Source organism: Ruditapes philippinarum, unplaced genomic scaffold, assembly GCF_026571515.1.
Source record: "Ruditapes philippinarum isolate M1 unplaced genomic scaffold, ASM2657151v2 ctg3093_1_1_1_1, whole genome shotgun sequence".
Lineage (NCBI taxonomy): Eukaryota > Metazoa > Mollusca > Bivalvia > Venerida > Veneridae > Ruditapes > Ruditapes philippinarum.
Genome location: NW_026863587.1, coordinates 28,530 through 100,618, shown reverse-complemented (window position 1 = coordinate 100,618; position 72,089 = coordinate 28,530). Strand labels below are relative to the sequence as shown.

General features: G+C 32.5%; 2 protein-coding genes across 2 annotated transcripts; both read left to right on the top strand.

Annotated features, from left to right (window-relative positions):
• The first annotated feature begins 30,336 nt into the window (after nt 1–30,336).
• On the top strand, nt 30,337–48,343 carry LOC132722598 (acetylcholine receptor subunit alpha-like 2). The gene is made up of 9 exons (XM_060707119.1): nt 30,337–31,095; nt 38,835–38,998; nt 40,021–40,065; nt 42,384–42,493; nt 43,290–43,455; nt 44,508–44,635; nt 45,226–45,476; nt 45,929–46,082; nt 47,518–48,343. Exons 1-9 carry the CDS (start codon nt 31,065–31,067, stop codon nt 47,807–47,809), a joined length of 1,341 nt encoding a protein of 446 aa, XP_060563102.1. The 5' UTR covers nt 30,337–31,064; the 3' UTR covers nt 47,810–48,343.
• A 1,399-nt stretch (nt 48,344–49,742) lies between these two features.
• On the top strand, nt 49,743–53,186 carry LOC132722597 (uncharacterized). Its single transcript, XM_060707118.1, has 4 exons — nt 49,743–49,833; nt 51,966–52,094; nt 52,478–52,612; nt 52,979–53,186. Exons 1-4 carry the CDS (start codon nt 49,770–49,772, stop codon nt 53,122–53,124), a joined length of 474 nt encoding a protein of 157 aa, XP_060563101.1. The 5' UTR covers nt 49,743–49,769; the 3' UTR covers nt 53,125–53,186.
• The last annotated feature ends 18,903 nt before the right edge of the window (nt 53,187–72,089 follow it).

Genomic DNA, 72,089 nt, shown 5'->3' with positions numbered 1-72,089 from the left:
ATATATGGTTATGTGTAGATATGTGTATGTATAATGTTTGTCAAGATTTTGGAAGTAATAATATTGTTTATATTGTTCTTTGTACATGTGTCAACTATTTTGTTTATAGTAGAAAGCTGTTTGTAAATACTTGTAATATAATGTTACTATAACTATAAAGTGGAAATAAAGAATATAATAATGTTATGTGTAATATGTATGTATATGCATATATGTAAGCATACAGCTACTTCTCTTAAATAATTTCAATGGTCATACATCAATTTCAATTGCCTCCCTTACAAAGATTATTGTTAGATAATTACTTTTTCTTGCCATTATCTTGGAACTTTTCATTGATACACATGTCCAATGGTGTTTTTTTTTGTATGCTTTATTGGTTTGTTTTTTTTTTCTTATTCCCTGTATTAAAAGTTCCTTAAACTGATTACTCTATTATCACATCCTTTGCTGGATATGGGGTCAGGGACATCTCAAGCGAGGGTGGCTAGTATTGTCCCCAGCACCCTGGGGGCGCCCTGCTTTGGCAGAGAGGAAAAATGCTTGCATTTTACGTTGCCAGGGAGGTGCTCTGGTTGATTTCAGGGCCCTATTTCCAGCCCGGTGGTTATTTAGTTTAAATTTAGTTTATGTTATTATTGTAATCAAAACATGCTGAAAAATGCATTGAGTAATTCATCACAGTGAATGCTTATGGTTTCTGGCACATTTATTATTAAGAAAAGTGAAAAAATATTGATATAAAAAAAATAACACAGTAACATATTTTTGCACGATTCATTTATATTTAACACAACTTTTACTCCTTTTTTTCTTGCTTTTTGCAGTAAGTGTAATTTATTTTTTATATGCCACCATATTACACTATGTTTTTGAGGTCTGTATGTTTGTTTAAAGTGTCCCCTGGTAATATATATTTAACTTAGTCAAGTGTAATTTTTACATCTATTTTAGATATAATGATGTTTTTTTTTGTAAAAATTAGCAATGAGTAATATTAAAATTTTCACTTCAATTGCCGTGGTTTATATGACAGCATCAAGAGGCGTGATGTTTTTAATCTATTTCATACAAAATATGCTGATATACTTTGTCTGCAAGAAACACATTTTATTAAAGATTTTTTTCTTATAACAAAAAAATTATATCAGTTTGTACGTAAATGTGACATTGATGCTAGTTATAGATCTGATCATTCAATGATATATTTGGAGTTTTGTTTTGTTCCTGTTAATCATGGAAAAGGTTTATGAAATTTAATAATGCTCTTTTACATGACATTGAATTCCTTGATATCATTATTAAGAAAATAGATGAAATAAAATTGCAATATTGTTTACCTGTATATAATATAGATTATGTTTTGGATATAAACAATAAAGAGGCTAAAGAAAGAAAAATCCAGCTAGCTTACGGAACGTCGGTGGTTCTACTCCGGTGCCCGTTCGTGCCTGAAATAATACACGGAAGGGCACCTGAGGTCTTCCTCCACCAGTAAAGCTGGAACGTCGCGATATGACCTATACTGTGTCGATGTGACGTAAAAACACAAAACAAACAAACATGTGAAAAAAAATATTTGAAGAAATTATCTTTCTAGAACAAAACTTGACAAATGATAATAAAGACGAACTTCAACATTTACAAAATGAATTGACTCAATTAAGAAACTATAAAATATAGAGTGCTATGATTAGGTCAAGGTCACAATGGATTGAATCTGGAGAAAAACCTTCTAATTACTTTTTAAATTTAGAGAAATCACATTGTTCAGCTAAGACAATACCTTTTCTGGAACTTGATGATGGAACTTTTATTTATGATCAAAATGATATAATTACAGAAACTAGTGCTTATTATGAAAAATTATACAGAAATGTAACTTTGAATGATTGTTATATTGATAGAGAATTGAGAGATTGTGATATTAACATGTTGTCTGATAGTGAATCGCTCAAGCTTGAAGGTCTCCTTTCATATGATAAAATCCCCCTTTACATTAAAAAATATGAAAAATGATAAAAGCTCTGGGTGTGATGGATTTACAGTAAATTTCTTCAAAACTTTTTTGGAATAGAATTGGACATCTTCTTGTGAAAGCTATTAATTATGCATATAAGGTTAATTCATTTTCTAGAAATCAAAAATTAGGAACAATTACATTCATTCCAAAACAAAATAAGCCTAAACATTTTTTAAAAAACTGGAGACCGATTACTTGATTAATTGTAGTATATAAATTAGCCTCAGGTAGTATAGCAAGCATACTTAAAAGTGTTTTAGATATTTTAGGGTCAAAAGATCAAACTGGTTTTATTAAAAATAGGTACATTGGTGAAAATACTAGATAATTGTATGATATAATGAAATACACTGAAGATAATATATCAGGTTTACTAATGATGATTGATTTTGAAAAAGCTTTTGATATTTTATCATTTACATTTATAGAGAAATGTCTCTCATTATTAGTCCCCTACCGGTTTACCGGAGGGGACTTTAGGTTTACCCTCCGTCCGTCTGTCTGTCTGTCCGTCTGTCTGTCAGTCCGTCAGTCCGTCCGTCCACAAAACTGGATCCCGCGATAACTTGAAAAGTACTGAAAATATTTTTATGAAACTTGATATATGGATAGATGGCAGTATGGAGATTATGCACGTCTTTTTCTTTTCTTCCCATGTTGAAAATTTTGGTTGCTATGGCAACAAATAGGCTGAAAATATGGCAAATTTTACACATAAACTGGATCCAGTGATAACGCAAAAAGCACTGGAAATATTTTTATGAAACTTGTAATATTGGTAGATGGCAGTCTGGAGATTATGCACGTTTTTTCTTTTCTTCCTATGTTGAAAATTCTGGTTGCTATGGCAACACATAGACTGAAAATATGGCAAATTTTACACATAAACTGGATCCAGTGATAACTCAAAAAGTACTGGAAATATTTTTATGAAACTTGACATATGGGTAGATGGCAGTCTGGAGATTATGCATATCTTATCTTTTCTTCCTATTTTGAAAAAATATTGGTTGCCTTGGCAACAAATAGGCTTGAAACATGGCAAATATAACTGTTACAATATTTGTGATTAGTCAAAAAGAGCTGAAATTTTTTATGAAATTGCATCTTTAATTCAAGAGTTATCTCCTCTTTAAGAATTTTGCTTTTAAAAATGTTATATTTTGGTAACAGGGATATTTCAAATATTAACTTTAGAGTGTCCTTCAGTCTGTCTGTCTGTTCATAAAAACTGTTTCCTGTGATCACTTTTAAAGAACTTTTCCAACAAATTGACTTAAAATAGAGAAAAATTGAAACATTAGTGAATGGCCAATGGCCCTTCAGAATGTTGATGGAGTTCTAACCGGTAGGGGACTTATGGATTGCTTGCAATACTATGATAATTGCTTGTTTCATTTTGGTCCAATGTTTAGGAAATGGATTTCTCTGTTTTAATATAATACTGAAACTTGTGTAATATTGAATGATTTTTTATCCATTTTTTTTAAATTAAACGAGGTTGTAGACAAGGTTATCCAGTTTCTCCTTATATCTTTATTCTGTGTGCAGAAATTTTAGCAGTTAAAATAAGACAATGTAAAGATGTTAAAGGTATAAAAATCGATGGCGAGGAACATAAAATATTTGCGGAAGATACATCACTACTTTTGGATGGTTCAGAAAAATTACTTAATACTGCTTTAAATCTGTTAAATAAATTTACTGAAATTTCGGGTTTAAAGATAAATTTTGAAAAAACCAAGGTTTTTTTTGTTGTATTAGGTTTATTTTAGCTCGGCGCCGGAAATTCCATATGTCCGAGATCTCAGAGTCCATGCCGGTCCACTCTAGAAGTCTCATCGGGGACGTCTTTTTCATGCCGATCTTGTTCGATGGAGGAAAGACAATACCGGAAAAGCATCAAGTTCCGTGACGGCTGCAAACAGGCGGTTGACATAAAACGGCTCTTGTTAGCGCCACCCTCCAGAGTTAGTCACGACAGGTCAACCAATCACCTCTGGTACTTGAGATGACTTGATCTTGACCTGCCGTGTGCCTTCTCCGCGACGTGCACACCTCTGGAGGGATTTGGAGAAGAAACCAAGGTTAATTGGATAGGTTCTCTTAAATATAGTACTAGATCAATTAAGACAAGGTGGAAACTAACATGGGGTGACATACAGTTTAAACTGTTAGGATTAAATTTTGATGAAATTTAGAAAAAACGATTGATCTAAATTTTTATGAAAAGCTGCAGAAAGTAAAAAATAGTATTAGTCATTGGAAAAAAGGGTATTAACTCCACTAGGAAAAATCACTGTTGTTAAGTCAATATTACTTCCTTTATTTACTCATTGTTTTATAGGCCTAACTACAGCTAATACTGCTTTTTTGAAAACAATGATTTATTTTATGATTTTACATGGGAAGGTAAGGCAAAAATAAAACAATCTGTAATCATTAAAACATACAAAGAAGTTGGTCTTAACATGGTAGATATTAGTAGTTATGTTCATTCTTTAAAAATAAAATGGTTTAAAAGATAGGTTAGTAATTGTTATAGTAAATGTTATAAGTTTGTGAACTCATTGTTTAATATTGATAAAGTTTTTAACTTTGGAAAAATGTATTGTATATTAATTAAAAATAAGATTAAGAATGCTCCTTGGATTGATGTTTTAAAAGCTTACATGACCTTTGTTGATAAACTTTGTAAAGATAGTTTTGAACAAATATTACATATGCCACTGTTTTATAACCATTGCTTTTCAATAGGACATAGATATATCTACATTAAATATTTTTATGACAAAGAAATCAGATTTGTGAAAGATATTCTTAATGAACAAGGTGATTTTATTGAGTTAAATCTTTTAGAACAGTGTATAGGCAAACAAGTTAATTTTTAAGAATATCATGGTTTAAAACAGGCTATAAAATCATACATGCTAAAGCTAAATACTACCATTAAAACTGATGTGCTAAATGTTCAATATCCTATTGTTAGCTGTTATTATTACAAATAGCAATAGGAAACACCTGTATGAAACTTTTGTTAGAAATACAGACGTACCAACAAGTAAGGAAAAATGGAAAACATACGTCATAGATAATAACATAAACTGGTCATTGATATATAGTTATGTATTTAAATGTACCAAAGATTAATAAATTCAGTGGTTTCAGACTAGAATATTTCACAGAACTTTAGCAACAAATGCACTGCTGTTTAAAATGAAAATTGTTCATAATAAAATGTGTACTTTCTGTAACACGTATACATTTATTTTGGGAATGTCAAAAAGTTCAGTCTTTATTTCAATATTTGCAAAATAATATACACAATTTTGACAATATTTTCAACTGTAAATCTTTCATTTTTAGGTTCTGAAGATAAGGATTTCGAATATGATATATTGTTTTTAGAATTAAGAAAAAACATATATTTGTCTAAGAGAAACAAAAATGTTACCCACATGTAATGGCTTTAAAAATAGCCTTAAATTAGCCTGGACAATTTACAAAAATACCAATTTGACTGACACTGAAATTAAAAGATGGCAAATTGTAAGATTGTTTATCGAATAAATTACACTGACTTTCTATATTTATGTTAGGTTCTCTTTTGATTTTGTTTTTTAAATAACTTATGTACATGTGTAAAATGGACTATTTGTATTCTTTAATTATATGATAAAATTTAAGGTAAATTATGATATTTTGTTTGTAAATATAACAATGTGATATACATGTATAAATAATGTAAGGTATGAGGGGGATGACCCCGACCCTCTCATACCTATTACGGGGTGAATAAACGGGGTTACCCAGTTTGGGCCTAAAAAAACAATTTCATACTTTATTCACTGGAAATGTTGTGTTGGTGTCCCGTGTCGTAAACTAATCAAACAAACACAATCGACTGAGGTCTTGTGTTATTCAGTTGATATATAGTTGATGTTGGCATGCAGTGATGAATGGAACGGACGCATAATAATACTTCCTTAATATATTTATGTTATACTGCTTAAATCGGTGTATAGGGGCGTTGACAGTAACTTGCACTTTCCAACAAGCTCAATCAAACCGAGCCTGCACCATTTTAAATTTTGTCGTTTTGTGCGTTCGTTAGAGATACATTAATTCTCTTTATTTAAAAAAAGTCTCGTGCATCGACCTTATTACCGATCGATTCTTACCTATACACAACTATAATTCCCTAGCAGCGCCTTAAGCATATTTTTTTATAAGACATTATTCATTGTTACAAAATACATTATGATTTGTGCTCTTTGGAAAATGTTAGTGTAGCTTATACTTGACAATGATAGAAAATGAAAAGATCAACAAAAGTATGGCTAACATACATCCATATATTAAAGATAATGTAAATTAGTTAGTTACTTCAAATGGACGTATTTTAACGCCTATTCCGCCCCTTTGAAGGTCTCAAATATTTAGAAATGCTGTCTTTAGACCCCAAACACTTGTTTTTGTTTGAGAAAATGTGTAAAAGGTGTAAACAATAATAGTGTTCGGCGTGGTATGGCCAGTTATGTGTCTATGTGCCGTTAAAACCCAAACAAACAAACAAGAAACAATCGTATATTACAGTGAATCAATCAATAAATGTAATGTTGTTGTTTATGAGAGCATCTGCCGAAAAATCATCTATTGTGATATCATTGACAAAATAACACATACAATTTCATACTTTTTAAAAGAATATACCAGAAAAATTAATTGTTGGAATCTAATTTGAAAAGGAAGCGTACGTTTTCGCTTGTTTCTTGTCATCAATTTATTCTTTCAAATTCCACATTATCATACATAAAGATACGTTACTCACTAGAACTGTGTTAGTGTGCCGTAAAACCATTCCACCAAATAAACAAACAAGAAACAATCGTATATTACAATGAATCAATCAATAAATGTAATGTTGTTTATGAGAGAATCTGCCGGAAAATCATTCATTGGGATATCATTGACAAAATAACACATACAATTTCATACTTTTTAAAAGAATATACCAGAAATAAATAATTGTTGGAATCTTATTCGAAATGGAAGCGTACTGTACGGTTTCGCTTGTTTAACGTCATCATTTTATTCTGTCAAATTTCACATGAACATACATTAAGCTTCATTTTGAAAACGTTATTAACTAGAAATGTGTTAGTGTGTCGGTCGTGAAACCATTCCACCTGGCTATATATTTTATTATATGTGAAGTATTTCATTACATCATGACAGGCCAAAATCAACTCCTTTTGATGGAAAATAAGTGATAAAGTAAAACACGTTGTTCATCTTATTTTGGATCCAAAACTAATATGAATGGATACGAATCGATTTTCCTAAAACTGTATGAATCTGTTCGTTTGTTTCGCCACAAATCTAATTCAAACTTACTTTGTTCTTTCTATTGAAAATCAGTGATTGTTCTTTCTATTGAAAATCAGTTAAGATGCTTTTATTTAGTGCTGATTCTTTTTGTCTGACATTTACTTCAAAATATGAAGAAGACAGAAGAAAATTTTATTTAACTTATACATTTACATGTATCTCGTTATACATCAATTAGTAATACAAATAAAACATTTTGTCACGGTTGGTATTCAATTGAAAGAGAATACTTAATGTTTCAGTTTATACAATATGGAGAATAAGCTCTAATAAATATGAATCAGATATTGCATAACAGCAATTTTCACTAATAAAGTGTCCTACAGTGAATATTATGAACATTGTTATAGTCTTAAAGTCTAGGATATTAATTCAATAAATCATTTCTTTTCATATTGGCTAAATAAATAAATTTGCTAAAATTGTTTAGAACTAATTTATTGTTTAACCTTAGCATTTCTATGAATTTGTACATACTTGGTCTATGATAAAAATTACGTTTAATTAATCGAATTCTTAAATCATGGTAAACACTGCATGATACTCGTCTTCAATCTCAGAGCATTGCCACAATTGGCATAATCTTTCCTGTCTATCTATTTTATTCCTACCATATCTACCTGTTTGAATTCTAAGATTATGCGAAGAAATTCTTAAACGCGTAATACTACACCTTAAATATTTAGATTTGATAGTATTTAAATAATTTTCAAAATTAAAATCTGTTTTAGATGAATATAAAGAGTGTTTAAAACATTGTTATTGTTTAAATCTGCTTGCCATTTTTGTTTAAAGCAATCCAAAACTCTTTGTTTAAAATGTACCAAAAATTCATTTATATTAATGTCATTTGGTTTCAAAAATACATCTGCCAAACAATAATTTTCTAATAATATTTTAACATTGTTTGTCCAATTTTTGACACCATTTAAACATTGTTTTAATGAGTTATTATATATCGTATTTAAAATAATATTATTTGTATTTGAAATCTTTAACCAATATTTTATCATTTGAACATATCTGTTTTTATATCAAGGGTATCTTCCTAATTCTCCGTATACAGCACTGTTGCTGGAACTTTTCTTAACACCTAAAATATATTTGCAAAATTTGAGATGTACACTTTCAATATCTTTTGACTTAGAAAATCCCCATACAGGACATGCATAATTCAGAATAGAGCCAACAAAAGAATCAAATAATTGTAAAGAAATATATGGTGATAATTCTACCTTATTGATAAGAACGTAGAACGTTACATGCTTTTAAGGCTTTTCCAATAATATATTGATTATTCAAAACAAATGAACCCGTATAATTTAAAACGACTCCTAAATAGTTGAAATCATTAACTATCTCTAATTGTTCATTATTATAAAAAAGTTTTTCGTTCTGTCTCAAGGGGCTCCTTTTTCTAAATATAACGACTTTTGGTTCTGAAGTATTAACTTGTAAACCCCAGTATGTACAATATTCATATAATAAGTTTAGACTTGATTGTAAATCTTCTATAGATTGTCCTACTAACACCATATCATCAGCAAAGAGTAAAATAATGATACAAAGTTCAAAATTTGACAAACCACATTTTATTCTGTTTTGTAAATATAGTTCTAAGTCCTCTAAAAAAGTGCAAACATAACCGGTGATTTATTTAGACCTTGACGAAGACCAATTGAAATTTCAAAAAAGTCTGAGAATGTGTAGCAATACTTAATACATGATTTAACAACAGTATACATAGCCTGGAACATCTTTAGAAATTTTCCATTAAAACCCATGTTAAACAATTCGAACCATAAAGCGTTTCTATAAACAGAGTCAAATGCTTTCGTGAGATCTATAAAAGCGCATGGCAGTCGCATTTTTTGAGTTAAAACATGCTCTTTCAAGTTATGTAAAACAAATACCGCGTCGACTGTACTACTACCCCTACGAAAGCCATACTGTGCATCTGATAAACAATTGTTATCATCAAACCACTTTTCAACTCTTCTAGTAAGAACAGAAGTAAAAAAATTTCCAAAATTACTAATGAGAGTTATTCCACGATAATTATTCGGGATATTTTTTGGACCTTTTTTATGTAATGGCACTATAAAACCTTGAGACCAAATTTCGGGAAAGTGACCAGAATCAACTAGACCTATCACTGAAGGTGATTAATACCCCCACCAGCAGCTTTTTGAAAAAAAAGTAGTCTGAAGAAAACTTTCAACACAAACTATCAACTGTGTACAAAGAAATATTTCAATTAATAATCCCAACTGGGGTCTCCAAATAAGCTTGCTTTTCACAAAGTTTGATTACAATATCTCATTCCTAACTCTAGTTATTGTCCGGAAACCATTTTTCTATTTTTAGGAATGGTGAGCTTGACCTTGACCCCAGGGGGTCCAAATGCAATACCAACCCAGGTCTTCATATAAGCTTGCTATACACCAAGTTTGATAACAATATCTCATTCCTAACTCTAGTTATTGTCCGGAAACCATTTTTCTATTTTTAGTAACGGTGACCTTGACCCCAGGGGGTCCAAAAACAATACCAACCCAGGTCTTCATATAAGCTTGCTATACACAAAGTTTGATTACAATATCTCATTCCTAACTCAAGTTATTGTCCGGAAACCATTTTTCTATTTTTAGTAACGGTGACCTTGACCTTGACCCCAGGGGGTCCAAATGCAATACCAACCCAGGTCTTCATATAAGCTTGCTATACACCAAGTTTGATAACAATATCTCATTCCTAACTCTAGTTATTGTCCGGAAACCATTTTTCTATTTTTAGTAACAGTGACCTTGACCTTGACCCTAGGGAGTCCAAAAACAATACCAACCCAGGTCTTCATATAAGCTTGCTATACACCAAGTTTGATTACAATATCTCATTTCTTACTCAAGTTATTGTCCAGAAACCATTTTTCTATTTTTAGTAACCATGACCTTGATCTTGACCCCAGGGGGCCTAAATGCAATACCAACCCAGGTCTTCATATAAGCTTGCTATATGCAAAGTTTGATAACAATATCTCATTCCTAACTCTAGTTATTGTCCGGAAACCATTTTTCTATTTTTAGTAACGGTGACCTTGACCTTGACCCCAGGGGGTCCAAATGTTATACCCACCGGAGTTTCCACATAAGGTTGCTATATACCAAGTTTGATTACAATACCTCATTCCAAACTCTAGTTATCGTCCGGAAACCATGATGTGGACCGACCGACGGACGGACGGACCGACCGACCGACCGACCGACAAGCTGACTCCTATATACCCCCCCTAAACTTCGTTTGTGGGGGTATAAAAATCTTATTGAATAAATCTGTTATATGCCCAACGAGTATATTTGCCGTAGAGATAAAATATTCGTTTTTAACAAATTATCGCTTCGGCAAGATGATTTGTTACTTTTAAGACGTTTAATTGTTGACAGTACCTCATTAAAAGTAATAGGAGTATTTAATTCCTCGAAAGTTGCATTATTGATATTGAAATCACTGTTGCTATTGAAATTTTCAACTTGTTCGATAAATGTGCTTTGAATATCAGAAAATATTCCTTTAAAATAATCGCGGAAATCATCAATAGGAATTTGTGAGTCAGTAGTCTCTCGCTTGTTTTTAAAATGCTTCCAAAAATCTTTTGGTTTACTGTTTTTTAGACGGGTAAATCATCTGCCACTCTAATTTTAAATGCGCGTTTCTTTTTACGCATCAATTTTTTATAAGATTTCTTTTTATTGCAAAGTGAAAACCTAGATTCAGTCGATTTATTATTATCATTAAATATAGCTAATGCATCTTTATATATACGTTTTACCTGAGCGCACTCAGAATCAAACCATTTGCTCTCTGGATATGACCGGTTGTTACTATTACTAAAATATGCTTAAATAATGGATCTGCTACATCGGAAACTAAATGCGAAACACCAAGAACCATTTGTTTTATTTCAATAGAATTGGCAACATTGCTATTTAAAATATCGTTAAACCGCGGTAAAATTCCTATAATACCACGTCTAAACTGATCCTTACAGTCGACATCCCATTTAAAATAAACACCTTGTTGGTTTATTATTGTTTCATCGATACCAGGTAAAGCGCCTTTAATCTTAAATAAAAGTAATACATTGTCGCTGTAAATATTGAATTCACTTATTCTAAAATCGTGTATTATACTTAAGTGTTTTTCTTGTAACAAGAGATAAGTAATAGTTACCGTACGAGGAATAGGTCTGCATAGTATTTACAGACCCGGGTGGCGATTTGAAGACCGAGAGAGCGTAGCGATCGAGGTTTTTAAAAGGCCACCGGGTCTGTAAATACTATGCAGACCTATTCCGAGTGCGGTAACTATCTTACCTACATACTCTTTTGTTTTTCTATCCATTCATCAGTTTTTAACTTAGTATTTATTAATTTTACTCACAAGTAACATATTATTTATGTACTTTATCATGTTTAAGAAAGCATTCCAAAGCCAAGCAAAGATACCATCCGCTACGCTCTTGTAATTCATTCGTTCACAAATCAGGTGTTTTTTGAATATTCTCGTGATTTTCGTGAGGTTTCATTATGTAATAAGGTCAGGTAATGTACTTGTTGTGTTGAGTCACAGAAAAAGAAGAGTAGGGAAAGGTAAGATCATTATTTTGATATATGATACATAACATATTAATAATATAAATAATATTGAGGAAGATAAAAATGTTTTCTAATCATAAAAACGGAACACTTTATCTTTATATATAATAAATTTCATGGTTAATAGATGATTAAGCTATTTCTTATATAATTAAAATATACGATTTTTTCAAAGGAAAGTAAAAGACGGGGTTCTATGATAAATATTAGTAATACATGTAGTTAAACCGTCATGTAAGTTGGGTTTTGTTGTTGTTGTTTTTATTATTATGGCTGATTTTAAATGTTCTTAGAATTTGATCCATGTTTGGAAGAATTTTCTTTCGGTGTATTCTTAATTAGCATTATCCGTTATTCATATGTTTGAAAGCACGCGGTCTAGAATGGAAGCGCAAGTCGTATTCTTGCGAAGAACAGGCGAGCACTGGTATACAAAATTAAAAGTGTAGTGTAAAATATCTGGGAAAAAATAAGAAAAACGGTCTTATACTTAAGATGAACTATACTATCACTGAAAGTAATATTTTGGTAAAGAAAGATGCAGAAGTTGACTTTGATTCGATATGCACCAATAATATAATTGTCGTATATATCTCGTAATGCAAAATTGTTAAATAATGCAGGATTGTGCAAATTCAGACATAGTTGTGGGAATAGATGCCGAAAACTAGTATCTTATGAAGCTATATTTTTCGCCAAATGTGTTAGGTATACCGAAAAGCAAACTATAAAGAAAGGCTAAATGTGCGTTGTTGTACTTTTTAATATCGGCAAAACACAAACTTCAACGCCAGAACAGTAGCCAGTTCGTTTTTCTCACAAATAATCTTGAATATGTTATGATGGTCCTTACAGCCATATGCGCTAATTTATTTCTATTAATATTTAAAATATATATCGACCCTTTTCCTATTCAAAGAGGTCATTACCCCCCCCCCACACACACACACACACACACACACACACACACACACACACACACACACACACACACACACACACACAATTCAGCGTTATTTTACGGTGAATTTTGTTGTGTACTGTTATGCACGAGTTTCTCGACTTCACATATTTTCTATTGTATAGAGAACAATAGTACAATAACCGGTCGGTATCTATTTGCAGACCTGTTAACCGGTCGGTAAGTGATTTACTAGACCGCTTTTAACAAAAGAGCCGGTAGGTAATCTAGTGTACTGCACGTCTGACGACAATAATATGTATACGAGCCAGTGGTAAAATCATCACCTAATCTACCGTTAGCTAATCGCATACACGTTGACTTACACACATCGAGCAATTTAATACCCCGTGTATTACATACAGTATCGGATGAGGCCCGTACTATTGGTTTATCGGGGTCATAATTTTCACAATCAATTTCTTGAATATCCCGATCACATAAAATATAATCATTTTTATTTCCAACTCTACAGTTCCAAACACATGCAAGCAACACTGTACCTAATTTTTCGAAATAAAAACTTTTCTCCATAAACACCATAAATGTATACATTAAATCCGCGACCGTACTACAATCATTCCCAATACTTTATGATCGATTTCAATCACACGTTCTTTTTATGGATTGCAAGATATAAGTAGGTTACAGATCACTTTACTTCACTTTAAGAATTGAATATTACCGAATAGATAAATTATAACTGCACTTGTAAAAATGTAATTCTTTAACTTTTAAAACATCTAATAATTAATTGCTTGAGAATAAATTCATATTTAAAGTTACATTTAATAAATTTCATAAAAAACTGAATAGCAACATTTCATTAATAAATTGGGTTTTATATCGACTCCAAGTCTTGTTTTAGTGTCCAAACAACCAAAATGAGTTTTATTAGCATAAAAATAGGTAACCTCATTGTGGCGAAATGGGAAGTACAATTTCTGTTTGCATGAGAAACTCCGCCTTCGCATCATCCTTACATCAGTATTAAATCAACAAACATGACTATAAGTGGCAGTCCTAATTTAACGGTATATTTCCGCATTGTAATGGATGTTTTCATACAAATTCAATCTTTTTACGAGATGATTACTTTTACTGAACCCTAGGTTTAGTGCACCGTGAAGCTTAAACGGTTAAAGTGTGTTTGCACAAGAAAATATCACATTTGCTGTGTTCCGGATAGCAACTATAAAACTGTGACGTAGCGCATACACGAGCTCATTATAGTCTTCATTTGCATGTAAACATTCGTATACGAACTTTAGTGTGGGATTTCCCGTTTAAAATCCTAATTTATGAACAATATTTGATGAGATTTACAACAAAACTATTAAACAGGTTAATGAAACTGTAGAATGTTTCATTTTTAGGCCGACGGCAAAATATTTTTACATATTTATTTAATGTAACTTTAAACAAGTATACGACGCAAATTTCCCGGTATGTTGAAAGTACTTGAAATAGGGATAAAAATCATATTGTTCAACAACATGGACTTACCTGGTTTGCGGACATTTTTGTTACTATTATTCAGGAGTGGGAAATTGATGAACAAGTCAGGCTGCATCCTTTTGAACACACTTTAAGTTATGATTGAATTGCATTTATCTCATTTTGAATTGCACCATTGATCTACCGGTATCATTTTTAAATATTTACATACTGTAATAGTTTCTGAATGTTGTTATCAAAGGCTTGTAGTTGACTGAATTTATACAGTTCTCATCTTTCTAATAAAATTTATCAAAGTTTATATTTTAAGACTACTTTTATTTTTTTGATGGAAAACTCATTTTTACCATTTTTTCTTTCCAGATTTTTTTTCTTTCTTTCACTTTGAGCCAACAATTCATTGCATGTTCGCTCTATCCTTAATCAAGGTGGCATATTAAGTGCAATTTTTTTTATATGTGAAATAGTTTTTTTTGTCTTAGTCTTTATTGCCATATTGTATCAATACTACATATTCATATTTCACATATTTTTTTTTTCATTATTAATGTTCCCATCTCTTCAAAATAATCGATTTGTGTATAATTCGACATATTTGATAAATAAATTAAAAGAGAATAATTTTTAAAAGAGTTTGTCTTCGGTTTTAATCATTTCGTTTGGAAAATATGATTTGACTTGTATTATAGTTGTACTATGTAGATTTTCGGGAAATAACAAAAAAAAAATGGAAAAGATAAAAAAAACAAGAAAATTATAAATGTTGACAGTTTCCATGGAATTCCATCTTCACTAAAAATTGACAAATCTTTAGAAACATTTTACTACCTTTTTTACGTCTTTCATATTTTAAACTTATCTTAAAAGAATTCGCATTCTCGTATGACTAACCTTATTATTGATCACAGTCAAACGTAGTTCCGAGTGTATTATCTTTCAATTATTGTTTATTGGATTTCAAGATCCAAACGGCTTAAACGTTTTAACCACTTTAAGTAAACAAATATTTCCAGTCATGAATGTATTAGAAATGCTTTTCTACATGACAAGTATGACTGAACATTACAATAAGGTAGCACTTAGAATCCGGATTTGCATTTCCTTTTTTTTTTTTTTTTTTTTTTTTATACGAGTAATTACAACGTAAAGGTGAAAATCGAACATTTACTTCAGATAATAGTTTCTGAATGTAAATAGGTAATTTCCGAGTACCCTTTTCTATTTTAATTGTTTACATTTCTAATATGATATTGTTTGAAACATTACTGGCTAAACATTTACGCTGACAGTAAAAACAGATTTGTAAAATAGATAAATATAGAATCCCTAAAGAAAGCCAAACACGGCAAAATTGAAAATGTTGCAGGCTCGGTTTGATTGAGCCTGTTCATGGACGGTACTGGAAAGTGCAAATTACCGTCCACGACCCCTAGCACCGGCTTAAGCAGAAATCAACATTTAAACGTGAAATAGTAAAATTTTGAATTTAGAAACATCCGAAGATGTGTTCATACGGCGGTAATCATGGAACCTTCAATGTGACACTTCCGTGCCATTCCATGAAAAGCGAACAGACTCAATCAAACCGAGCCTGCAACATTTTCAATTTTGCCGTGTTGGGCTTTCTTTAGGGATTCTGTATTTATCTATTTTATGATCACATCCGTGTTATTTGTGCCGTGTGGCGGCTGTAAAAAGTCTCCCCGTACATTTAATCAATGATGTTATATTTTCGATCCTTGGAGATCGTTCAGCACGACATTATTTGTTGTGCTTGTGGTATTTTTAGTTTCAACTTTTTGGCATTTTCTAGTTGGGTGGTTCCAGTATTCCTACTTGAATGATGTTGAATCACCCTTAGGATATGTTAGCCTGCTTTTTTTAAAATTGTCTTTTGACGTATTATCTGTGATACGCAGGCTTCATAACTCTTGATCCCCTTTCAAAAATTCCATTTTATTTTGTTCCGCCCATTGTTTTCTCGTTTAGGGCACACCTTTTTATTACTTGGGACCATACGCCGCTTTTCATGGAATGGCACGGAAGTGTCACATTGAAAGGTTCCCATGATAACCGCCGTATGAACACATCTGCGGATGTTTCTAAAATTCAAAATTTTACTGTTTCATGTTAAAATGTTGAATTCTGCTTAAGCCGGTGCTAGGGGGCGTGGACGGTAACTTGCACTTTCCAGTACCGTCCATGAAACAGACTCAATCAAACCGAGCCTGCAACATTTTCAATTTTGCCGTGTTGGGCTTTCTTTAGGGATTCTGTATTTATCTATTGTATGGTCCCCAAGTAATAAAAGGCGTGTGCCCTAAACGAGAAAACAATGGGCGGAACTAAATAAAATGGAATTTTGAAAGGGGATCAGAGGTTATGAAGCCTGCGTATCACAGATAAGACGTCAAAAGACAAATTTAAAAAGCAGGCAACATATCCTAAGGGTGATTCAACATTATTCAAGTAGGAATAAACCACCCATATAGAAAATGCCGAAAAGTTGAAACTAAAAATACCACAAGCACAACAATAATGTCGTGCTGAACGATCTTCAAGGATCGAAAATATAACATCATTGATTAAATGTACGGGGAGACTTTTTACAGCCGCCACACGGCACAAATAACACGGATGTGATCATAAAATAGATAAATATAGAATCCCTAAAGAAAGCCAACACGGCAAAATTAGAAATGTTGAAGGCTCGATTCGATTGAGCCTGTTTATGGTACTAGAAAGTGCAAATTACCGTCCACCACCCTAGCACCGACTTAAGCAGAATTCAACATTTAAACGTGAAATAGTAAAATTTTGAATTTAGAAACATCCGAAGATGTGTTCATACGGCGGTAATCATGGAACCTTCAATGTGACACTTCCGTGCCATTCCATGAAAAGCGGCGTATGGTCCCCAAGTAATAAAAGGCGTGTGCCCTAAACGAAAAAACAATGGGCGGAACTAAATAAAATGGAATTTTAATAGGGGATCAGAGGTTATGAAGCCTGCGTATCACAGATAAGACGTCAGAAGACAAATTTAAAAAGCAGGCAACATATCCTAAGGGTGATTCAACATTATTCAAGTAGGAATATTGGAACCACCCATATAGAAAATGCCGAAAAGTTGAAACTAAAAATACCACAAGCACAACAATAATGTCTTGCTGAACGATCTTCAAGGATCGAAGATATAACATCATTGATTAAATGTACGGGGAGACTTTTTACAGCCGCCACACGGCACTAATAACACGGATGTGATCATAAAATAGATAAATATAGAATCCCTAAAGAAAGCCCAACACGGCAAAATTGAAAATGTTGCAGGCTCGGTTTGATTGAGCCTGTTCATGGACGGTACTGGAAAGTGCAAATTACCGTCCACGCCCCCTAGCACCGGCTTAAGCAGAATTCAACATTTAAACGTGAAATAGTAAAATAAGACTGTATTGACAAAGACTGCGCCGTTCTTCCCCTATATCTGTAAATCATTAGGTGATGAATGACAAAATAAAAACACATTTTAGAGTATTACTGTCTTAATAACGATCTTTAGAACCCTTCAAATACGTGTTATTTAATATACATTTTCTTTACATTGAATATGTTACAAAAGTGCACCATCTCGCAGATGTGGATGTCTATTTTATATAATCTTATAATATTGCATGTATGTTAGAATTTTTTGTTTTATTCTTCAAAAACGTTATAATGCAAAATTAAAAATTCGTTATCAAGATGTTTTATATCCTTCAATATCCTTGAAGATCGTTCAGCACGACATAATTGTTGTGCTTGTAGTATTTTTAGTTTCAACTTTTCGGCATTTTCTAGTTGGGTGGTTCCAATATTCCTACTTGAATAATGTTGAATCACCCTTAGGATATGTTGCCTGCTTTTTAAATTTGTCTTTTGACGTCTTATCTGTGATACGCAGGCTTCATAACCTCTGATCCCCTTTCAAAATTCCATTTTATTTCGTTCCGCCCATTGTTTTCTCGTTTAGGGCACACGCTTTATATTACTTGGGGACCATACGCCGCTTTTCATGGAATGGCACGGAAGTGTCACATTGAAGGTTCCATGATAACCGCCGTATGAACACATCTGCGGATGTTTCTAAATTCAAAATTTTACTATTTCATGTTTAAATGTTGAATTCTGCTTAAGCCGGTGCAAGGGGGCGTGGACGGTAACTTGCACTTTCCAGTACCGTCCATGAACAGGCTCAATCAAACCGAGCCTGCAACATTTTCAATTTTGCCGTGTTGGGCTTTCTTTAGGGATTCTGTATTTATCTATTTTATGATCACATCCGTGTTATTTGTGCTGTGTGGCGGCTGTAAAAAGTCTCCCCGTACATTTAATCAATGATGTTATATCTTCGATCCTTGAAGATCGTTCAGCAAGACATTATTGTTGTGCTTGTGGTATTTTTAGTTTCAACTTTTCGGCATTTTCTATATGGGTGGTTCCAATATTCCTACTTGAATAATGTTGAATCACCCTTAGGATATGTTGCCTGCTTTTTAAATTTGTCTTTTGACGTCTTATCTGTGATACGCAGGCTTCATAACCTCTGATCCCCTTTCAAAATTCCATTTTATTTCGTTCCGCCCATTGTTTTCTCGTTTAGGGCACACGCTTTTTATTACTTGGGGACCATACGCCGCTTTTCATGGAATGGCACGGAAGTGTCACATTGAAGGTTCCATGATTACCGCCGTATGAACACATCTGCGGATGTTTCTAAATTCAAAATTTTACTATTTCATGTTTAAATGTTGAATTCTGCTTAAGCCGGTGCTAGGGGGCGTGGACGGTAACTTGCACTTTCCAGTACCGTCCATGAACAGGCTCAATCAAACCGAGCCTGCAACATTTTCAATTTTGCCGTGTTGGGCTTTCTTTAGGGATTCTGTATTTATCTATTACATGTAATATGGCCGTGTATAAACGGTTATCTCCACATAACAAGCAGTTTAAAATACTGAACCATACAATACTGCCAGTCTCAGAGACATTTTTATATTTTATAAGGTAATTAAAATTGTAACCTTACAGGTCATCTACATGTAACACTTATTGAAACTGAAAATGTATCAGGTTTTAGTGTGTACATGAACGACAATGTGATGAAACACAATTTAGATAGGAATACCAAAACAAACGCATGGAAATACTAGTAAGAAAGATCTACAAAACGCATAGCCTTATCTAAGAATTCGTTTGTCCTGCACTTACCATTTATAAATAAATAAAATCTTTTTTTTTCACATGTTAATATAGAAGAATAATTTATTCAACGCCAGTGACGCCCGTTTTACGTTCTACAACGGAAACGTTCAAGATGCAGAACGAATTTTAATATGTTAATTACGCGGTTCATAACCGCCGTATGAACACATCTGCGGATGTTTCTAAATTCAAATTTTTACTATTTCATGTTTAAATGTTGAATTCTGCTTAAGCCGGTGCTAGGGGGCGTGGACGGTAACTTGCACTTTCCAGTACCGTCCATGAACAGGCTCAATCAAACCGAGCCTGTAACATTTTCAATTTTGCCGTGTTGGGCTTTCTTTAGGGATTCTGTATTTATCTATTTTATGATCACATCCGTGTTATTTGTGCCGTGTGGCGGCTGTAAAAAGTCTCCCCGTACATTTAATCAATGATGTTATATTTTCGATCCTTGAAGATCGTTCAGCACGACATTATTGTTGTGCTTGTGGTATTTTTAGTTTCAACTTTTCGGCATTTTCTATATGGGTGGTTCCAATATTCCTACTTGAATAATGTTGAATCACCCTTAGAATATGTTGCCTGCTTTTTAAATTTGTCTTTTGACGTCTTATCTGTGATACGCAGGCTTCATAATCTCTGATCCCCTTTCAAAATTCCATTTTATTAAGTTCCGCCCATTTTTTTCTCGTTTAGGGCACACGCTTTTTATTACTTGGGGACCACACGCCGCTTTTCATGGAATGGCACGGAAGTGTCACATTGAAGGTTCCATGATAACCGCCGTATGAACACATCTGCGGATGTTTCTAAATTCAAAATTTTACTATTTCATGTTTAAATGTTGAATTCTGCTTAAGCCGGTGCTAGGGGGCGTGGACGGTAGCTTGCACTTTCCAGTACCGTCCATGAACAGGCTCAATCAAACCGAGCCTGCAACATTTTCAATTTTGCCGTGTTGGGCTTTCTTTAGGGATTCTGTATTTATCTATTTTTTTAGTTTACAAACCGCTTTAGTTAAGCTATCCATTGCCTTTAATATTTTTTTCTAAAGGATTTCACATATTGCTGTCATATTGACGTAAAACACAAAAAAAGTACCATTTTCGTTTGTCTCAGTGCACATTTGTTGCTACTAATTTGTTCACAACTTGAGTTAATTCATAATACCGATGTGTCTATCTTTGATTATATATAAACATGTCTATATTATGTTGAATTATGACGAAATAATATAATGGTATAATTTTGTTGAAAATATTTCTTCGACATGCCAGATGGCTATAACAAAGAAAATGATCACAATGACTTCCGTCAAATATTCATTCTTAATACATCATAATCAAAATCAATTTAGATACTTAATGTGATCTCTGTTTATTCCTTTTATTGGATTGCAAAGAGATAAATGTGTTATAGATCACTTGAATTAATCACATGTACAACAATGGAAATGAAATATACTAAAATAGATACGTTTAATATATACCCAACTTTTATTTCTCTCCAGTTACTAAAGATAATTTCATGTATTGATATTTTGGAATGATATGAAGATGTATCTAGAGAGAAATTATTATGAAACTGCAAATAAAAATACGGTTATGGAAATGAATATTCAAAATGCTAACCATAAAATCTATAGTTAATAGTTTTCTCTGCTCGGCAGGAAGCATCGTAACGCTTAATGGTAACAGGATTAATCATAAAAACACACCGCTAACAAGTTATTGAACAGTTTATCATTTGAGCCGCGTCATGACAAAACCAACATAATGGGTTTGCGACCAGCATGGATCCAGACCAGCCTGCGCATCCGCGCAGTCTGATTAGGATCCATGCTGTTCGCTTACAAACACTATTACAAGTAGAGAAATTGATAGCGAACAACATGGATCCTGATCAGACTGCGTGGCTGGTCTGGATCCATGCTGGTCGCAAACCCACTATGTTGGTTTTGTCGTGACGCGGCTCATTTGTACATTAAACTATTGAACATAATTGACTGAACTGACACAAAAATAAATATGATTTAAAAGAAAAGAACGGATATAAGGTTCCTAAACAAAAACACTTATTGAGCGTATCGAATAGTAGCAAAAAAGTAAAATTTATTTTAATGCAAATAACGAAACTGAATAAAAACAATTTTTATTTTGGATTCGAACATTTATTTACACGTCTCGTCTGGGGAAAATACCCATAAGTGTTCAAACTTGTTTTGGAACATAGTATACGTGTTGCTGTGGATATTATGAAGTGGAATATGTTTTAAAACATTTAAAGTATATTGCATTAGAATATTTATTATCCAACAAGAATGAAATCATCACGGATGTATATTAATTTTTGTGAGTATAAGGTTTTGTTACTTTTCTTGTTTGGGATTTTTACATGCAAATATATCAACTTTATGATTATATGATTCATGAAATATATAACATTAATTTGATTTTTAAATTAAATGTTAACTGTACAATAAATTAAATATGCATTTTTGGTATATCCATATCTCAAATCAGTTGAGATATAAATTAAAGAAAGGAACAGCATTCGTCTTAGCTGATATATCCGAAGTCCATTTTTCTCATAAGATTGAAAAGAATGACTTTGTAAATGTGTTGGGGATGCAGGATCATACTATTCAATGTAATTTATTTAATATTTCATTTACAGAAAATATACATTACAAAGAGCGGGAAATTTAAACATAGAAACATAATGAAAACATCCTTTGTTAAGAAAAAGCGACTTAATTTAAGATTTGTCATGGTCATGTTCTATGGTATTCTTATACAATTCAATTTAAGTATTACAGCGAGACATATTAATATATATTATAATTAAATGATGCGACAACTACAGGCGTAATTAATATCGTGCACAGTCTCTTTCGAGCGATACTTATTAACAATCTTAAGTCTCATAAATGCCATTTATTTTATTTGATATCTTAAAGGAATTTGGCAAACAAGGGAGAACGATTTCTGTATTATTTTATTGCTTTGGTTAGATCTATGTTTTCGATATGCTTGGCTCTTATGAACGTTACTCAGGTACCTTGTGATACCTTTTATTCATGTTTTCGTTGACATTTGTATTTTGTTTATATCGCTCATCATTTTGCTATAAACTGTGTAATTCGCCAAAAGACCTTAATAAAAATTGTGATTTATTATGTAAATATGTTGATGATAGATGCAGTCTTGATGTAAATATTGATAAGACAAAGGTTATGGTTTTTAGAAAATTAGATGAGATATTGCCTTCCGATGATAATATAAAGGTCATAAATTAGATGTTGATATTGTAAATAATTACTTAGGAACTGTTTTTAATTATACAGGAAAGTTTACGCTCATCAAAAAACAATTACATTGTAGTAGGTAAAACTTCGATAGCTCTTTTAATGATAAAATGTAATACATATAAGTTGAAACCCAAATTACTTTGTCAATTGTCATCTTTATGATTATTTTGTCAACATAATTTTATTCATTTAAAGGTTCAATCTAAAGTCATGCGGCGTCTGAAATTTGGGGCTATAGTAAATCTAAAGAAATAGAAAGAGTGCATCTAAAATTATATATGAACAGATTGAACAAAACATATATTTACTTGGAATTAACTGTATGTAACTCGTCTTCATATACTACAACGTACATATGCATACTACATGGATGTATATGAAAAACGGCAATACATATTAATATATAAATTGATGAGGGTGTAATAAAGCAATATAATATATACACACTTATTAATCTGATCTAAATTTGAAAGCTTTGTTACAATATACATAATTCGTTGGCACTGACTTTCTTTTTGAATTTAGCTATTCTAAGTATTCAAAAATGCTAGATTTTCTTACAAAATAGTTGCAAACGCGTTTTCTAAAAGGACAAATAAATACAAAGTGATATTCAACTTCAAAAACATTATTGATACAAATAAAACTTTTGCGTTCACTTCTATAAATATTTTACCAAAAGATTTAGAAAACATATACTTTGTATAGGAATGTTAGCACAACGACGGCACTTATAATATCAAGTTGAATTGTTTCCAAAGATAATAATTAACTTTCAATTTTCAATAAATGAACTTTAAATAAAACAAGTGTGGTGAAAGATATTTTAATAAGGCATACAATACAAATGGGTTCTGTATTCGTATTTATACCTGAAGAAGTGTTTAATGTAGTGTGCCTTTTGAGGTTGTGAATTTTTCTTAAAAGTTCTTTGTGTAGGAATAAATGTTTTATAGCATTATACTAAAAAAAAAACATTTGCTAGCAAGTACTTACAACATATTTTATTTAGAACTGAAGTTAAATGCAGTTAATAAAGTAGCATGCATTGCACTGTTGAGCTCGACAATATTATTTATTTCATATTTTTCAATAAACACTATTGATGCTAAAGCTGCATGCCTCCAGATGAGCCGAAATATGTTTACAAAATCATCCATTAGAACAATGTACTTTAAGAAAAATAAATATATTCACAATTTAAGAAATATTATTATTATATGAAAATAATGATTGCTTTTGCATTATTAATCGATAAATTTCTACTGCGTTACTAACGCAGTATGGACTATTTTTTTATATATATTCTAAATTGTAATTTTCGTAGATTTTAGGTGCTGTTTGCAATATATAAATAACTTTCGTTGTTAATTTGACAATATTTTATTTATTAATCACATTTTAACATATTCCATGAAAATAAGATGGATCTGGAGGCATGATGCTTTAATTTTTACGTGTTAATTGTCAAATATTCATTCTGACTACATCATAATCGAAATCTATTTAAAAATTTAATATGAGTTATGTTATTCCTTTTATTGGATTGCACGAGAGTAATGCGTTATATTGATTTTTGTTATCAAAGATAATTCATTTATGCGTTAAACGATATTGTCTTCAAGCAGGTCAGCATGCACAAGTTTGAAAACACTTAAGAGTTATGATTGAATTTCACATAACGCATGTTAAATTGCTTAGTTAATTAAGATTTTAAATATTTACATAGCATAATATTTTCTGAATCCAAATACAATATGTCAGCTATAAAGTGCAAGCCATTGAGTGGAATAATATCGCTCTGTACTGGCGATATTGACGATAATTATTGACTCAAAATTGAAAATATAGTAGAATGAATTATGTAATGAACCAAGTCTCGGTCTGTCATTCATATTTTAGAACTACCTTTTGGCAACATTATAAAGCAGCGGTATACGCTAAAAAAAAGAACTACCAATGAGTAAAACGCTATATGGCTGTGTCAGAAATAATTTAAAACTTGTAAATAAGGGTAGGATTCTATGAACATAGAACGATATCAGACACACGTACATTTAACTTTGTTTGTTGCCTTAAATGAAGCTGCCATGTGTAAATTATACAAGCATCTTATAAATAAATAAATTGCTTCATTATCTGAGATGCCAAATACCATGTTTTAATAGTCTGTTAAATGTCTGTGCAACACATTTTCTTTTTTTCTTTTATGTTTTATGTGATGTTTTTTTTCTTTTTTGTTTTATTTGTTTGTTTTGTTTTTTGTTGTTTTTTGTTATCATAATACATCTTTGTTTCGGCATGTGTCTCGTGACATTTTCATATGCAATTGCATTTAATATGTTTTCATTCATACCAAAGTAATGTTATTATGAATACATCACTTGCATTATCAAATATTCATATTACTAGTGATTAGTTTTCGATATATTTATCAAAAGAAATTGATTCGCAACAAGTAAAAACATACGTACTGGAAAACGTCTGACAGTAGATATAAATAGATGAATATCACATTTCAAAACTTAACTTCTTAAAATAACGAATTCTATGTAAAACAATGTCACGAAATGAATCGAAATATTTGAAGATTTTGTTTTGATGTATTGATAAGTGTATATTTATACGACAATTTCCTTTTATTCACCATAGACAATTTAATATATATTGCGCATTGATTATTGTGACATTGGCAGTTGTAGTTAAAGGAATGTGCAGCGATTACTTTCATTATCTGCATTGTATCCCTAATGTATGATTTATTTTGGAAACAAGAAATTCATGTATCATTTTAAAAATATTTTATTTAGGTAAACGGGTTATATTATCTGGCTTATGGTATATGTGGTTAAGCTAAGGAATGATGAAAGAAAAAATAGAGTCATATATCCTAATGAAATGATTTTAACAATATATTGCATGTTTATGCATCTGTATTCTTTAATTTCCTTAATACAAATGCAGAAGTCTTAATTGAATTATATGTCATAAACAAATAAATTCAGAATGAGTGAACTCATTTATAACGGTATTAGATACTATATGTAGAAGTTCAATAGTTGAAAGTTTAACTGAGAACAATAGTTTTTTATATATTGAACATTTATATGATTTATGTCTATCATTTACATAATTATGTATTCTTTACAGACCAAATTAAAAGGAGGTAATTTGAGTCGTTTTTAAAGCAGCACAATCATGATAACAATCGAGTTACTATTTGAATAAAAGACTAAACTTAGTATACAAAGTCCATATTTACATAACGTTGTTGATGTCAAGGAAAATTTAAAACATACATTTAAGAGTCTTGAACGGTCATTTTCTTTTCATTTGCATCTTGTGTTTTAACACATGAAACAAAGTATATTGGTCAAAAGAAATAAAGGTAAATCATGAAAGTTGTGATATTGATATTTTACTTCTTTTTTTTTATTTATTTATTTATTTATAATTTTTTTTTGCAGAATTTATTTTAGTTCGATTGTTTAGGAAGTTTTAAGCTAATAGACACGTTTTCGAATCCGTTCCTGGAACCAAACGGTACTGAGCAATGAGTGTAAAGTACTCAAGTGCTCAAGGAAACACCGACTGGCCCCTGACGGGGTTTGAACCCATGCGGCTAGCGATCATTAGAATACTAGTCCGTCGCGTTAACCACTCGGCCATGCCGCAACTTTTTTGACAACTGTTTAGTCAAAAGCAAATGTTGAAACATTAAAACTCTACCTTGTATACATTGGCTAATTTACAACACATTTGTTTATATTATTGATGCAGTTGTTGTGAGTATTTTACGACGTCACTTTTACACTTAAATAATAAATTGAACCTTAGATATATATAGGTGCTAAGGTAAGACATTATATGTTAAATATATACGCTGTATTGTTTTTATAAAACAGTCAATCGGTGCGATATTTAACAATATTCGATGCAACAAATAAGGAGTTTAACTTATTACTCATTTTCACTATAAATGTATGTAATCGTTCTATTTTAATAGTGATTACGGTTGAGATGTTTTCTTTCATGACATGAATAAATTCTTTAAATATTAATTTATAGTTCACAACAGTTGATAGTTAATTGATCTATGGCCAGGTATGACAATCAGTTCCTTTTTAGAATGATCAAATGATCGATATAGACCTAGTTAATGGTATTTAAAGTGAGAAATACCTTTTCACATTTTTCTTAATGGGATTCAATCGTGCATGAGAGATAAATGATTACAGTGTTTTTCAAAACAGAGATTGACTGATTCATACAAGAGCGCCAGAGCATGTGAGAGACTTTACACTTCTGTCCCTTAAGAGTACACGGATAAATGAATTTCCACCGCTTTCGAGTAATTTTCAATTGTAGAGTATGCTTCTTAACAATGTCTATATCACTAGGTAACAAGAGTAACTACCTAGCCTTATATCTATCAATACTTAACAATTTACAGAACAATGACCTTGATGAAAAAGATATATCAAATTTTTAATGAATTGTTTGCATGAGTTGTAAGAACATCAAAACTTCTGCACAAGATAGTAAAAAATGATAAACAAGATCAACGAGGAAAAGCGGTATTCAATGCCACACACGACCCTGCAACAGTCAAACTAAATATTAGGCCCTTCATTCATTGTGTAAATCGCATTTCCCACTTTTTGTGATCTTCACCTGAATACATATCCAACTACTTATTGAACTTTACTAAATTAACATTGATTTTATTGTCGTAATTGACAGTGCTGTTGAATAGTTAGTAGTTTTGTAATCAGATAATTATATTTGTACAATAGGTTTTGCAAAATAAAGCGATAGTTTTGTTATACAGTTCAGTATGTTACAATGTGTAATCACCTAAGCTGTCATATTTTCAAATGGTATAAGAGACATGCTATAACAAAAAAATTACGTTATTAAATTATGTCCGTATTATTTAGATACATGTGCTTAAGTGCTTCTCGTTAGAAAAAGCGTTAACCACCATAGATAAATTAACTAGATATGAAAATTATATACAATCTTGCAAAACAAGTAATACGTAGGTAAAATAAAAATGTTACAATCAACTTAATCTAGTACTTTGCTTGCCATATTATTGAAATTAGACAATTGGTGAGAAATATGAGTATATTAGAATATTGGTATCATTAATCATTGTGATAACATCTATATGTGGCAGAACTTTGGAAATTGTATTGACATAGCGAAACATCATACTTTATTTTCCAAATCTCAGTCACAAAAATATAATAATAAAAGTATTTTTTACATATCAAGCATTTTATGTCCGATTTTCCAACTACATCCATCATCATTTAAGACTTTGTTCGTAACTGTTATCCTAAACAATCTTGCCCTGCTATGTTTGCATCAATTTTAAGTTAAACAAGCAAATTAGGCAATTTCAACGATCAATCATACGTTAGTTTGAAGTGACGACTCTGTCATTTTAATTTAATTTTTATATAGTTTCTATCATTTTAAATGCTGTGTACGATCTTCACATACATAATTGTACGCGTACGTGTAAATATAAAGAGTTTAACTTAGGTTACCCGACATAGTTGTTAAGATATAATAACGCTTCGAGGTGATTCGTTTCTTACTCATGCAGTCGTACTTCTGGCAACTTTATTCTTTAGTTATTTATATCAATATTCAATATTGTTTTGTTATGGCTGGTAAAAACACATTATTAATCTCTAAAATTAACGCGTAACTGTTTCTTATCTTATATTGCATTCGAAGTCATCATTGATATACACGTTGTTTTAGACTTTTAAGCTGAATTAAATCAAGGTACATGTAATGACAAATATAGATATTATATTCTATTAGTAAGTTAGAGTTAATATAGAAAATCCATCAGTATGAGTCCATAACCAGCCGCTTGATCATAGAGAATTGATCAACTCAAATCATCAAATAGTAATATGACAATAGACCTATCAATGAAAATTGAAATACGTTCAAAATTTATATTGTTACATTTTGGACGTATTTCATAATAGAATAATAGAATGTTTCACGCCGAACCAAGACATTAGTGGTCATATGGGACTTTTTGACAGCGTGATTGCTTGAGGGAGAGCTCAGGTGCCCCTCTGTGCACTTGAGTAGAACAAATTAGGATATTATTTCTTTTGACTGGTATAACAAAGTAGCTCGCGGGTCTAATTAAAATAAACATGTAAAATATATAATAAAAGAAAAAAAAGAAATTTTCATTCACATTATTGATTACAATCAGTCGAAGCGTGGTTTCTTTTCCAATTATTTTTAATTGGCTTGCAAGATGAAAATAACTTTAACGTTTTAAATCATTTAAACTGAACAAATATTTTCAATCATCAATGATTTAGAAAAATTGTTAATTGATATTCTGTATGAACGTGTAAGACTGTTAAATTGTGGAAGCACTTGGGGTCATGATTGAATCTCGCCTGTTTCTGTTTAATTACAATGGAACATTCATTTCAGATACTAGTTATTGAACTTTATGTAACGTATGTGGTGTGATTTGTCTTTATGCGTCTGTCAGTACGTTAATTACGAAATGTCCTGTTTTCTTTTAACTGTTAACATTTCTAAACCTATATACTATATCATTATGAAACCAATTAGTTAGAATGTATACGATAACAAATATGATATATAAGTGTCTGCATTGACAGTTTGATTATAGATTACTTAACGAACAAATGGTCTGAAAATTCGATAAGGTCTGAAACAAGATGAAAAGTCTTAACTCTCATTTTCATATATTTTGAATGTCTTTAACATGATCTTTGGATCCTTTTAAATATACGTCTAGTAAATAATTCACAATAAAATTTCCGTAAATATGATGAATTCATAAATGTACAGTCTCTCTGGTTTTTGTTGTTTATTATTTCACCTATATAATACAAACAAGTTGCAACTGACACAAGACTGCCATGCTGAAACAATACATAAATAAGTGAAATTATCGCCAGAAATAAACTCTTTCGTTATAAAAATGTGCTTTATTGCGAGAAGCAAATCTACATTTTTTGCATTTTATGTTTTTGAAAAAATAATTCTGTATTTTTTTTTTCATATTTTCAACTTCATAATTTAAACTATATTTCACTCGTGAACATCAGTTCCTATATTTCCCACATGGCTTAGAGCTATAAATATCATTACTTTTGGTATTCACTCTATGACATATAAATTGTGATGGTATCACGGTTATAAGGCACATTGGATTTACCAGAGCACAGTTCAGACACCGCATCATTCCTGGCCATGCTGCCGGGCAGCTTACCGATACAAGTTGTCTTCACTTTCGCCAGGAACTGATTACTTCTGTACATGCCAGAGCAGAGGTACAGTGCGAATGACCGTAGAAAGGATTTCATGATCAATCATAACGATAGTGACCTGCACCGTCCGGCAATCGAACCCGAGTCGACCGATTCACAGTCAAGTGCTTTAACTATTATGCTCCCGAACGATACCTTTTAATGTGAAATATACTAAAATACCACGGGGTATTTTATATGACAGCCAAAGTCTTCGATGTTTCTATAGAGAACTTGTTAGTTATCTAATTGCTGTCATAATAATGGGAATGAATAGTCGATACTTTTCTTTCCTCCGTTCTGAAGGGAATAGCCGACCGCGTCCAAAATAACGCTTATTTTTTTTACTCTATATATTTTCAAAAGCAACGTGACTGACAGTGTATTGAACATTTAATCATTGAACATAATTGGTTGAACTTTGAACAGAAATAGTGAAATCTAATATAACCATATAGATATCAGGTTTCTTAAATGAAATGATCTATATTGCGGCATATCTCACAGTGGCAAAAGATTCAATTCTCTTTTAAAAGAAAAATCACGAAAAAATAATTACGTTTTAAATTTTCGATTCGATGATTTGTTGCATATCTGTAAAAAAGTTTTAGAAAACATTACAGTTTATGCGCTTTTATCATATATATTGAAACAAAATTTGTGATTCTCGTGTGAAATATAAATAAGAATGAAATCAATTTGGATGATAATTAATTTCGGTGAGTAAAATTTTTTTTCTATTATCTTGTATGAGTTTAAATATACTTGTTGAAAGGAGCATATCTCCGGTGTATTTCATATTCATTTATGAAAATTTAAAAAAAACTATCCAATTACATGAAAATAGTGACAAAATAAAGTGGTTTAAACTAAAATAAGGCAAACGCATTTGTACAATGTTAACTGCTACATGGGTTTATTTTTCTATACTTCTTTCGCTCTTCATATTAAAATCTGCTCTTCTGCGAGCAAGCATCTGTAAGATTAACTAAATGCCATTATTTTCCTATTTAATAGTGAATTATATAAAACAAGTATTGCGATTTATATGTATTAAAAATGAAATATATAAATTATGTATTGACCAACTTAAAGTGACATTATGCCCATCTTAGGGTATATAGTGAGTGAACGGGTGAAGATCAAAATAAGTTTTCATTTTGCCATAATTCCTTTTAATTTAATAATTAAGTTCGCATAAACAATAAATAACACATCGATCTAAACGAAATGTCTGTAAATATCCATTAGAATTAACCTGAAACGCTTAGTTTATAAAAAGAGTGGGGCAGTCTTTTTAAATTTTAGGCAGATTTATAATTTGATACGAAACATTTTCCAATATCAACTGTTGGTCAAACACCATTTTGACAGTCAATCTTTTGAAATATAAAGTCAATTCAGCTTAACATGACTATGAAAATATGAGCATAATGTCAAAGATCCAAATATATTATGTAAAAGTTTAAAAGGCCACTGCTTTATGCAAAATATATAGAGGATATTTGTTAAGTTCAGTGTAAGATCGGAATATATTTCACCGGGTGAGCACCAAAAGGTGCGCCACTCGTGAAATATGAACTTTTGGTGTTCACAAGGTGAAATATATTTCGATCTTACACTACACTAAACAAATTTTCTTTTTATTACATGCATACAAACGTTTTAAAAAGACATTAAACCTAATACTGAATGAAAAGCGCGCCAAATAATAATACAACGTGACGTCATTTACGACGTAACGTCATTAAGTTGGTACCAAGTACTGTGCACGCTGGTATTTCACTGAAAGAACGTAAGGGGCTTAAATTCAAAACAGTGAAATTATCAAAGTGGTAATTTCACTGTATTAAACAGTGAAATTACCAGTTTTATATCATTGATATATTTCTATAAACCACCGAAAAGCATGTAATAAAAGTACTTATATTCATATTTTTGGGAAAAAACTATAGTAATAATGACATAAACTTCTTCTGTAATTCTAATGTTCAAAAGAAATTGTAATTATGAAATTGTATTTGAATAAAACGTTATGAATCAGAATAGTGACAAGCTTACACGCTTTGGACCCATAAATTGTAAATTATTTAACCTTGTGGTGGGTGAAATAGTCTATAGACCTAAAATTACTTCTACAAATTAGAGTCTAAAAATAACATTTGACAACCGTTTCTCTGACGTCTTAAACTATTCAATATTTTTTCATAAAATTTAAAAAGATGGTTTTTAAAAACCCTTTTTTGTAAAATATTTGCGAACATAAACATTTATTATTATAACTGAAAGTGTCTCAGCAATATAATTGCTATAGTTTTGTTAACGATGATTTCTAATTTATCTAACATGTTATCGAGAGCGCTAATTGAAGATAAATCAAAATGCATTTCTAAATATCTATTTTTAAGGCGAGACGAATTTAAAACAAGAGCTGTCCATCGATATCAGCATGCTTCGTTTTTTTTCTTTTGATAAATGCAAAATATGAAAATGGTATAACTGTGCAAAATTGCTTAACATAATTACCTACCCTTAATAGTTAAACATATAATACATTATTGAATTGAATGTCCCTGATGGTTCTCCAGAAATAAAGGCAAATATGGAGATATGAAATGGGCGATAACTGAGAAATGATTATGACATTTCAGGGTAATATTTACTTTAGAAATGCGTTTCAATTTTGTGAATGAACAAGTATTCCAAGTTTAAAGTTAACATCTGTGACGTGAATGGCCAAAAATATTAAAAACTTACCAAAATGTGCGAGGAACAAAAAAACCGTTTGATTTAAAAAAATGAAGTTCCCTATTTTTCATTACGGGAACCGATATCTGAAAATTAAAATATTTTGATAGATAGAACCATCACGATGCACACAGCCCAAATTTGTTGTACTGAATTTAATGATCTTAATGAAAAAAATTTAAACCCACAAACAAGGACATCGACAATTACTTTAACTAATTTTAGGGAATAAAATGCTTTTTAAATTTATTGTGAAAAAAAAGATATAAATTTTTAAAAAAATTTATTAAACACTGTTTATTTGGTCATACAAACTTTACTGTTTTTAATTTTCGAACATGGGCCCCAATTTTAAAAAGTGTCTAAAGGCCCCCTAGTGGAAAAATGTTTGGGAAAATTACCATAAAAACGTTTGTTTTTAGTTTTAAAAATTCAAAAAAATATGAGATCGATTATCAGATTATTCCTGTCTAATTATTCAATATTTTTTCCTGCATTTAGAGCATCTCAAACTTTACTCATTATGACAAATGTAAGTAAATATATATGTACACTGTACATGTATTTACAAAGTGTTGAACTTTCCACTTCATTACGAGTAACAATTAAACGATTTGACGAACTTCTTACCGGGCGGTACATTTGTAATCAGATATAGATATTTGCATATCAAGTGTCCCGAATACCATTTTAATATCACAAAAACAATGAATTATTATCAAAGAGTACTTTAAGAGACAGTCTTCTTGTCTAAACTGTCAACTTTTATTAATGGTTTTAGTGGCATTTTGAAATGATAATTATGTTTTGGATATTAACTCTTGTTTATCCCTAGTCACTAAAATAGGATCGATACATGATAATATAAAGTAAATGGTATAGATAAACGACTATATCAAGTGAGATCGTTTACCGTGCTTATTGTATGGTTTTCCTAAAACATTTAAATAAATGTCAGATATTCCAGTAAGGATATTGCTTGCTAATAACAAAAGAAACATATTGCAGTTATATCGATCAAAAAGAAACTTTTTAAATACATTTGTACGTCATCCTTCTAATCTCTTCATTTTTAAATCATTAAAGAAATTCAAAAGCTGACAAGATTGAAAGTTAAAGGACGCTATAAAACCTACCATTTTACTAATATTTTCCAAATTACTACGATGCGGCATTACATTTAGTTTAACCAGACGTAAAATAATATATTATTTCATCTACCAATACATTTTTATGCCCCCACAAAGTGGGGGGCATATAGCGTTGCACTTGTCCGCCCGTCCGTCCGTACGTATGTCTGTCCGTCCGTCCGTCTATCCGTACGTCCCAAAATCTTGTGAACGCAACACCTCTTAAACCGGATGGCAGATTTTGCTTAAACTTCCAGGGATGAACAACCTTAATGTGTAGATGGCAGTAAAGGAAGGAATTTTCGCTGGGACCAAATTTAACAGAATTATGGTCCTTTGCTGATTTTTTCACTATATACTATGTAGAAATTTTTTGAACGCAACTCCTCTTAAACCAGATTAAACTTCCAGGGTTGAACAACCTTAATGTGTAGATGGTAGTAAAGGAAGGAATTTTTTCCACGACCAAATTTAACAGAATTATGACCCTTTGTTGATTTTTTCACTGAATACCATATAGAAATTTTGTGAATGCAACTCCTCTTAAACCGGATGGCAGATTTTGCTTAAACTTCCAGTGATGAACAACCTTAATGTGTAGATGGTAGATAAGGAAGAATTTTCGCTGCGACCAAATTTAATAGAATTATGGCCCTTTGTTAATTTTTTCACTATATACCATATATATGTTGTCAGTGGGGGCATCCGTGTCCTTTGGACACAGTTCTAGTTATGACTAATGATACAATAGCTTGAAAAGATCGGGAGAAATGAATGACTTTATTATGTTCTCACAAAACTGTAAGCATTGATGATTCATAATTCTTCATGCTTCATCCACCATGTACTTATTTTCCCTAGAGTAGATAACCTCGCTTGATTACCTCTAACTCCATCAGTTATTATCACGGAGAGTATTGGGAGAGTCATAAAAATAAATTGAGTCAAAATATTTCGCTGTTATTACTGCGAAATGTAATACGGCTTACAAAAGTATTTAAAGTGATGTGACAGTGTATATGAAAATATATAATGAAAGACAGGGACATTACGCTATCAAAAGTTCATCATATTATTATAGTAAAGCAAATGATTAAATTGGAAAAAATAGAAACAAGACAAAATGTTTTTTATAAAATGCGTATGCATTCAGGCAACATATGCCAAACTAAATCCAAAATTTTATGACAGTTAACACGTGTATATAGTAAAAGACATTTTATTGTGAAATTATTATTTGACAAAAAGACTATAATAGCCTTTGTATACGCCGCATTAAGAACGTCAATTTGTAAAGATACAGTATTGTTGTTATCTTTTAACAATAAAAAAATATTTGTATACACAATTAATTATTATGCTATTTTTTTCTCCTTTCGGCACAATAGTTTATTGCAAATAGTGTATGCTTTTAGGGTTGGAGAACATTGTATTTTGCAATGGTGTTTAATTTTTTGAAGAAAAAAAACCCCACAGTATCTTGTATTATAAATTTGCATTTTAATACTTTTCATAAGATATGATATAGACAGTTTTCTGGGTTTTTTTTTCATGAGTTCAGACCTAATTTCGAATAGCAATACTGAAGAATTGGAATGAAGATAAATGTCTTTTTATTGTCTAAATCCATTGATCTCAATAACCAGGAGTAGTGATTATGGCGAGGTTTATTTTGCTGGTCCTCAATGGAAACATGGTCATGTTATTTGATTCACGTTCCTAGAATATTGATCAACACTCCATTATCATTTAGTACATTTGTTTGCTTTAATACATCAAAATAAACTTAATGAACACATTCAGATTTTGGCTTTCCGGTTGACGAGACTCGGTAATCCATTATGGTACCGTTCTATCAATTAGAACAAATGGATTTGCCTTCACGTTATTCAATATTGAATCAAATTACTCCGGAATATTAATAAATGTTTGGTTATCATTTTATGATTTGATGGCCTTAACGAATGCCTGACAAATAGCAAAAGCAAACTCATTAGTTACGTCGATTTCTATTTCTTCGATGTTTATAACAATTCCACAAAGTTCATTTTTTAGCATACTGCATAAATAATTGATTACAGTTTCAGACAGATATAACTAAATATAAATATTTTAAGTGTTTAAAAATCATAAACTTCATAGCATGAAAGATGAAGTTTGAGACAAAGTTAATTCAATAGCAATCAAGTGTGTTACAACTCCATGAGGAATCATTTACAATAAACGTAATACTTAAAAACAAGCACAGTGTGACACTCGCCTAAACCATTGGCCTGAGAAAACAACCATTAATACCTATGTTACTATATATAGTAACAAAATCTAGGGTATTTCAATGCCATTATGGCAAGATCTAGGTCATTATGCAATTTCGGCCGCCTTGCTACTCGGCATTATTTTTCCATAATGGGCGAGTGAATGAGCGTAAATTACGTAAACAAGTCTCGGTGACTTTCAAGATGGCTGCTGACGTTAAATGAACTACACAGTCACTTGCACATAGAAGTTAAATAAGATGACACAATCAATCGCAATCAACAACGCTTACATTGAAGATTGATACACAAATTACTTCTACTGTACTATACCCAAGACAAACATGACCCATAGAAATTCCGAAAAATGATTTCAGACTGACGGTTGAAAAAAAGATCGGGGGCATTTAGAGCCTGAAATCAGAAATTGTTCTTGAAAGAACAAAAGTTCATAAAAAAATGGAGATTAGAAACGTTATTCTCTCAAAAAATATAAGGAGTATTCATCGATATAAGCAATATTTTCTCACATTTATTTTGTGTTAACATGTTTTCTTAGTTAATCGAATAGTTATACTGACTGACAGATATTTATTTACATTGAGAACTGTCGTTTCTAAGAAAGAGCGACGACCAAGGATAGCGGCGATGTCTAAACTCCTCACAACGGTTACGTCACGCTTTTCTACTTTAACTAACTTTGTTTCTGTATTGATCAGGGGAAGTAACCGCTGCGGGGAGTTTGCTAAACGCCGTGTTTCGGGCATAGGTATTAAAGACGTTAATACTTGGTCGCTGTTCGCCATTATGCGATAATGACATTTGAGTCCATAATGTATTTCGGACCTGCGGCCCTCAAGCCATTATGCACATCTTTGGACCATTATCGCATAATGACGAGCAGCAACCAAGTATTAACCTCTAAATAATGTCATTCACTACTGTAATAAATTGACATATTTTATTCTTAAAAATATTCATTTCTGATGCTCTTGAAATAAATACAATCTTTTGAAACTTGCTAATTGTTACTTATTGATATTTATCTTCATCATTTTAAAAGTAATTCACGTTTTATTTTTAATGTCAAATACATCGGTAACGCATTTTGACGCCGGCGTTCAGTTACATATATTTATGGTAACTATCGTACTATATTATTTCTATAATGAAATGTTTCATGTTCATCAAGCACTTTATTTTATGATTCGACAGCGTGTTTGTTCTGCAAATATTTGAACAGTTTCAATGATTGGACAAAACCCAATGCAATCATGCATAGATAGGAAATGGTAACAGGAAATGTTTTCATGATCTTGGTGACAATTAAATCATAATTATATAAAAAGCTTATTTCGATGTTATATATTAAAAGGATATTCAGGCAAAATAATGACAAAAATATAAAAATTAACTTATGTACTCAAATCACGCTAAAATGACATTTCTTGAAGTTTCAGCATGAATTTTTGTTTAAATTCTAAATATTTTGGGTTTGAAGCGTAAATATATCTTTATATGTTGAACAAAATCTAGACCCGAATAAAATCGCCAAATAGTTTTAAAACAAGTCACATGACTTGAACAAACCCTTAAAGTAACAATAACAGGTATTATGGATATTGTATGATTGATACAAGTTTAAGTCATTCATTTGACATGTTCTTTAACGTTTCCAGAGTTCACTTTGACAACTTAAGTGAAATCCTAGCGCTCTAACCTGACCCACGCGGGTCAAGTTAGGAAACCACCATTTTATTCTTTGTATGGAGGAAAGTTTTGTTCCTTTGACTGTCTAATATATTCATTTTGAGGGCATTTACAGAATAATGACTGAAAAACTCAAAACTAAGAAATGAAAATTTTGCCTGTGTCAAAATATTCAATTAAACTTACAGTAATGAAATCATTTCGCTAATGTTGTGAGACCCCTCTGCTTTTTGTGATTTCGAAATCAATTTGTTTCTCTGTATATTTACATGTATATGTTAGCAATAAAATATGATTAGACAAAGAAGAAAATTCTTTTGTGACATATTCTAATTTATATCAAATAAATAAGTGCAATGCTACAATGAGTGTTTTTGCAGTGATTCATATATGACGTACATAAAATCCTCTTTACCCCTTTAATATCACATTTTCATCCTGAAAATGTTGGCATTTGAGACACTCAAATAAAATGTCTGATGACGGTTCCAAAACATATGAAAATAATTGTAATTATAGTAACTAAACTTTCTATGTTTGTTCTGTATTGAAGTATCTATGTACGACGTTAGCAAACATGTTTCGTTTTTACTTTTATATGGTACATAATTTCAGGTTTATTATATTTGATGACGTCATTAAGCATATGTGACGCCTACACCGCATATGATGCGATGGTTCTACAGAGTACGCTGGCCACCAACTATTCCACTAAAGTCCGGCCATCAACGACAACAGTTGTCGATATCACATTCGGTCTGATGCACATTACTGAGCTCGTAAATATATTTAGTTATATTTGACATAAATGTTCAATATTCTTTACATTATACTTACTTTTAATTTCTTTGACAAATTATCTCCCTTGTTAAATAAATAAATATAATTATGTAAATAGTATAAATTCTTTAACCGTTGATTGAACTGCATTATATCCTTAACTCTTTAACTTTTATTATTATTATTATTATTATTATTATTATTATTATTATTATTATTATTATTATTATCATTATTATTATCATAATTATTATTATTATTATAATCATTATTATTATAATTATTATTATTACTATTATTCTTATTATTATTATTGTTATCATTATCATTATCATTTTTTATTATTATTCAATTCAATTCAATTCAAATATCTTTATTCACCCATTATTATTATCAGTATTATTATTATTATTATTATCATTATTATTATTATTATTATACTTTTCGTTGACTAAGTACAGTTACTGTAAGTATTCAGATGAGTATAAAGACGACCAAACAAAGGCGTATATTTTTACAATTAAGTCACTATGATTATCTTTTTATTTGAAGTCAACTGATAAATTAACAAATAAACGACATAAAAAATGAAATAATAATAGCATATGACATGAATTAAAGTGAATTGGTCAACAATGGACACAAGTTTACTAACACATTTCAAATGTCAATAAAAACGATAGAAATGTATCATTTGGATATTCTTGTAAAATATTTTAATGAGTATTGTCATTTATGTGATAGTTAATAATATTTTTTCTAGAACAATTTATTATTTGCTGTATAAAGATAATGTTATGTTGTATCGGAACATGAAGCTCAAACTTATCAACAGGACATCCATATATATTTTTGTTTTGTGTTACCACGTATACTACTAAATACTATCAACAATATTATTAAATTTTATTGTATAACTGGCCTTCCATGATGGACTAATTCACTTTTATGACTAGCATTTATTATGTTTTGCTCTTGTGTAAACTGTCGGCCTTTTAGAACATGTTGTTTTGTGTTTCAGAACATTGTTAATCAGCAGATACATATTGTTGGATTCCTGCTCGCTGTAAGTACATTATCTCTCATATATCATATAACATTATAACATTATACATTAATTAACACTCATGGGATTTGTACATCGATACTGAAATAATATAACAGCTTTATACCACATAATATAATATATTTTACTGTAATAATGACTGGGTATAATAGATATACAATCAATCCAGTCTGTTGACGACATGTGGAGAATTAAAAAAATGTTTACTTGATAAAAAATATTTCTGCACTGTTATAGAGTAGGGAAGTAAAAATCTGGCATAAAGTGACCAGTGCTCAACACTTTTAAAATGACCTTTATAAAAGGTTCAACTGTATATTGATGAAGGTACAAAAAGATAGCTAGATTCCCCTATAACATAAATAATAACTGTTTAAACCTACGAAAGCTCCATGTGATAAAAGTCATACAATAAGTATACATAAATACATTTTATAATGTAGAGTTAATTTGTTTCGAAACATAAATTTGATTCATTGAATGATTGGAAATCAAACTTGAATATCCGTTTTTAAAATTGACAATTTGATAATTGTACACACAGATGATTTTTCAGCAAAGGTATTTTATGATTGCACACCGTATTACCGGCGGCAGTGATGGCAGATCACTGCAGTGATGGCAGATAGCTGAAATTTACCAATCGGTACAGGTAGGTTATAAATTTGGTTGGTATTATTATATTACACAAATACGGCCAATTTCATTGCTATGAAACTATTGTCCATTGACTGGAGATACTGTTAGTTAATTTTGGACTCGTTTTTCCTGTTTTTAGACTATTTTGAGCAGGATAAAAGTGACAGCTTCGGAAAAATCCTTGAAAATGTCTGTTTTTTGTTCAAAATATCTCAAGTTTTAACTAAATGGCAGGATTTCGTGTTATTAATATAGACATTCATCCATTGGGGTCACGCGAGCCAAATATCTACCCCGTGAGTCTTTTCTTGAAAGTTTTATAGACGTTAAATCTGGTCTGGTTGAAGAAAAAATGCTGCCGTTGTAGGCAGATACTTATTTTAAATGCTGCCGTCGATTGCAGAAATACCATGAAAGTGGCTAACATTCTGACAGAAAATCAAGGTCAATCTTTTATCAATTCCTCTATTCTTTGCGCCCTTTTAGTCGGAATTGAGACGTTAAACTATTATTTCTAATATTTTCTCAAGAAAAAAAAAGTAATTAATGCGGTATGTGCATCGAAAAAGCTTTTTAGCAACACGCAGATACAATACAAAAAGTGATGATTTAATACGACCAAATTGCACTATAAATAGAGCAATTAAGATGGAGAAATTCATTTACCTATATTCATGCATGTGTGCTTGATATGTTGTGTCTGTCAGTTACATGCATACAATACCATATGTATCTTAAGTTTAGCAGCGCATAATTCATTGCCTTTTCAAGACATAACGCCATTTGCATATTACAGCTGTAACTTCAGTAAGTGGATATTCTTTTGCTTGCATATGACATTATTTTCTCGAGGTAATAATGTTCATCGCTTTATGACATATCAAATCTGAAACTTACTTAGTCGGCGCTAGTGCTGCAGAATATAAGTTACTAAATCGAGGTAATATAGGGGAGACTATTAAGCTTGCAACTGACAAGATCTGTGGACATCAGTGTATCATACAACAATATATGTTAATGTAAAATGGAGATTAAGACAATATTATGGACAGTTCAAATATTTTCCTATATTATCATGTTCTTGAAAAACACGACAACGTGGATTCATTTCTTTAAATTTTCATGTTTGAAATCGCGTTGTATGTCCACCTTACTGTTAGTACTGTTGTTAATATTTTAGCATAGTAAATGTAATTCAAAGGCAAACTACAACGCGATTTCAAACATGAAAATTTAAAGAAATGAATCCACGTTGTCGTGTTTTCCAAGAACTTGATTTTTCCGAAGCTGTCACTTCACTTTTAACCTGCTCAAAATAGTCTAAAAACAGGAAAAACGAGTCCAAAATTAACTAATAGTATCTCCAGTCAATGGACAATAGTTTCATAGCAATGAAATGGGCAGTATTTGTGTAATATAATAATACCAACCAAATTTATAACCTACATGTACCGAGCGGTAAATTCCAGCTATCTGCCATCACTGCAGTGATCTGCCATCACTGCCGCCGGTAATACGGTGTGGATTGGAAAATAAATTTGTGAATATTAGTGACAAATTGTTTATGCATGTGACCTTTATTCTTACCTATCTCTTACACAATTTAAAATTAGAAAACGTTTGTTTGTCTTTTCAGTCTTTAACGTTTATGTAATTGCAATTTGTTTTTTCTTCTATAGGCATGGACAGATGATCGGTTGGTATGGACTGCCACTGATCATGGGAACATGGATTCAGTTTATATACGTCTATCTGATATTTGGTCACCAGCATTAGTTCTCAACAATGCGTAAGTTGTGAAATATAAACCAATTAATGAATTTAATAAGGTCTCAATCTCAATTGGTAAAACGCACATTGATAAAATGTGTGTTTTCCTCATTAAAACGCAAATCGGGGGCTCAGCGCAAGACTTTTCTAACTCTGTTTTTTAAATACCTCTGACCATGGGAACATGGATTCATTTGACCCAAGACCACAGTTATTTCTACAATATGTTTTTTGTATGTATTTTGAATGAAAATGCATTTTTCTAAACGTTCTAAATAAAATCCATTTACCTCGACTTTGTAGAACTATCCGTTTGTTGTAGAGAGGGGTTGACCCCCTACTTTTTTAATATTTCACTTTTATGAAGTGCGTATTAAGATGTGCTGTCCTGACGGCCGTAAACAAGCAAAACACCCATGTCGTAAATGATCAAAATGTGCATATTTATAAACGTCTGTATGATATTTTGTCGAACAATGCGTCGTAAGTTGGAACCCAAAGTGCGTTTGAGTCTTAAAGTGTTACAAAGCATATTCAACTTGAAACTGAATGTTACTGTTTGCTGATGTTAATTGTTGTTAATGTAACCTTATACATTAATTTGTATTATGTTCTTATTTTTATCATTATTGTTTAGATACAGTAAGTGAAAATTTACTAAAGTGAACTCTGTATCATACATATCATATTAGATCTACTGTCTCTCTCAGAATATTAAACATGATTTCATAATATGTTGTGACGTATACAAATTCGAGTTGTGCCTGTACGTGTCATTTAACTTGCAAATAAGCATATTGTTTTATATATTTCAGTGCGGATGAAATACAAATGATCAATGATGACTCAGACCTATCAAGTGTGGATGTTCATTTATCTAACGACGGAACCGCCATCTGGCTTGCACCTGCTAATTTTGTAGCTCAGTGTACAATCAATATTCAATATTATCCCTTCGATTCACAAATATGTTTCTTTGTGGTAAGTATATTGTCTTTGGGTAGATAAACACGTAAATAACAAATGAGCCGCGCCATGACAAAACCAACATACATTTGTAATACGTTTGCGACCAGCATGGATCCAGACCAGCCTGCGCATCCGCGCAGTCTGATCAGGACACATGTTGTTCGCTTACTAACCCTATATTATGTAGAAATCCTGATAGCGAACGCGGATGCGCAGACTGGTCTTGATCCACGCTGGTTGCAAACGCATTATTATGGTTTTGTAATGGCGCGGGTCAAATATAGATATAACAGACGACTTTTATCGTCTGCTCTTAATCATCGTTTTAACCTTAACCCTATTTAATATCTTCAATAGACTTGTCCATGTTTCTATCTGAACAAACACATTCATCATTGCAAAAAATATTTAGAATGAGTACTGTCCAGAAAGTGAACTGTTTGACTGCACTGGTATATTGATTAGAATATGTTGTCGACAGCAAAGCCGAAACTAAAGACAATTACATTTGTATTTTCTATTAAAGTATCAGGCAAGTGAAAATTATATTTTATTGTTAACCATACATAATCCAGTAATCACAGGAAATTACGATCTGATTAATAAGTGCATCTTCGTTCTATGTCCCAATGAATAAGAAGTATTGGTTAAATTCAATATGTTTATAAATCAATTATAATCAATAAGACAGGATATTAAAGTTAATTTGAAATAATTCACATAAGCAGTGTATTCCATCAACGTACTGACAACGTACTACAGCTATTTTTTAAATGGTCGATTTCCGAAAGAGTTATGATAAAGAGCGTCTCTGTTATTTAACACACATGAATATTGTACATAAACGGAATAAAATGCTCCGGAGCAATAATTTTGTAAATGCGCCTTTGCATTTGTTTTTAATGCAATTTAATACCATATTTCTTTCTTACAAGCATTTAAGAAGTATTTTCAATTCAAATTTTGTTTTTTGCAGCAGAAATATAGCTTGAGCACTAGTTAAAGCGTATGTATGGAAACTAAAAGAACATATTAACTTAATCTGATATTAACTTGTTATTCAGGTTTCATCTTGGCTTTATTTAGCAAACGATTTACAAATTGGAGGGTCAGGCCTGACTATCAATATGGATCTGTATGAGCAAAACGGTGAATGGGATATCATCAGTTCTTCTGTAGAAAATATTACAAGGTAAAAAAAAGATAGACACAACTTGGTAAAATACGACCTCAAATGTTACAGTAAAATACCACCTCAAATGTTACAGTAAAATACCACCTCAAATGTTACAGTAAAATACCACCTCAAATGTTACAGTAACTATCACCTCAAATGTTACAGTAGAATACCACCTCAAATGTTATAATGCAAACAAAACATGGTACACATAGAAAATATTACAACAAGGTTATCTTATTATAGAATATCATAGACCTTCATAGCTTTATGTAAAATCATTTTTCGTGTGTTTAATAAGATTTCTATTAGATTAAAGAGAAAATTAGCATGCATATACGACACTGTAAATCATTTAACCTGGTTATGAACTTGAAAAACTACAGTAATAGCATCCATATGGAGTTAACTTCTACATTCCTATTTATACTGTTTTCTATCAAAAGTAATTATAACTCAGACAAAGAAGTAACTATTTTATGTAATGTTTATTTTTGTCTATAATTTATTGATTTTGTTTTTCAACGAACAGCTTTTTTTTTTATTTAGTCACATTTTTATGCCAACAAACAACACATTATTAACATTTCTGCGTTATCTTCCAGGATTTTAATGACACATCCTCTACCTGGCGTAAAATTTACTCTCTCCTTGAAGAGGAAATATTCGTACTACCTCATGAACATGATACTTCCGGTTATTGTTTTGGCTTTAATGGCGCCATTTGTGTTTATACTTCCGGTTGAAAGCGGGGAGAAGATGGGCTATTGTTTGACCATCCTTTTGTCGTTGTCTGTAGTTATGACACTAGTATCAGAAAGTATTCCCCCAACATCTACTCATATTTGTGTTCTCAGTAAGTAGGAATATTTCTACAATCAACAAACTATTATGCGGTTACTTTGTCAGATTGTCTGGTTTCTATAGTATTCCTATGATATTATAAATTAAACAGAACTTAATTAAATGTTACAGTTTTTATTTAACTTGACCGTTATTAATTTTAGAGAAACTAAACTACATTAGAACAATTTCTAAATGGTCAAATTGCAGTAATCAAAAATACATACAGTCATTGTTAACAACACCTTAAGTGCCAAGCTTACGAGGAAGTTTTGGCTACCATTTGGTTCTGGAGTTCTATTTTGGTAAAATGCACTAATTGCGTTTAATTAAGTAGTTTATACTAACGAAGTTCGTATAATCCGTAATTTAGATCAGTTACAAGAAAATTGTCCAATTCGAAGAGGTTTTTTTTCAACATGATTAATTTGAATATGGAAATATCTTCTTTTTATTTAACACTAGGTGTTTATCTCCTGCTTACATTTATAATATGTTCTCTGGAGACGTTACTGACGGTGTTGACCTGTAGAATTCACGATTTTCATCAAAAGGGATACAAGATGGGCCCAAAGTTACAGAGCTTGACGATTGTCCTTGCCAAAATAACCAGAAGCCAGTGAGTGATTGTTAACTTGTTCTCGCTGTTATAGTAGAAATTAAAACAGAAAATACAATGTAAGTCTGGAGGTACATATAACAAGATGCGTCAGATCATTCAAATTCTTGCAAGTACATATATAAAGTGGCACCAGATCATTCAAAACCAGGCAAGTATATATAACAAGATGCGCCAGGTCGTTCAAAACCAGTCAAATACATATAATTAGATGTCCCAGGTCATTCAAAACCAGGCAAGTATATATAACAAGATGTGCCAGGTCGTTCAAAACAAGATATGCCAATTCATTCAAAACCAGGCAAGTTTATATAACAAGATGTGCCAGGTCGTTCAAAACCAGATATGCCAATTCATTCAAAACCAGGCAAGTTTATATAACAAGATGTGCCAGGTCGTTCAAAACAAGATACGCCAATTCATTCAAAACCAGGCAAGTACATATAACAAGATGTGCCAGGTCGTCAAAACAAGATACGCCAATTCATTCAAAACCAGGCAAGTACATATAGCAAGATGCCCCAGATTATTCAAAACCAGGCAAGTACATATAACAAGATGCGCCAGATCATTCAAAAACCAAGCACGTAAATATAAAAAGAGGCGCCAGATCATTCGAAACCAGGAAAGTATATATAACAAGATGCGCCAGATCATTCAAAAACCTAGCACGTAAATATAAAAAGAGGCGCCAGATTATTCAAAACACGGGAAGTATATAACAAGATGCACCAGATCATTCAAGAACCTAGCACGTAAATATAAAAAGAGGCGCCAGATAATTTTAAAACCAGGCAAGTATATATATATAATTAGATGCGCCAGATTATTCAAAAACCTAGCACGTAAATATAAAAAGAGGCGCCAGATCATTTAAAACCAGTCAAGTATATATAACAAGATGCGCCATGTCGTTAAACAAGATGCGCCATATTGGTCAAAATTTGGCAAGTATACGAGATAAAAAAAGGTGACAGATTATTCAAATCCTGGCAAGTACATATAACAAGAGGCGTCAGATTATTCAAAATATGGAAGGCTTACTCAAACCGAGTCGACAGTGTGGGCAAGCTTGGCTTTGTAACACCTAGTATTTGGTCATTTTTTGGTTCTACTTTATGTGGCTGTTGTATTAGATTAAATTTCCTACGATAATTTTAGAATTATTTCATTAGATGGGTGTTTTTTACATATCAATAAGATATATAGGTATGTTAAAATATGTAAGAAGGTACTTTATTTTCAACTGAACTACGACTCAAAATTTGTTACGTTCTTCAGAAAGGGTTTTAAGAAAGTTTTGTAAGTTTCAGAAAATTCGATAAAAGCCACCATAAGCTCTTCTTTACTTTTATTTTAAGTAATATGCTAAATACATGTATATAAACTGTTGGTCTATAATTCTTTAATCACATCGTTCCCACTTCGTTTCTAGCAAAATTTATGAAAACAACAGCACAGGGGCAACATCTAAAATTAACTTGACCGTAGAAAAGAGTGACCTAAAGCTACATGAGTCAGTTAATTCAACTACAGAAAAAATGAAAGGCAAGGCATGGGCAGAAGAAACGAACGACAATAGGAGCGAATTCGAAGCAGACGAGACTGGCTTCCAGGAGTTTGCTCTAGTGTTTGACAAGTTTAACTTCTTTTTGTTTTCTCTTATTACAACAATAGTGACCATAGTTTCCATGGTAATACTCCGAGTGGGCGGTGCCCAAACCTAGTGCTTGTTTTCTCGGACTTTAAATGGCTGCTGTGTTAAAGAAATAATTGAACATGTACTGAATGAACACCAACGATAACAAAAGTTTTTGGTACTTTTTGGTACATTGTTTCGATCAATATGACAACGTGATCTAATTTATTTTAATTAACCTATTTGTTATAAAATGATGACATTTGTAGTATCCATTACATAAACATAATTGATAGATGGTATATTGTGTTGTTCATGTCTATCTTTATTCGTTTTTAAATTATTTTTAATGTGTCTACCAAATTGCGAGGTAACAGTTTATAACCATGTTCTAAATATTAATAACATGAAAGATATTATGAAGTTCAGTAACTTGTGTTAATGTCTAATAATGAAGATGATAGCAACATATAGTGTTAAACAGGAGTCTGAAGTGCTGCATAACCCTGGTTAACATAATCAAAGTGGTAAAACCTCTACCTATAGGCAAGTGTTTACAGATAGGAGTCATGACACGAAAGATCTTAAAAAATTCGCTTCTTTTTTATGGATGAAACATTAACTTTGTAACGGAACCTCTATAAGACTGAGTGTTTTGACTTGAAATTATACATGGGAAAAAACCCGCATCAAGTTGGATAAAAGAATTAAATACAATTGTCTCCCTTTTTATGCATCCATACACATATACCTTAAAAGATGGGCAACGAAATGGATAGACGTACCGTCTTCATCTTTTTTGGGGGGAGCAAATTTCTGACAAAAGAAAAGAATCAGCTGCTGTTTGTTCCATATACCCTCAATGTACGAGTGATAATTAGCTAGAAACTATTACACAATTCTTATCGATAGTAAAACTATTTGGTAGCGGTTTGAGATCTTGTTAAATTTTAAATTGTATCCATTTTTCACATTATAACAGTTATTTTAAGAAAACAATGTATTGATATTTATGTACTATCATTGGCCTATAATTAGAACAAATATGATTTTATGGGACTTTAGTATAGGTCTGTTTATGGTACTTACTTCAGTGCCATAATTTTTAAATGATAATTGTAATTTGGCTGGATTTGTTAGTTATATACGAGTATAAATGACATAATATTCATATATACGAAGAAGAAAAAAAGTGCGTAAAGTGGGAAGTGGAACGTAATCTTTCATTTTTTATTATAATAAATATATTATTAATTACAAATAATGCTTTTTTTCACTATCTGAAATTCTGTAATGAACCTGTTGTTGGTAGTAATACTGATGTTGACAATGAGTTATCATATATTATATATGTCAGGAAATATTAAACGTATACCATTCAATATGATTCAGAGTTTAGTAAATTACACATATTGTATGTAAACATAAAAATGATAAAAGTAAGAACATTATACAAATGTATAATACCATGTCGAATACCATCTGTATTGTAACATTAAATACATAATGAACGTCTGTATCAACTGAATAACAACTGAACCAACTCCTTTGATCTTTAAAACATGTATTCGCCTGAATTGGCAATATTTGCAGTTACTACATGGATATGCAGTTCGATTGGTTATACAAGTAAAATGTAGCATATTGTTTTATTTATTTTAAAACAATCGTTGTTTCATTTAACAACAGCTGATAAGAGCCTGGTAAATTTTTCATCTTTTATTCACTAGAAAGACAATGAAAAATGCATTTTAAAAAGATGCGGTAAAAATCCTGTATCCATATGATACGGTTGCCGGATTTATACGACAGTTTGATAGATGTTTTACCTTTAGCCCTTTTTGTAGACTTAAGGCATTTTATGTTAAACCATATGTGCCGTTATACCATGTGTTGATGACATTAAAATTAATAAGTTTGTCGAGTCCGTGGTATGATCACTACAAATACTGGTCATATACTATGTGTGTATGAGCTTTGGGCAATATGTGTTTGTCTACATATACCGGTCTACTATCATATTCACCAGTTACTGTGGGCAACTCAAAATGACCAGCATTGTATTTCTCGCACTTGCGTTCATGTTTACCTGTGATCTTTCTTCAGCAAACAGTACGTATTAAAATAAGTGTTTTATTTTAAAAAAAAATATTTTCGTCAATGATTTTATTCTTAAATTAACTAGTTTTGAACTATAACTTGGACTTACAACCAGAAAGGAGCTTTATGTAGATCTTTATCATGATTTTGACAATATAATGGAAGCTTCGATTTTATTTTTGAAGACATAACTTCGGTCAGTATTTCTTTAACTCCACCAGTTTTAACCATTTATATATATATATATTATATATATATATATATATATATATATATATATATATATATATATATATAATTTTTTTATATGGGTCGAGTTAGCAAGACTCACGTGCAATAATGCACGGATTGGCATCTGAAGTCCCGCTTTACCAGTAAATCTGAAAAGTCGTCATATTACAATTATAGTGTTATATTAGTGCAAATCGATTTGTTATATTGAAATATTTGAGATGGAGTTCAAGATGGCGGTCAATACTTTGTTTGATGCTTAAGTGATAAAAGTTTCATTAATTCTACCATTTGAAAAATCTTTAAAAAATGTGTCCATATAACAAAGAACTCTAGTACATAAATTGTGAATGTATTCCTAAAATAAAAAGATGCTGTGAAAAATAACCTGTTCCGTCATTTACTGTTGGTGACATATTGAGCCCCATTTCAAAAATAATTTTAAAAATGATGGGAATTAAATAAAATGTAGTTAACATTTTTTCCAAAGAACTATAAATACACTCTGTTACAATGTTCCGGTCAAATATCCAGTTTCTTGATCAGATTATAGATAGTGATTTTTACAAATACATATTAAGCTTATAACCAAACTTTAGGCCAACATTTTCAATTTTGCCGTGTTGGGCTTTCTTTAGGGATTCTGTTTTTATCTATTTCAAGGTTTTTTTTAAGCTCCGCAACAACCGTTCGACAGAGGCTTTTTAATGGGAAATCTTACTTAGTTCTTTAGAAAGGGCAAATGTTTAAATAATGGTATCAGAGAAATGTAAGATGCTTGGTACCTGAATAAAGAAGCGATAAATGTGAAATAATCTGTCATAAAAGTAGCAAAATGTAAACATTGAAGTATTTGACATCCATATTTAATACTAATCACAATAACTGTACTCATTGCCAAAAAAAGGAACAGATGAAAAGATCAGGTTCAGGTAATTGGTTAATGAGTAACTCTTTAGATACTATAGAAATACATCAAAATTAAAAAGCTTTTAATAAATACAAATAAAAGCATAATGGGATTTTACAACGTTATTTTTATAACCTCTGGGGATCGAAACCCCACTATCCTCTCTAGATCCCCCAGTGAGAACTTTACAGGAAGTTTCGCTCCAAATGTGTGACTGCTTAAATAGTTTATGATATTTTTGAGTACTGCCTGTACGGACTACTACTTAAGACCGTATCTACATCTAGTCAAGTTTCTTAAATATCACATTTAGACAAGCTAAATAAATGGCCCTTTCAACATACTATCAGGCACATTTTGTACTGAAATGTCTTATTTAGATTGCTCAGAATTTATACCTTTATATATGCTAAGACTAATATATTTCTATAAAATGTGTGAATAAAAAAAGCGGGAAAATGATGCAATTAGCTAAAATAAATAGAGTTAATGAACGGTGTGCATTCTTTTAAGATAAATTGAAGTGTGAGAAAAATATATTTTGAGCTTATTAATTGATACAAATTCTTTATTTAATGAAAGCTCTTCACTTACTGAAAAAGATCATTATTGATTTTACTATGTTTTGCGTCTATTGAATACCTTGATTTCGGTTTAGCATTGGCTTTGACAACAATATATTATTTAATAACTCATGTTTCTCATTTTATTGATTGAATTTTTATGACATAAAGTGCGACCGTGTGTCTGATGTACAAAAATGCATATGCACCTGTTTAACGCACTTTAGGGTCAAAATCGGACCCGAAGTACGTGACGCACTCTGGGGTCGGACCCCAAAGAACGTTGGATCCCAAAGTGCGGTGTTTCAGTGCAGCTTAACAATGACTTTATCATTGTCTACCTACTCGACGCTTATTATATCTTGATTACAAAAAGGGAATCCTCATGTTTATAATAGCTGACTGTTACATGTACTATACAAATTAATATTTATATTCAGAGAAAAACGCGTGTCCACAAATATTATGTCCACTCGATCATAAAATACCAAAAGACTGTAGGAAAGCAGAATATGTGATTGGAGAAGACTTCAAGACCAGGTGTCGCGTATGTGACAGCAATCTATGTGGTGAAATATTTCATTTATTCCATTCTGTCAGTAAAAGTAAATTCAGCAAACAAATGGGATTTGGATATAAGTAACGATTTTGACTTATCATTGTTATAATGCAGGGATTTTAATGTTGTCAGATTGTTTATTGCAGTTATTCTATAATCGGATATTTTTATATCTATAACACTCAAATAAAAAATAATTACTCAATAAAAAGTAATTATGACATGATAGAATCTGAAACAGTATGTATGATCAGCCAAATTATTGATTTATTTAATTTTGATAAACATCACGTATTGAGAAATTTTGAATATGAAATTTGGAATTTTAAGTTAAAGTTAGCAATAATTTTATGAATTGTTACTCTAATTCCGCACAATTCCGTGTTTATTTAGGTGATATGTCAACTGTTTGCCCGGTGATATATTGCCCAAATGATCGTAAAATAAAGAAGGATTGCCGCCGACCAAACTTTGAGATAGGCACTGACGGAATAACAAAGTGCCGACTGTGTGATTCAAGTGTTTGTGGTAAATTTACATGTTTTTTATTTGGCATAACGAAAGCAAAAATGACAATTTTTGTACATTTAATATTGGCTTTTTGTGTAAAATAAACTTATATAACTTTGTTACTTGTTCTATAATAGTTGAACCTTAAAGTTCTCGTTTTACCTGTTTTGTTTATTTATAAGAGTCTAGAAGTTTGAAGTAACCAAATTTGGGTGAAAAACTGAATTCAAATAGAACATTAGACAGACCCCTCTTAAACCAAGTATATTTATACATTTGCTTTTAATTAAAATTTTATTCACAAGCTTTAAGATCACAGCATGCAACTGTAAATCATTATTTCCTTGGTTTATGTATAACGTTTTGAATTCTCTACACTTTCAGGAAAGAAGAGAGAAGTGTGCCCACAAATCCAATGCCCTAACGATTTGTCCATTCCAAAATATTGCCGAGCTAAGACATTTGAGATTGGCACAGATGGGATCACCAGGTGTAGAGTTTGCGATAGAGATCGCTGTTTGAAAAACTAAATGATGGAATGCTAATGTATATAATGCAGTAACATCAATGAATAAAATTGACACGAAAACTTGCTGACGCTTCATTATCACTTTTATTTCATTTGTATCTACAGCATGCGTCATATGTTAGAAAACCTTATTTACGTTCGTACTCATGCTAACTGTAAGAGTAAAATTTAAGTTGACATATAACCAACCAAATATAGCATTATATTAGATGGCCAATCAGGCTAATGTTTTGAGATATTAGATGCCTAAATTATGCAGAACTTTCTTTCTGAACAGTTTTCATTTCCAGTGAGTTTTTATGTTTTGCGGACGTTTTGTTTCTTTGAATATTGCAGTTTTTTATTTAACCGATCATTTATATACACGATATATTGCGTTCATTCATTTTATATCCTATCTAGATTTATTACCCCTCAATTTTTTGTAATGTTAATTTCCAATAGGCCACTTGGAGTTATTCATACTGTTAACATGACTAAGATAGTTATACTGTTACATAGCTAACAGTACTCTGTTGAAATGTATTTATTGCGGAACCATGGATCGGTGCACTTCAAAAAAAGTAAGTCATTTGTGTATGAATAGTATAGTAGTACTAATTGATTGAGACGCTGTATAGTTATAGCGCGTTGGTCGTTCAAAAGGTTTATTTTTTAATGATACATTTTTTCAATGCGCGGTATTTCGTGCTTTTTGGTCATGCATATAAATGAAAAACTTTATGTTTGTTACGATTCAATTGAAATGCTGTGCTTCACATGACATAATGGCTGGCAACAAAAATCATCTATTATATTGTCAGCACGCAAAAGCGGTTATTAGAAGTCTTATTATTCGTTACATGTATAGATACTTTCTGTAAAACTGTCCCTTTTTTACATTTTACTATTATATGATGTTCACGAAAGTAATTTTAAGTTATTTATGTTCCGAGATCTATCGATGACATTTGAAGAGAAGGCGATAAAGATGGCCTCTTACTACACCGGAGAAGCAGTTTCTACCCTGTGTAGGCATCGTGCCAACAAAGGATAGAAGAAAACAACGCCTGGCAGGAAAATGCTATGGATAACTTTGACTTTTGAACAGAAAACAAAATTATTACCTACCAGCACCGGTTTCCAGTGACGAAGATAAAACTAGTTGAGCTTCAATATAAGATGGGATATGACACTGGAGAGGCTCATTTGCGAGGAGTTTCGAAGAAGTTTCATTCAGTTGGAAGCGTTGTGAAAACAATATGATGCTGCTCATGGAAAGACAAGACGTTGTTCTCTCCAGAATTTGTTACGCCGCATAAAGAAATTCCCGAGGTGATGGTAGACCAATAGTGTATGTGGACGAGACCTTCATTAATGCGTCGCACTCTACGAAGAAATGCTGGCAGCTGAACGAAATTATGGTGAATGTGCCGTTTGGCAAAGGAGAGCTGTTGATTGTTGTTCACGCTGGGTCTGTCTCTGGGTTCTTCTCCGTTGCCAAGCTAATTTTCAAAGCAAATACCTCAACAGGTAATTACCACGGTGAAATGAATGGAGATATTTTCACCAAGTTGCTTAATGATAAGCTAACTCCGTTATCCAGCACACAGTGTCGTGATGATAGACTACACACCTTATCTTACCATTTGCGATAACAAACAACCGGCGAAATCAATAACAAAACAAAAAGTGTGATGACATCATGGTTACAGCGCTACAACATACAATTCAGCCAAAACATGTTCAGGACTGAATTGCTTGATTTATGTCAGAAACACAAGCCAGTAGAACCGATTTATTGAATGAAATCGATCCTTAGGCAACACGGATCTGAGTGTGTTAGGCTTCCACCTTACCATGCAAACCTCAACTTATTCGAATTGATAAGAGCCAATATGAAAGGAGAGGTTACCACGAGATCTTATCTTTAAAATATGATAAACAAGATCGACAAGGAAAGGCGGCATTCAATGAACGCAGCCCCCACCTGACCCAGCAAAGTTTAAAGATGTGTAGGCTCTTGTGGATAATGCCATCCGGGATATCATCGCTCATGACTGGAAATCATGTGTCAAACATGTGGAGACCATAGATAGCAGGTACTATGAATCCGACTTTGCCATGTTTAAATGTTGAATTCTGCTTAAGCCGGTGCTAGGGGGCGTGTACGGTAACTTGCACTTTCCAGTACCGTCCATGAACAGGCTCAATCAAACCGAGCCTGCAACATTTTCAATTTTGCCGTGTTGGGCTTTCAAGAGGATAACAATTTGAACTTTTTGTTTAACTATCATAATAATAAGTAAACAAGGTATTGTTCACTTTTATATCTATGGATTAACTTATTTAAGGTGAACATTTACAAAACTGTCAACAACTCCAAGTATTAAATTACTATTTGCTTACATGTTTAGTTTCTTAGCGTAGGTTAGGCCGAAATACCCATCTGTTCTGTGTATTCATACTTTTGTGTTTGAGATCTTTATCCGAAGACTGAAGGGAAGGGCCGAAAAGTTGCGATTGTATATAGGAGAAATGAAAAAAAAGTTAACTAGTCAACTTTAACAATAACATTTTTAACGCTTAACACAACTTTCAACTGAATTTAGGTGTGTTTGACACTTTCGGATGCTTATTGAATATTCTTTGATGTGGAAAATTCACGGTACAGTTGTTGAAATAGTAACTGTTTTTGTAGAAGATGATGACTGTATGTTCATTGAGATATTTACTGGGACTGATATACATAATTATTTTACTCGAGCAAAACTATTAAAGAAAAGAAATAATAGAATAAAAGGAATAACCGTTAAAAATATCCTAAAAAGAAAACTAGTACGTACTGCTAGAAAAATTTATTTTAATAGATGTATTGAAGTACATAGTTTACAACAATAAACGGTACATTCGGCCGAGTTTTAATCCATGTCAATGAAAACGAAAGTTGAAAATGCGGTATGTATTTACGAATGGCCGATATTTTGGAGTTCGTTATAAAAGTGTAATTTTCTGTACTTTTAACTAAATTGGGACTAAGAAATGAGTTCCTTATTAGCTATAATTCCTTATAACCGTGTTCGCTATAACCGTATATTTTTATATTAAATAAAGAAGGGCAAAATTCGGGCCAAAATAAATTGTTCCTTATAACCGAAAGTTCGCTATAACCGTGTTCTCTATAAGTGAAGTTTACTGTATTGAATATTGATAATGGCTGAAATAGAAGATGAGACGAGGAGTTCTCAACAGGATATACTGGCAAAAATATGATAAACAAGATCAACTAGGAAGGGCGGCGTTCAATGAACGCAACCTCCATACCACCCGGCAACAAGAATAAGTGACAAGGAGCCAGGCGGACCCCAAACAAAAACAGGACAGGGCGCAAGGAAGAGCACGGACAGGTTTATCACTTAAATGATAAATAATTTTTAACTGATAAAAATTAAAGAGATAAAAACTAGGGGCAAAGGGGAAGATACTTACCGTAGACGAGAAAACAACAAGGGTCACAAGCAAAAGTGTCATCAAAACAGTAGGAAACAACATAGACATACATCTGAGAATCACAGAGGGGCGTCGCCTTGGAACGGTAAGCAGCACAAGTAATGCTGGGGAGTTTAAACCGGTTAATGGTGCACCAAACCTCACTCTTAGCCCCACCATATTCCTATAAACGAGACAGTGTAAATAAAATGAATCCCCGCCAAGTAAATTCAGACAGTTGTTATGGTTACAAAAGGTTAAATAAGTAAAACACCAAAGTTATCAAGCAGAAGCATATAAAAGTAAACCCAATGACCATAACAAAAGTACTCAATGTCCTAAAGGAAGACAGAGCAACAAAAAATCACCAAGGGCCCGACGAACAAGGTAGAACAATTCAGTCCCAAATGGCTTTAAGAACTGTCCATCATAGTCTTCCACTTGGTCCGTTAGATGTAATCAAAAGAGGAAAGCGTAGTTTTCAACTGTAAAAGGGTTGAACGCTAAGCATGCAGTATGTCTTTAAATAGTGGGGTCATAACCTTTTTTAATAAAACGTTTTATGATTTTAGTAAATAAAAAAGCAGAAACATGACCATGACCCAAAATCTTACGAAGTTTGTAAATCACATCGCCAGAAAAACCAGGCTAACTAATCCCTTGTCGCAGAAGAGTTTTTAAATCACTATTGAATTTTGAAATTAAATCAAAATTACGATTGTAAAGTACTTATTCATGTTGTTGATGTTAATGTTGCACTTATTCATTATCTCTCATGTACAGACTCAATCAAACCGAGTCTGCAATTCTTATGTTATTTTGTTGCTTTCGAGGGATCACTTTGTTTCCAGAATTTTGTAAAAATATTTCCGTAATTTATGCTAGCGGTAGCCCTGTTTTAGAAGCTTGCTGGTAATAAAAATATTCCGCTCGTTGTATTCCTTTACGCTGCTACAAGCTCTAGCGAATCTAATTAACTGAGGTAACATACACCCCGTAATATGTTGCATGGGGTACGTCTCCATCTAAATGTGGATAATTAACTATACAAAAGTCAAAGTCATCTCTTTTATCAAAGATTTTCGTGTGAATAGAATTGTTGTTGATAGTAATATGAAGATCCAACTAGAACTCCGCAAGTCGGATGTGCGCCTTGTGAACAAAATAAATTAAGAGAAATGGCCTGGACAAAAATGAAAATTAACAAAGGGCAATAACTCAAAAAAAGAAATGCAGAGCAGCAGTTTATATGCACTGAACTTCTTATCAATAAGATCTATCATCCTATAAAGTTCCAAGTCTATAGCTTTTAAAGTTTACGAGAAATGGCCTGGACAAAAATAAAGTATGAAAATTAATAAAGGGCAATAACTCAAAAATAAGAAGTTCAGAGTACCAGTTCTTGTACACTGCAATTTTTATTAATGAGATCTATCATCCTATGCAATAGATGAATACAGAATTCAACATTTAAGCACAAAAGTGGTCTCTGTAATAGAACATTAACATTTGGTACTTTGCTGGTTTGGGGTAGAGAGCCCTTATTTATGGCAAATGCCACAGTCTTACAAAAATAATTACAGTATTCACTTATAATTTGAATTAAAACGCCACTGTCTTATATCAGGGGATAGCATGCCTAATTGTGTTAGTTTCTGTTATTCTTATTTCTTTTTCTTTTTTTAGGTACGTACAAGTATCGTGGGAGAGTTATAAAGTTTGTCCGATGGGCAACTGTGCCGCGATAGTAGCAGACGTCCCTCTCCACTTAAGAGGTAAAGGACACTGTTTCACAAGGACGGCCTCTGTTCGCCGGGCAAAAGAGGCCATCAAAGTGACAGATATGTCGTGGCTTATCCCACCGCCTTCCGAATCGGAAGATGGCAGCCGGTCAGACGATACTGAGGCACCTCCGTCAGTTGCATCGGACAGGGATATGAACGCCCGAAGGTTTACGCCCTTGGTGCCCCAGAAAGCTGACAAGGCCCGTGCACCAGTGGTTGTCACGAGAAGAAGACACTTATTAGATAATTGGGTCTCTCATCTGAAAAGTTCGATAAGTGGAGACGTCACAGGAGGAAGAGCAAGGGAGTATATGGGAATAATAAAACGGTATCTTAGATAGATTGACTGCTTGGACACTCCTTGTCTTATATTAGAAAAATCAACCCCAAAGGTGCTATTAAACTACTGTAAGTCACGTCAGACAGAAAAGTCGCCATATTGGGCAAAAAATGTAATGGTAAACCTCAGTAAGTTTCTTTCGTATTTAGAATTTCGAGGGTTTTTACAACCAGGATCGGCACATGGGCACCGAGAAAGATGCAAGGGCCTTGCCCCGAGCCTCTCAAAGGCGATCACAAAACGACGAGTAAATACGCAAACGCAACTAAGGAAGAGGATTCTAAAAATAGACATTAATGAGTTTAGTGACCATATAAAATTCAGAAGTGCAATACGTTACATGGGTACCGAGGTTACAAAACTGACGCAACCGTTCCAGAAATTTTTGATTTGCAAAGTCCTGATTAATTCCGGGGCGCGTACCGGTGTAGTTTCTGGCATGACAACCGAGGAGGTGGAGACAGCTGAATTACGCGTCTCCAAAACTGGTTGCCAGTACTACATAATTCAAGTATCTTCCCACAAGACTGCCTATCAGGGCCCAGTGTCGTGTCGGTGCCCCTCTCAGTGGATGAGTACAATGCTCTATTGAATCTGTCAAATTATGTCACACAGACCTTTCAAGCCGGTCATCCATTCGTGACCAAATCAGGGAAGCCTTTCAAATCTTCAAGGACCGCCCAGGAGTGGCGGATATGTTGACTCATGTGCGGCATGCAGAAGAAGTACGGAAATTTCAGCCCTACAGACAACCGAAAACACATGGTATAAACTTTACTGGGCAAGTATCCAGACCTTGGCCCAGAGCTTAGCAAACAGCTAAAGCACAGCATGAGGATCGAAAAGGTAATGTACGATCTTTCAACAAGCGCAGGAGTTTCCGTTTCTCTGTTGGAGAAACGGAAGTCCTTATCCACTGACACCGAAACTCCAGCTGAAACCCAGGTTATTGCAACGCCAGCTGTAAATCAGCCTCAGGAAGAACCTGAGCCACATCAAGACCCTGCTAATGAGAATTTTGGAATTGAAATTCAAGATGAAACCCAGGTTATGCAAACTTCAGATGTAAATCAGCCCCCGGAAGATATTGAGCCATAACAAGACCCTGCTAATGAGAATTTGGTTCAGGAGCCAGGTCCATCAAATGCCATAGAAAGGGCTGAATGTGATACCTCTACTAATACTACGAATATCCAGGACAAGAGAACAGCAGACTGGATCAAAGACATCAACATAGCCGACTGTCTCCCAATCGATGATTTAGAAACGTCGTCCAATGCAAATGACTCTATCTTCAGTTCCATTGAAGAACGTAGTTACACTAAAAGTAAAACTGTGAGAAAGCGGCGCAGTTGGACGGCACATGCCGAGAATGATTTTTCAATGGATTTCAAGTATGAAATCGATTTGTCCTCCGAGTTGAATAAAAAACCAAACAAGACAGGCATCACTGTCAAACTGGACCAAATGCCTAGTCTGAAAGAAAAGTGGGAGTCTTTGTCCGTTGACAATATTAAAGACAAAATATGGATCCTGGCTAAAAGAAAACAAAAATTGAATCGCTAAGGAAAAAACTGTATTCAAATTTGTTATGATTTGGACTGGACCCCTAGGGTTAGCTGATAAAGGGTCCAGTCTGGACTATATGTCCCTAAATTAAAAAAAAAAACAATCATAAATAGTAAAAAAAGAAAATAAAACAATCAAGAAACAGAAAAAAAAATAGATGATTTTTGTTGGAATTTTGTGTATATTGTTGATTTATTTATTTTTGTTTTATTTTTGTTATGATTTGGACCGGACCCCTAGGGTAAGCTGATAAAGGGTCCGGTCTGGACTACGTGTCCCTAAAGTAAAAAAAAACAATCATAAAAAGTAAAAAAAGAACATAAAACAATCAAGAAATAGAAAAAATATTAGATGATTTTTGATGCAATTTTGTGTATATTGTTGATTTATGTATTTTTGTTATATTTTTGTTATGATTTGGACCGGACCCCTAGGGTTAGCTGATAAAGTGTCCGGTCTGGACTACGTGTCCCTAAATTAAAAAAACAACAATCATAAATAGTAAAAAAAAGAACATAAAACAATCAAGAAATAGAAAAAATATTAGATCATTTTTGATGCAATTATGTGTATATTGTTGATTTATGTATTTTTGTTATATTTTTGTTATGATTTGGACCGGTGATAAAGGGTCCAGTCTGGACTACGTGTCCCTAAAGTAAACAAGAGCCCGGTTTGAGCCGGGTGATGCTCCCCGAATAGGTTTTGGACACAGGAAAGTACACCTCTTGTAGTTTCAGAGTTATGTCCGTGGAAAAAGTTCAAAGTGCAATAATTCTAAAATTAGGCAAGGCAGAGTTACAGTTCTTTGCACTGCACTTTAATCAATGTGATCTATCAACCTACAAAGTTTCTTGATGATATCTCTTATGATTTCCGAGTTATGTCCTGGACAATTCAAAAAGTAAAAATAAACAAAGGGCAATAACTCCAGAATTAGGCAAGGTAGAGTTATGATTCTTGTGCACTGCACATCTACCCATTGAGATTTATCTACCTACAAAGTTTCATGTTGATATCTCTTATAGTTTTACAACTATGTCCTGGATAAGATTTTTCTAAAAGGGGAGATTATTCAAAAATAAGGCTTAACAGAGTTATGGTTCTTTTGCACTGCACCTCTACTCAATGAGATCTATCTACCTACAATGTTTCATGTTGATATCTCTTATAGTTTTAGAGTTATGCCCCGGACAAGATTTTTTCTATAAGGGGAGATAATTCAAAAACCAGGCAAAATAGAGTTATGGTTCTTTGACACTGCACTCCCCCTTGATGCCCTCTACCACTGTATGAAGTTTCAACAAATTATCTCCAAGGGTTTTCAAGTTATGTTCCGGACAAAGTTCAAGTTCAAAGTATTAAAATAAACAAAGGGCAATAACTCCAAAATTAGGACAAAAAGAGTTATTGTTCTTATGCACTGCACATCTACGCATTGAGATCTATTCACCTACAAAGTTTCATGTTGATATCTCTTATAGTTTTAGAGTTATGCCCCGGACAAGATTTTTCTATAAGGGGAGATAATTCAAAAACCAGGCAAAATAGAGTTATGGTTCTTTGACACTGCACCCCCCCCCCCTCAATGCCCTCTACCACTGTATGAAGTTTCAACAAATTATCTCCAAGGGTTTTCAAGTTATGTTCCGGACAAAGTTCAAAGTATTAAAATAAACAAAGGGCAATAACTCCAAAATTAGGACAAAAAGAGTTATTGTTCTTATGCACTGCACATCTACGCATTGAGATCTATTCACCTACAAAGTTTCATGTTGATATCTCTTATAGTTTTAGAGTTATGCCCCGGACAAGATTTTTCTATAAGGGGAGATAATTCAAAAACCGGGCAAAATAGAGTTATGGTTCTTTGACACTGCACTCCCCCTCGATGCCCTCTACCACTGTATGAAGTTTCAACAAATTATCTCCAAGGGTTTTCAAGTTATGCTCCGGACAAGACAACGGACGGACAGACGGACGGACAGACGGACAAGGCGCCGACTATATGCTCCCCCGAAATTTTTCGGGGAGCATAAAAAAAAACAATCATAAATAGTAAAAAAAGAACATAAAACAATCAAGAAATAGAAACAATATTAGATGATTTTTGTTGCAATTTTGTGTATATTGTTGATTTATTTATTTTTGTTATATTTTTGTTATGATTTGGACGGGTTACCTGATAAAGGGTTCAGTCAAGACTTCATGTCTATAAAGCAATGAACTTTTTCCCTTGTATGTCTGTAGGCCTCATCGTGGCGCAAGGGTGAACACATAATCCCATTTCGTAACTCGTATTTGCAATTATGTGACCAACTACAGACGTATTATATATAAAATGAAGAGCCACTGTCTTACACACTGGGGTAACATAGTTTGAAATATATTGTTAAAATGAAGAGCCACTGTCTTATTACATCCTGGGGTAACATAGTTTGAAAACATTTTTGTCATCGTCGGGGTCGAGGTAATGCATACTACCATGACTATGAGTCCGTCTGTGTGCAATGAAGTTTAAAGACCATAGCTTTTAAACTTTAGGATAAATGGCCTGGACAAAAATAAAGTATGAAAATTAACGAAGGGCAATAACTCAAAAAATAAGGAGTGCAGAGTACCAGTTCTTGAAAACTGCACTTTTTCTTAATGAGATATATCATCCTATAAAGTTTCAGGTCTATAGCTTATATACTTAAGGAGAAATGGCCTGGACAAATATTAAGTATGAAAATAAACAAAGGGCAAAAACTCAAAAAATAAGAAATGCAGAGTACCGGTTCTTGTGAACTGCACTTCTTCTTAATGAGATCTATCATCCTATAAAGTTTCAGGTCTATAGCTTTTATATATTAGGAGAAATGGCCCGGACAAAAATAAAGTATGAAAATAAGCAAAGGGCAAAAAACTCAAAGATTAGGAAGTGCAGAGTACCGGTTTTTGAAGTTTGAAGTCAATCCGACATATAATGACTGACTTATGCTCCGGACAAGCTTAAGGGGACGCCGACAACGACACCGCCGACAGGAGTAACCCCTATATGTTGCCTTTTTGAAGGCGACACAAAAATGGTGTGCTAAACTTTCAAGAGTTCGTTTTATTAAAATAGATAAATACAGAATCCCTAAAGATAGACCAACACGGCAAAATTGAAAATGTTGCAGGCTCGGTTTGATTGAGCCTGTTCATGGACGGTACTGGAATGTGCAAGTTACCGTCCACGCCCCCTAGCACCGGCTTAAGCAGAATTCAACATTTAAACATGAAATGGTAAAATTTTGAATTAAGTTGTAGGTCATGGGGATACATTTCAGACACCATTTGATTAAAATAAGAATTATCTAAATTAAAAATATAATCACGGTATCTTGAAGTATTACTAAATGCGACTATAACATCTTGTTGTTTATCTTCAGAGAGACTCATCATAAGGTCTCTTTCATAGCAGTACAAACTCAAATCGGCGACCAGGGGTGCACAATTAGTACCCATAGGAATTCATTCCTTTGATCTGTTTAAATAGGGTATTACCAAACCAGCTTGATAGTTTTTAATTTTGAATTTATCCAAGATTTCACCAGTATTTTTAATAGACCAAAAGAGATGTCTGCCCGTGTTTTCATAGACTTTATCACAATATCTAATAGCATGTGTTTTAATGACAGTCAAACAAGACGTCAATAAGATAGAAAAATTACTTGTAGTGCAAGATGTAGAATTAGCAATGAATTTGGCTTTGTAAGGTTTTTATGTAATTTAAGAATCCAATACATAATAGGAAGTTGGAGTTCTTTTTCATTAATTTGAACTTTAAAGATTGGAAATATTAGTGATATTATTGTTTACAATGTATTTTTCGGAGAAGGATGTTTAAGAATACGCATTTAATTTAGTACTATTTAGTTCCTTATGCAAAACATTAATGTTATGGATTGATGTCATACAATTATAATATTATAAGCCGCCATGTCCGCTGGCACCAAAACAAATTTTGAATGAAAAGCAAGAATATCTTTTTTCAGATGTCTGTTTAGGTTGTAGAAGATGTTCATTTCCACGATAAAAATTAATACGTGAATCAGTAATTTTAAAGATGTTGCGTTTCTATGTAACTAGAGCATTACTATCCGCATTTTTTTACGGCGACACCATTTGACAGAAAAATCCTCTACAGATTCAGCAATCTGACCACAACAAGCATTAAAATCAATCTCAGAAGTAATTCTGTATTTAGGTCCTTTCAAAAATAAGTTACAAATTATTTTGTCTGCAATTATATCAAAATTACCAGTGCTTATATGGCCAAAATCTGAATTACAGAATTTATAAGTATCGCAGTCTCAAGTTGTTGGAGTATTAGACTGAATATCAAAGTCAGAGACCACTTTGTTGTAATTAAATATGATATTTCTTGGTGCGTTTCGACTCTTTCTACGGTTCTAATGGCTTTCAATGATGTTATATTTTCGATCCTTGAAGATCGTTCAGCACGACATATTTGTTGTGCTTGTGGTATTTTAAGTTTCAACTTTTCGGCATTTTCTAGTTGGGTGGTTCCAATATTCCTACTTGAATAATGTTGAATCACCCTTAGGATATGATGTCTGCTTTTTAAATTTGTCTTTTGACGTCTTATCTGTGATATGCAGGCTTGTTTCATACTGTTTTGGTGACACTTTTGCTTGTGTCCCTTGTTGTTTTCTCGTCTACGGTAAGTATCTACCCCATTACCTCTAGTTTTTATTTCTTTGATTAACCCCCCCCCCTTCCCCCGGACTCCTGTCCCCTTCCCCTTTGTGGGCCTATTATTCTTTTCTTTTAATTTCTAATCAGTTACAATTTATTGATCATTTAATGATTAACCTGGCCGTGCTCTGTCTTTGCCCTGCCCTGATTTTGTTAGGGGTTCGCCTGGGCTCCTTGCCACTGGTTCTTGTTGCCGGATCATATGGGGGTTGCGTTCATTGAACGCCACCTTTCCTTGTTGATCTTGTTTATCATATTTCATAACCTCTGATCCCCTTTCAAAATTACATTTTAATTGGTCCCGCTATTGTCTTCTCGTTTAGGGCACACGCTTTTTATTACTTGGGGACCATACGCCGCTCTTCATGGAATGGCACGGAAGTGTCACATTGAATGTTCCATGATAACCGCCGTATGAACACATCTGTGGATGTTTCTAAATTCAAAATTTTACTATTTTGTGTTTAAATGTTGAATTCTGCTTAAGCCGGTGCTAGGGGGCGTGGACGGTAACTTGCACTTTCCAGTACCGTCCATGAACAGGCTCAATCAAACCGAGCCTGCAACATTTTCAATTTTGTCGTGTTTGGCTTTCTTTAGGGATTCTGTATTTTTATCTATTCCATTATAGTTATTTCACGCGATATCGACAGTTGTAGTATATCAACGCCAAGTTCTAAAATATGAAAAACAAGATCAACAAGGAAAAGCTGAACCCGAGTTGCTGCCAATAGAATCGAATATTGACTAATCAAGCTCTGAGAATGAAAGCAAAACTACCTGTGAGATAAAATCAAAGTTGTTTGTTTGTTTGGATTTTACGGCACGTCAACACATAACTGGCCATATCGTGCCGAATGCTATAATAGGCTTAAAATATTATGTTAAACATTGTAAATGACAATAAATATGAGCCAATTAGATCCTAGAATACAAGTTTATCTCTTTTAAATAATCAATTATGTTTTTTGATGGAATTGTATTAAAAAGTTCTTTGAGTGAATTTACAGAATAAAATCTATTACGGGCCTGTGAAAAATCATGACATTCAAGAAGGAAATGCTTGACAGTAAAATTTTCATTACAACCTACACAGAAAGGGGCATTGTCATTTGTGAGGAGATAAGAGTGGGTAATTTTAGTGTGTCCAATTCGGCATCGAAGAAGAACTGTTTGATCACGGCGGTTTGACAGAGATAGAGATGCTGACATATCAAGAGATGGGTTTATAGGAAGTAAGACATCTAGACCCCTTGACTTCTCGACCCCTTACGCAATTAAGATGACTTCTAGACCCCTTGACACTTAGACCCCTTTTAACATGACTTTTCGACCCCTAGTGGGTAAGACATTTCGACCCCTATCTCAATTTTTGTACTTTAGAATCACAGATACTTCGAGAAATAATTTAAAGTTAACAGCAAATATTAAAATTATTTACATAAAAGTATCCGATTTAATACTGAAAAATTAAGGTAAAACAATAATTTAACGTTGTTTTTTATTTGTTTAATGTTATAATGTTACATAGAATTGTAGGATGGCTACATAGCAGTTTTAATATATAATTTATGTTAATATAAAATGATTGGGCGTGATATATCAATTTAGACCCCTGACTAAAAGTGAAGGAATTATGATAATGATTATAATGAAAATGCGCAATTTATGCATCGCGTATTTATTCATATCTACAACTTTGTAAAAATTTAGCTATTTTTATGTGACAGACACTTACATGTTATATTGGCGATGAATTATTTTACATGTCTACTTGATTTAGTGTATATATTTAATTGACTTGTCAAAGTAGCAATGATCTCATTTTATGGTATTTACATTATGAATTAATTAAAAAACAACATACCAGTCAAGCAATAAATGGTTGTTATTTGAAAGCGATTTTCATGTTTTCGATTAATTTTAATTTAAGCGTATTTCGAAAATTACATGACTGTACTATATTTTACAACTATAATGTAAATTATAATATTAAGAAATTGCAGTTTTATTGACAAAAAATGATAAAGTCTCATCTAGTTCTTAAATAATTTGTAACATTAAAATATAAGTTAATCTCCAAAATGTTTTATTACATCTCAAATTTCATATACGCATTTTATTCTCATAAATTGAGTGAAATATTGCCATGATAAGCTCCCAAAGCAATGTTTCGACAACAACAAGTTAAGATATTATTTGATATCTTTAAGTCGATACATGTTCCTCTTAAAATCATATTATCTAAATGGTGTGAAAACGCGTGCCCAATAAACACCAGCCACGTGTCACTGGTAATTTAATTATCGGTACTTAACACCCGTGATAAACATTCTGCCAATCACCAAATTGTTGTTGTTGTGCCAAATAAACAGTAGCTGCATTCGATTTTAACGGGGTTTTCTGATTGGGAAAGGAATTGTTATACGTAACATTCAATTTAATTATTTTATCAAAATATATAAACATATTATATATTTTACAGGCGGACAGACACGATAAGAGTATGACCATTGATACATCGATATCATGTATGTAATACCATAAAATTAAAAAGTATCTGTTATATGAAAAATTAATGAAGACGGAAAAATATAGAGCAAAAACACAACACTTTGATACACCCGTGAAAAATAAAGATGGTCCCTTTTATTGTTGGTACATTAATACTGTACTGATATTAGTGATATTATGACTTTGCTTGTGACTTCAGTGCCATTTTAAATTTTTTTTTTTTAATTTTAACATTACTTATTCTTTGGCAATATTGAACTTCGTCTGTATTAGTTTTCTAAAGTTTTTTTGTTACTTTTCGTAATTTGATACTATTTACTTTTTGATTTGTTACGATAGAAAAGTTCTCGATATACCAATTTTATACTAACGTCCTCGAAAATATTTTTATTTCATGTATAACAACACACGTACGTGTTGTTTTAATGTTTTTTCCATTAAAATATAGTATTTAAAGAACCAATAAGCCTAAAATTTCCTAATATTAGTAGTTCAATTAACAGAAATTAATAAGTGCACATTGAAATTATGACAATATTTGCTTAGAAAAAGGTGAATTACAAAACGACAGATAGATATTCATATCATAAAAATTGAATATCTATTGAAATTACTGTTATTGTTGATATCATGTATACAATGTATATACATAAAATATTATACTTTCAGTTTAAATATCGTGCGTGTGTTTCTATTCCTTATATAAAATACTTAACTTGTATAACAAATAACGGCTCAATATGATTTCACTTATTACTCAGCATATCTATCAGATTAAATATAATAACAAACTTGTAAAACAAATTAACCTTTTTTCTATATTTCCGTCTTTATGCAAATTATGTTATCGAAGTGAACATCTTCAAGTACATTATAGAATAAGGGGTCGAAATGTCCAGTCGAGGTGTCAAGGGGTCTAGATGTCATAGACTCGGGTTTATATCGTGAAGTTTATTAAAAACGGCATTGTCCCAATTTGGTTTCCATTCAGATGATACGAGTTTATTTATAGCCGGTCTAAAATCACAAGCAGGTAACAATAAGTCAGTTTTTTGAAAATTTAATGATTGTTTAGCTAAAGCATCTACTTTTTCATTTCCTCGTATTCCTACATGGCTTGGAACCCAATATAATTTAACATATTTTCAAAGAAGTTTCTTTACCATGATATTGTCAGATTTTTTATTTTCAATGGATATTAAAAAAGAAAGCGAGTCAGAAAATATCACAAATTTGTCATGGGTATGCTGTGCTATGTATGACAATGCTAAATCGATAGCTTTTGCTTCAGCAGTAAAAATTGATGCATTATCTGTAAAATTATTTTCAAACACAGCCGCACCTACTTTGCACCTACTTTGCAACCTTCTTTTGAACCGTCCGTATAAATATGTATAAAATCTTCATGTTCTTCCTTAATTGCTAGAAACTTCTCTTTGAAATATTCAGGTGAATTTGATGCCTTTTTTATATTTGAAAGGTTAATATTTATTTCCGGGGAATTATAAGTCCAAGGTGGAACATCCTCATCGTCATTTTGAAGGATACTGTCTGGATTAATTTTAAGTTTATCTAAATCATCTTTTAAACGAAGGCCTAATGGTTTAATTTCCTTTGGTTTGCTAACAATTTTATCAGTATAACTTGGTTTGAAAATAATATTTTTAGCTGGATTTTTCCTATTAGACGAAATTCTAGTTGCATATTGAAGTGATAGTTTTTTACGACGAAGATAAAGCGATGGTTCCCCAGCTTCCGCATATAGACTTTCTACAGGTGAAGTGCGAAAAGCACCTAAAGCTAAACGTAAACCCTGGTGATGTATGGTATCTAGCATTTGAAGATATGATTTTCTTGCGGACCCAGATACTACAGAACCATAATCTAATTTTGATCGGATAAGACTTCTGTATAATTTCAGTAATGTGGAAGAATTTGATCCCCAATTTGTACTTGATAAAACCTTAAGTAAATTTAAAGCTTTTAGGTATTTAGTTTTCAAATGTTTAATATGTGGTATAAAAGAAAGTTTTTTATCAAATATAATTCCTAGAAACTTAGCTTCATCAACTACTGGAATTTTAGAACCAGATATGTAAAGTTCAGGGTCATTATGTTGTTTTCGCAATCGACAGAAATGAACACATTGAGTTTTTGACTTTGAAAATTTAAACCCATTTTCTATTGCCCACTTCTAAATTTTATCTAAATTTTGTTGAAGTTGCCGTTCAATTGTTCTCATACTTTTCGATCGATAGCAGATTAGAAAATCGTCTACATATAGAGAACAATCTATGCCTGGTGTTAGAGCGCTAGCAATATTGTTTATTTTAAGTCCAAAAAGTGTAACAGAAAGTATGCTTCCTTGAGGAACACCTTGTTCTTGTTTGTGATCCTCAGAAAAAGTTGAACCAAAATTCTGGAAACAAAGTGATCCCTCGGAAGCATCAATCACAACAAAATAACATAAGAATTGCAGACTCGGTTTGATTGAGTCTGTACATGAGGGATAACGTATAAGTGCAACATCCCTCACGCCCCCTAGCACCGGCTTGAGCGGTACTCAATTCTCAACACTTTATAGTGTTGGCACCAATGATCCCGAAGGACCAGAAAATATAACAACACTGAAGTGAAGTACGGGGCAACTTTTTACGGCTGCCACACGGCACTTGACACCTGCTGTTGTGAAGTACAAAATTCTGGAAACAAAGTGATCCCTCGGAAGCATTAATCACAACAAAATTACATAAGAATTGCAGACTCGGTTTGATTGAGTCTGTACGACACATTATTGTTCCAGTTCTGTATATCCTGTCATACATATCACCTGTATGATTTTTGGTCATCCTCTCACGAAGTTCAATAAATTCTTCAGTTTCATTCACTAGAGTCTGTCATTTTTATTCCGCGAAGATTCTCTCTCCCATGATTACAAAAAAATATATCATAAATTCAATGACAACTTTATCCTGTAGACCTGCCTGTGTGTCAAGATCAAACGAGTTGTACAATTTCATCAGATCTTGCTTTGTTAATGGGTCTTTGTGCTGAATCCTTTAATTTCACCAACATGGCACCGAATACACGATTTGACACCCTTGAATACTGGATCATTAACAATATCTATCGACAAAGGTTTATCAAAATCTGCAATCCATACATAATTGAGATCATTGATTTCTTTGAATGGAGTTGCCCGTTCGTCGTTCTTATTGTTGGGTAGAATTTCTAAATCAGATAGTGCAGGGTTGTTTTTCAATCGTTTCATCCGGAAATTCGATGCCCTTTTCAATGCAATAAGACTTCAGCACCGTGACGAAACATTTAATTAAATTTTTGGTGCTTATATATATCACTGTTTTCAAGTAGATTTTTAAGGCCTTCACCAGAAACGTTCGAAAATCAAGTAATTTCAGTTGTTCACATGTTAACGTCTGGTTTATGATCAAGATCGATGTACGCTCCAAAGGAGATCCTATATGACGTCAGAGCACGCGAAACTATTGACCATTATGCAGTTCGAAAACGTGGACGCTTTTAGAATTTCAGAAAAAGGTCACAAATTCAAAATTACATTCATATAACGTATCAGGAAATTATTCCTTTTAACAGTGTAAAATCTGGTCGAGTGTTTTATTTTCTTAAGATAATTAAATGAAATGGCCGCCATAATTCCCCCTCATATTTTCCACGTATAATTTGGTTTGTGTTTTGTTTTCTAATTAAAATATGATAAACAAGATCAACAAGGAAAGGCGGCGTTCAATGAACGCAACCCCAATATGACCCAGCAACAAGAACCAACGGCAAGGAGCCCAGGCGGACCCCGAACAAAAACAGGACAGGGCAAAGACAGAGCACGGACAGGTTAATCATTAAATGATAAATAATTTGGAACTGATTAGGAATTCAAAGAAAATAATAATAGGCCCACAAAGGGGAAGAGGATAGGAGACCGGGGGAAGGGGGGATAATTAAAGAAATAAAAACTAGAGGCAATGGAGAAGATACTTACCGTAGACGAGAAAACAACAAGGGACACAAGCAAAAGTGTCACCAAAACAGTATGAAACAACATAGACATACATCTTAGGAACACAGTGGGGCGCCGCCTTGGAACGGTCAGCAGCATAAAAATGACTGCTGGGGAGTTTAAACCGGTTAATGGTGCACCAAACCTCGCTCTTAGCCCCACCATTTTCCTATAAACGAGACAGTGTAAATAAAATGAATCCCCGCAAAGTGAAATTCTAACAGCTGTCATGGTTACAAAAGGTTAAATAAGTAAAACACTAAAATGATCATGTAGAAACATATAGAAGTAAACCTAATGACCATGCCAAAAGTAATCATTGCCTGAAAGGAAGACAGAGCAATAAGAATAGAATATCACTTACAAGGGCCCGGTGAAGAAAGTCAGAAGACGAAAATTAAAACATTCAGTCCGAAAGGCTTTCAGAACAATCCATCATATAGTCTTCCATTTGGTCCGACAGATGCAATCAAAAGAGGAAAGCGTTGTGTCCAACTGTAAAAGGGTTG

What these genes read in the sequence shown, in the direction of transcription:
- LOC132722597 (XM_060707118.1), top strand. Translation starts at nt 49,770, where the DNA reads ATGACCAGCATTGTATTTCTCGCACTTGCGTTCATGTTTACCTGTGAT. An exon ending in TGATCTTTCTTCAGCAAACA is followed by an intron (nt 49,834 to 51,965) that starts GTACGTATTAAA and finishes ATTTATATTCAG; the next exon opens with AGAAAAACGCGTGTCCACAA. An exon ending in ATGTGACAGCAATCTATGTG is followed by an intron (nt 52,095 to 52,477) that starts GTGAAATATTTC and finishes GTGTTTATTTAG; the next exon opens with GTGATATGTCAACTGTTTGC.
- LOC132722598 (XM_060707119.1), top strand. Translation starts at nt 31,065, where the DNA reads ATGAAATCAATTTGGATGATAATTAATTTCG. An exon ending in TGATGCACATTACTGAGCTC is followed by an intron (nt 38,999 to 40,020) that starts GTAAATATATTT and finishes TTTGTGTTTCAG; the next exon opens with AACATTGTTAATCAGCAGAT. An exon ending in GCATTAGTTCTCAACAATGC is followed by an intron (nt 42,494 to 43,289) that starts GTAAGTTGTGAA and finishes TATATATTTCAG; the next exon opens with TGCGGATGAAATACAAATGA.